General features: G+C 51.7%; 1 protein-coding gene across 2 annotated transcripts; it reads left to right on the top strand.

Moving 5' to 3' along the window:
• Positions 1–11,214: 11,214 nt before the first annotated feature.
• On the top strand, positions 11,215–64,695 carry CAPN15 (calpain 15). Of its 2 annotated transcripts, XM_088523020.1 has the most exons (13): positions 11,215–11,327; positions 26,194–26,510; positions 51,974–53,471; positions 55,734–55,942; positions 56,189–56,372; positions 59,052–59,275; positions 60,444–60,569; positions 61,383–61,535; positions 62,413–62,574; positions 62,937–63,166; positions 63,388–63,548; positions 63,870–64,048; positions 64,318–64,695. In XM_088523020.1, exons 2-13 carry the CDS (start codon positions 26,335–26,337, stop codon positions 64,493–64,495), a joined length of 3,480 nt encoding a protein of 1,159 aa, XP_088379146.1. In that variant the 5' UTR covers positions 11,215–11,327; positions 26,194–26,334; the 3' UTR covers positions 64,496–64,695. The 2 variants fall into 2 exon arrangements, with proteins under 2 accessions (XP_088379146.1, XP_010210388.2); XM_010212086.2 differs by lacking the exon at positions 11,215–11,327 and having other exon boundaries at positions 26,152–26,510.
• Positions 64,696–69,800: the final 5,105 nt, after the last annotated feature.

Below are 69,800 nucleotides of genomic sequence, written 5' to 3'. Positions count from 1 at the left end.
CAGTACTGTAGTTCTGAATTGCAAATGTAGCATAAGATGAAAAATATGCTGAGAACTACAGGAAAATGCTGAGAAGTTTTGTGGTATGTCTGCACTGGAATAACCTGCATAAGGTATGTAGTGAGGAATATTTTGGTAAGTATCTCCAAGTCAGAAATTGGTCATCCATGTAGTAGTAGAAATGGTCTTGTATCTCAACCACTGAGCTATGAATATGGTATAAAGATGGTGATATGTCGTGACGTAAAACTAGAAGAGTGGCCGTATGAGGGTAGACTGAAGCATTCAATCTAGTACAAATTTCAGGATATATTGGCAAAGATCCTTTTCATATGTATATGGTGATATCTATTGTTTCTGGTTTGCAGGTGGCAAAGCTAAGCAGCTAAAGGCAAAGCATATGCTCTAGAAATAGTTCAGTTAATAGGTTCAATTTTTTTATTACACTTTAATGCCGCAGCATGGCAGAAGCCTTGTTGGCGAACCGGGAACTTTAGTATACGCTATAGGAGCTGGAATGACCACAGCTGCTGGCACCAGACTTGCCCTCCAATGGATTCTCGTTAAAGGATTTAGAGCGTACTCATTCCAAGTCCAGGGCCTTCGAGTCCACTCTCGCCATTTTTATTTTTATTTTTATTTTTATTTTTATTTTTATTTTTATTTTTATTTTTTTATTTTTATTTTTATTTTTCCTTTCGTTTTAGCGGCGGGCGGACTGTTTCGTTTCGCTTTGTTTTGGGCTCTGCTCCTGTGCCGTTCCCGGCGCGCGGGGCGGCCAGGGCGGCCGCGGCGGAGCGAGAGGGCTGCGCGGGCGCGGGCGGGCAGCAGGAGTCCGGGCCGCGGCCGCATCCCGCCTTCTCCGCCCGACGGCCGCGGGGCCGCTGCAGGCGCTCGGGTGCCGCGGGCGCTGCGCGCTTCCCCGCGCCCGCCACCGCCGCCCGCGCTGCCCGGGACGGAGCGCTCAGCTCGCTCCTTGGCAAGGTAAGAGGCGCGCGAGCTCCGTGGCAGAGGCAGGCTCCCTGCCCTCGTAAATGTATATATATATATAGTATGTATATATATATATGTGTCTATATATATGTGTATATATATATTTTTTTCTCTTAACGGTCATCGATTTTTTAAACTTTTTTTAGACGGTCGGCATTTTTGTTGTTTTTGGCAGTGCTTTGTTGAAGGGTTCTCGCCTTTTTATTAGTCATTCGCGCCTTTATTTATTCATTTATTTTTCCTTGCCTGTCTTGGTAAAGGATTCACACCTATTTATGAAAAGGTGGCGCCTTTTCTTTGTATCCTGCCCCCTCCCTGGGGCGGGCTCCGTGGCGGAGGGAGGGGAGTCCGCCGCACCTCGCACACTTTACGCGTCATTTTGGTTTTCTTCCTCTCTTCTTTCTAACCGTTCGCGCCTCCATTCCCTTTTCCCGGTTCGTGCTCGGTGCCGCTGCTCCTGCCAGCCGTGCTACTCGCCCCGCCAACTCCCGCCCCTACGCAGAGCTCGGCCTCGGGGAGGGCCGGAGCAAAATCGGTGCCGCAACCGGAGCGGCCGGTGCGACCGCCCGGCCTCGCTAGGCAGCGGCGCCGCCCTCGCCGCCGCGCGCCAGGCTCGGCTCGGCTCGGCTCGGCTCGGCGCGGCCGCGAGGGGCCAAGCTCCGGCTGAGCGGGGAGCGGGGCGCGGGCAGCCCTGCGCGCGGCGAACCCCGGCCCGGGGCGGCCACGTCCCCAGGGCGCGGGCCGGGCGCGGGATAGCACGTCTGCCCCGCTCCTGCTCGGACAAGAGGCCGCGCCAATTATACTGCCCCAGTTAGAAGTAGATTGTTGAGCCTGCTGACCTCGACTCGCAAACACATGTACGGTATCCACAGAAGCTCGGAGAGATCTTTCCCAAAAAACTCTCGCTATCCTCGCCATCCTTTTACAACGGCTTGAAAGCCCAAGGTTGGTGAGGAGCTTCTCACTGCCAGTATAGCATTTCCCTCATGAAATGGTGATTGATGTGAATGAGTGTGAATGACACCAATGCTCGGATCTCTTTCTCCAGATGTTGATATTTTCTCCCCTTTTCTACTGCTGCGTCACTCCAAGTTGTTATTCCACTTTTGTAGCAGAGAGTAATGTCTGCCACCTTTTCACGGATCCCTTTCACCACTATCACATCTTGTTTGAAGTGTTCCTTGCTGTTATCTCTGAGATGGGGTTCTACAAATGTCTCCCCCCCCAGTTTTTTGCCTCTTCAGCCAGCAAGCCATATAAGTTGTTACGACTTTTGATCGCTCCTTCTTGGACAGCAGGGCAGGCAGTAACCAGTTCCATGACAACAGGATTCCCGTTCTGCAGGACAATGCCTGCACCCCCTGGGAACACCCTCTCCCAGTCCACGGGTCCAAAATTCCCGAGCAGGGTAGACATTGATCTGTAGCTGGATGGCCATTATCAGTTTGCAGTGGGCAATGCCCTGTAATGTATTAGTCGATCATTACTTACGTGATCATTTTCAAAATTTCTAGTACTGCAGCCTTGAGTTTTAAGATTGGTCCCATTTTCCATTTCTCTCTTCCTCGTTCTACAGGGAACAGGATAGATGGTCCTTGGTACAGATCTTTCTCATTCGGATGAGGACTCGCCAGCCAGCAGAGCTTCAGTAGCTGCCATAGGAAATGACTCCGTCACCGATGGAACTTTATCCGTACACCTGCCCACGGAGACCTGTACCCTTTTTGCCTCTTCTTGGATCCTCTCCTGGAGAACAATGCTCCTGATGGTGTCATCTTCGGACTGGGTGATCCATAACAATCTGCGAGCCTGAATCCTTGGGATCTGGCTTGATAGATGGGGAAATCCCAAGCTGCCATCCCTATAGTTAATGTACAAGATCACATCACATGTAGTCGGTGGAAGATGTAACCAGCTTTTTATAGCAGATTTAATAGTAAGGTCCAAGTACTGGAGGTGTGTGGCACTCATGCCCAAGTGATCTGCACTGAACAGTAACCTTGGGATTGCATAGTTTCCCAGGACGTCAACTTTCTGAAGAGGTTTCAGTGGGGCTCCCCCGATGTTCCTTATCCAGAGGGCCAGTATCTCTTGCAGCTCAGGTTTGGATAGACCCATCCAAGGGTCTATCGCCAAGCCCAGATATTTTTCTGAACTGCCTGGATCAATCCTCTATTCAATTGCATTCCTGCAATTGTCCATGGGTCACAATCATTGATGGCATATTGGTCTGCAATTGGCCTGATCAAAACCCCTTGGCATTTGGAGGCCTGAACCCGCAGCCCAATTCATTGACAGAATTCTTCATAGAATCATAGAATCAGCCACCCTGATACTCTTGTTCATGCCCTCCCAGGAATCACTGAACAGCACAAGGTTGTCAGCAAATGCTAGTGATGTTATGAGCTGTTTCCCATACTTGAAACCCATTCCGTTCTTTTCCAGATTGCACAACAACGGATCTAGTGCAAAACTGAAAAGGACTGGGGACAATGGATTGCCTTGCTTCACTCCCCCAAGGATCTTAGCCCATTCCGAGTGCTGCCCGTCCACCTCCAAGGCTGTTCCACTGTTGGTATATAGGTCTTTTATTGTGTCAATAATGTGTCTATTGACACCCTTCTGACCCAAGACCTGGAAGATGTGTTGGTGGTGTGCTGTATCAAAGGCTTTCGCCAAATCAACAAAGATGACCCCAAGCATCCTTTAATCTTTCTTTGCACTTCTTACCAGTGCCTGAAGGAGCTTCAGATTTTCCGAGCAGCCTGGAGCTGCTATAAAGCCCCCATGGCATTTATTAATGGGGCACGCCCATCGTAGCCAGTGCTCAATATCCAGGAGAACAGTCTTAGTATTATGGGCCAAATGGTATTGGGTCTCCAGTTGTTCATGTCCGCCAGCTTTTTGGGATCGGTCAACTTCGGTATTAAGACCGTCCTTCCAACCTTCATCTCATCTGAGACCTTTGCAGCCAATAGCCACAGGTTCAATAATGTGGCCAATCAGCTGCCCTGAGGGTCTATATTAAGAACATCCTGCAGGGACAGGCCATACGGTCCTGGGGCAGAGTGTTTCAACATCTCTGTCATGTTCTTCCTGATCTGCCCTAGGGTGATCATGAGTTTGAAGATGGAGTTGTCAGCCTTTCCCATACTCTGGAATGATCCTAAGCCATTGGAGGGGGTCACCTCTACCCGCCTCTTCCTGAAGAACTCGTAGACTTCTTCAACTGGAAGGGGGCATTTCACTGCTTCAGTGTTTTCCAGTAGTATACCAGCCAGCTTCTTCTGATTCAATGTGAAGAATCCGCTGGTACCGGAGGTATTGGCCCCGCTTAACTGCCCGGTGTTTCATCCACCTCCTCTTCTTTGCGGGAACAACCTCAGCTGGGTGTTTCTGATGAAATTTCAACCTAGACCTGACGAGCTTCCTCTGCGCCAGCGTTATCGGCTCCTTCAGTGGACTGGTGATAACCTGAGTCATCTTCAGCATCTTCTGGAATAGACCCAGAACAGAGATCCAGCATTAATCCAATCTCCTATTAACCTCTATATTTATTCTTAATACCTTCTCTGCTTTTGCACTCAGGGGAGGTGTCCTTGTTGCGACGAAGCTGTACTTTTTGCTGGTGATGATCTCTTTGTTACAGCCACCAGCTGCCACCTTTTATCACTGATCTGCTTGGCCGTTTTTGTTGGCAAATACTCTGCGATCAGCTTATTAACAAAGTGCATCTTCTAAAGTTTTTGTTCCAATTCAATCAGTTGTGCTATTTCCTCTTCTGTCCAGCAGCTCTTATGGATGCCCCGCATCCCTTTTCCCTTCAGGCAAGCCTCCTTGATCTGTTCCATGTTCCTTGTAAGTGGGTGCATCAATCTTTTGTGCTGAGAGAGGCCGCTTTTGGTCTTAAATTTCCAATCGCACTCCTTGCATTGCCATTCAGGCACATCCAAGGGGCCCTCCTCTGACTCAGCTGGGGATCCCTGGCACTTTGGGAAATGGCAGGCAATACTATGATGTTTTTCATTAGTCCTCCCACAACGGGAGCACTGATTGAGTAACCTGTCTCCAACCATGGGCTCTCCTTAGAAGTTCCTGCAAAGCCGTTATTTTTGCCACCCTAGTGCCACAGCATGGACATGCTGGATGGTCCTGGGGAATCTTAACAACCGGGGTAGAAATCTCCATTGCCCCATCGCCGGCGCCTAGGGTGGGACTAGTCGTTTCCAAGTGGGTTGTAATACCAGAGGGAGATGCAGGCTCTGGCAATCTGACCTCCTCGGCTAGTGTCAGCAGCGTGGCCCCTGTCACCAGCACCTCATACATGTCTGGAAGATCTTCCAAGCAATCCATGCTAGAGGGGTTAGTAAGTACATCCTGCCCCACTCCCCATTCACCATAGCCCAAATTACAAATCATCAAGGTAAAGATAAGTGGCCTTCTGACTCAGAACAAGATGTTACAGACACAAGTCTTTCCCTGGTCATCTCAGTGCGGGGTTCCCCCATCTGAGTCGCTACCAAAATTAAATTCACAATCCAGGACCCCACGGCCTGGGGTTTTTTGTGCTGAGAGAGGCTGCTTTTGGTCTTAAATTTCCAATTGTACTCCTCTCATTGCCATTCAGGCACACCCAAGGGGTCCTCCAATGACCCCAGGATCATTGTCTATGATTCGGATCTTCCCAGGATAACCAATTCCCCAAATTGTCCTGGGATGCTCAAATTGAAGCCTTGAGGCAAAGGGTTACAGCCCAATAGATAAAACTCTGGGAACAACTTAAATGTTTATGCCTTGAAATACTACTGAGTAGCTGGTGAATACAGTAGGGCATGAGCAGCTATCCTGGGGCAGAGACAAATTCGGTCACCCAATGTTAGGGCGTCCTGCACGAACCATGGGGAGGTGTTGTCTGTGCAGCTATGCCCAGGTTGTAACTATGGTCCCCTTAAGAGAGTCATAGTTAGTCCCGCATCCATTTGTGCATGTCACTAATTAGATGACGAGGCATTTGGCTATTTAATGAACCTTGCAATCGCAAGGCACCTGTTCCAGCTTATTATAGTTGGCCTGTCCACCTCGTCATAAACTGGTGTTTACTGGGACATGTCATATGGGAATGATATGTTATGTCCTACTGTCCCCACCACAGCCAGAGAATGAGGCAAAATGCCAGATTCCACAGCTACAGGGGACCAAAAGAGTTTAGTCCCCTGGAAGGGGAATTTGAGCTTTTCTGATGGACCAGATGTTATTAGTCTGAGGAAAGGTGTTAGTCATAATTTGGTTAGGAGCTGGAGCGGGAAGGTGTTAATTTGGGGGGATAAGCCAATTATATAAGCGCATTATACAGCCCCCTGCTTACAAACAGGCTATTAAGCCCGTTTGGCCCATCGCACAAATACATGTATTATGTCCGCAGAGGATAGGAGAACCCTTTGAGAAAAGACTCTCGCTATTCTCTTAGATTGGCTAGAGAGCCCAAGGTCGGTGAGGAGTCTCTGTTTGCCAATGTACCACTTCCCTCTTGTGCCAACAGGAAAACCTACAAATTAATCTCTGAGGCAGATGTTAGTGCTTGGACCATTTCTCTAAGATGTTGATATTTTCTAAGCTTTTCTGCTGCTGCTTCACTCAAGGTTGTTAACCCGCTTTCATAGCGGGCCGTAGGGTCCACTACTATCGCACGGATCCCTTTAACCATAATCAAATCTGTCTTGAGGAATTAATTGGTGTTATCCCTGAGATGGGGCTCCAGCTAATTCTCCCATCCCAGCCTTGGTGCCTCTTCAGCCAGCAGTCCACATTGGTATTATGCCTCTTGATCCGTGCTTCTTGGACTGCAGGGCAGTAGCCAATTATATGAGCACAGCTTTCCCACTCCGCAGGATGGTGCCTGCAACCCTTGTGTGGGCCCTCACCCAGTCCACGAGCCGACAGTTCCCAAGTAGGGAATACGTTGGCTCGTAGTTGGATGGCCGTTATTAATTTGCGATGGGGGATACCTCTATAATGCAGTAGCCAATCACTACTAATTTGATCATTTTCAAAGTTCTTAATACTGTGGTCCTGAGATTTTAGATTGGCCCAATTATCCATTTCCCTTTTTCTCCATCTACAGGGAATGGGATAGATGGTCTTTGGGACTACTCTCTCCCATTTGGAAGAGGGCACACCAGCCATCAGAGTCTCCAGGGCCACCGTGGGGAATTCCTCTGTCACTGATGGGACCTTGTGTGGATGCCCACCTGCTGAGATCCAGACCTTCCTCAGCTCCTCTTGGATCCCTTCCTGGTGGACTACACTCCTATATGTTATCCTTGGATTGGGCGATCCACAACCATCTGCGAGCCTGTATATTTGGAATCTACCTCACCAGACGGGGGAGTCCCGGGCTGCCATCCTTAAAACTAACATAGAGGATGGTGTAACATGTGCTCGGTGGCAGATGTAACCAACTCTTGATGGCCGATTTTATACTAAGGTCCAGGGAATGCAGGTAGCACTAACTCCCAAGCAATACGCACTAAATAGTAGTCTTGGCATTGCATAACGGCTTGGAATGTGTACCTTCTGCAGTGGTTTTAGTGGGGCTCCCCCAATGTTTCTTATCCAGCGGGCCAATGTCTCCTGCAGTTTGGGTTTGGATAACCCTATCCAAGGGTCTATCCCTAGATATTTTTCTGAACTGCCTGGATCAGTCATATTCAATTGCACATGGGCTACTGACCACGGATCATAGTCATTGATGGGGTACCATTCTTTCATTGGCCTGCTTAGGAATCCGTGGCATTTGCAGACTTGCACCTGCAGCCCGGTCCACTGACAAAATTCCTCCACCACTTCAATACTCTCATTCAGGCCTTCCCAAGAGTCACTAAGTAGCACTAGATGATCCGCAAAGGCCAGCGATGTTACGAGCTGGAACAGCATAACATCTCACCTGGTGAGAAACAGCCTTGGTGGTGTGGAGGCATTTTCCTGATGTAATGGTAGAGTTTAGGATTAGTGATAGGATAGAGTTGGAGAGGGAGGAAGTGCAGAGCCCCATTTGGAGTGAGGCTGCCACCGCATGCCAAGGGGAGTGCGGGGCTGTGCCAAGACTCACGCTTCGCCTGCTTCGTGCGCACAGAGGCACCGGGAGGGCGCATGAAAGCCCGTAGGGCCCCCAGGCCCTGTGGGCACATAGGCCCTGGGAGGCCGCATGAAAGAGCGTAGGGACCCCTGACCCAGTGCGCACAGAGGCCCCTGGAGGCTGCATGAAAGCCCATAGGGCTCCCCAGGTCCGGAGTGCAAGAAGGCCCCAGGAGGCCACACAAAAACCTGTAGAGCTCACCGGGTCCAGCGCGCACACAGGCCCCGAGAGGCCGCATGAAAGCCCATAGGAGCCCCATGATCCGGTGCACATGGAGGTCCCGGGAGGCTGCACGGAAGCCCATAGGGCTCCCCCAGCCCAGTGCGCATGGAGGGCCCCAGAGTCCCCATAAAAGGGTGCAGGCCCCCCCAGCCCAATGTACACAGAGGCCCTGGGAGGCCACACAAAAGCCCGTAGGGACATCTCAGCACACTGCGAATGGAGGCCACAAGAGGCTGTATGAAAACCAGTACGGCTTCGCTGTGGCCTAGTGGGTATGGAGGCTCCGGGAGGCCGCACGAAAGCCCTTGGGCCCCCACGGCCCAGTGCGCACGGAGGCCCCGAGAGGACACACAACAGCCCATAGGTAGCCCCTTGCCCAGTGTGCATGGAGGCCCCAGGAGGCCCCCGCAGCTTTGGTACGCATGGGGGCCCTGGGAAGCTGCACTAAAGCCTGGCCCCCCTGGCCCAGCATGCACGGAGCCTCTGGGAGGCCGTACGAAAGCCCGTAGGGTCCCCCTGGCCCCATTGTGCACGGAGGCTGCAAGGGGCAGTACAAAAACCAGTACGGCCTTGCCATGGCCTAGCATGCATGGAGGTCCCTGGAGACCGCAAGGAAGCCCACACGGTTCCCCCAGCCCCCTGCCCACGGAGGCCCTGAGGGGCCACACAAAAGCATGTAGGGCCTTCCCAGCCCACTGTGCACAGAGGCACCACAAGGCCTCATGAAAGCACATAGAGCCCCCGATCCTGTGTGCATGGAGGCCCCAGGAGGCTGCACGAAATCCCATAGGGACCCCCTGGCCGGGTGCACACAGAGGCCTCAGTAGGATGCATGAAACCATGTGGGGCCCCCATGGTTCAGTGCACACAGAGGCCCTGAAAGGACACACAAAATCCCATAGAGACCCCCAGATCCAGTGCACATGGAAGCCCCGGGAGGAGGCCTGAAATCCTGTAGGGACCCCCTTGCCCAGTACATATGGAGGCCCTAGGAGGCCACATAAAAAAATGTAGGCTCCCCCAGACAAGTGTGCACGGAGTCACCGGGAGGCTGCACGAAATCCCATAGGGACCCACTGGACAGGTGCACACGGAGGCCCTAGCAGGACACATGAAAGCCTGTAGGGCTCCCATGGCTCAGTGCACACGGAGGCCCTGAAAGGACACACAAAATCCCGTAGGGACCCCCAGATCCAGTGCACACGGAAGCCCCGGGAGGAGGCACGAAATCCTGTAGGGACCCCCTTGCCCAGTGCACATGGAGGCCCCAGGAGACCGCATAAAAGAACATAGGCACCCCCCAGACCAGTGCGCACAGTCTCCGTGAGGCTGCACGAAACCCCATAGAGCCCACACAGCCCATTGCGCACGGAGGCCTCGGGGGGCCCGCGTAAAAGCTGGTAGGGCCCTCTGGTTCCATGTGCAGAGAGGCCCTGGGAGGCCGCATGAAAGCCCGTAGGGCCCACATGGCCCAGCATTCACAGAGGCTCTGGGAGGCTGCACGAAAGTCTGTAGGCCCCCCTGGCTCAGCATGCACAGAGGCCCTGGGAGGCCACACAAAGCAATGTAGGGCCCACCCAGCACTGCGCACACAGAGGCGACCAGAGGCCGTACGAAAGCCCATGGAGCCCCCCCGGCCCAGCGCACATGGTCCAGCACTGTATTTTGTAAACTGTCAGAAATAGGCAGCACTCCCACTTCTCATCTCCATGCCTTGCAATGGTTTGAAAGGGCCTCTTAAACAGGGGGAGTGGGAAACCCACGCAGGCAGAAGGGGTAATGTCAGATTTGAGACTGGAGGGGGCAGGATCACATTTGGGTCTTGGCGGGAGGGCAGGCTCTTCCGCGCGTTTCCCTGTTAGCACTGTCACACTCGGGGGGGGGGGACTGGTATCCCCGTCCCTCAGCGCTGCCATTACGGCACTGACGCTTCCCTTGGGCCTTCTGCCAAGCTTCCTGCTCCTGCTGCTCTGCAGCTATGTGCTTTGCCAGCCCCCGAGCACATCTCACAAATCCAAAGCTGAGAAAAAGGCTGCGCTCTGCCTGGAAGGCTGGGATGACTCAGTGCCAGGTTTCTTTAGTGCAGGTCATTAACTCCCGTAATTAGCAAGTGTTTGGTAGCTTCCTCCAAAGCAGCAGGGCTGTCCCTGCGCCTGAGGCAGGACAGGCCGTGGGAGCAGTGGCTCCCACGGTGCCAGCACCGGTTCTGCCAGCCCTGGGGCTCTGATCTCTGCTCTGGCAGCACCAGAGTCGCTATCGTTCATCTTGTAGGAGCCGGCGCTTCCCCGGGGACGCGAAACTTCGTTGCTCCTCCTGCAGGGTCCGTCCTCAGTGGCTCCCAAACACGGACCAAAGTGCAGGTGTGAGGGGATGGCGTAGACCCGAACGGCAAGATCTATATTGACACTGCGTTGAGGTCTGCACACGACGGCCCTCGCCCGGCCCGGCCCGGCCCGGCCCGGCCCGGCCCGGCTCGGCTCGGCTCGGCCCGGCCCGGCCCGGCCCGCGGGCCTCGCAGCTGGGGGCGCCACCCCTGCCCACGGGGCCCCGTGAGCGCCCGCCCCGCGCTCGCGGCCCGCAGCGGCGCTCCCTGGGGGATGTAGTCCGGGACTGCGCACCGCCCGCGGCCTCCGCCGTGCCGCAAACCACAACTCCCGACGTGCCTTGCGCAGGCGGTTTCCGCTGCTCTGCGCGCGGCGCCCTGGGGCTTGTAGTGTCGCGGCGCTATTCACGATGGGCTGTGCGTCGCTTCCGCGCCGTAGCGCTCGGAGGCGGGCATGGGCGCAGCGCTACGGCGGCGGCGTAAGCGCGCGCGGCGGGACTCCGGGCGGGCCGGGCCAGGGCTGCGGGAGGAAGGCGCCCGCGGAGCGGCCGGGAGCCGCGCAGGGCGCGCGGGAGGGGTCAAAGTTGCGCTGCCCGGGGGAAAGTGCGGGGCCGGGCGGGACGCGAGCAGCAGCGCGGCCGCCTCGCTCCCCAGGTAAGTGGCGGGGCCGGGGGCGCCGGGCCAGCGGGCCGGGGCCGCTCCCGCCCTCCCGGCGGCGGCTGCGCCGGCCGCGGCCCTTGGAAGCGGCCTGGCCGGGAGCGGCCTGGGGGTCGGGCCGGGGCCTGCTGTGCGCGCTGCTCCGCGGCCTGGCCGCGCGCCGCCTCCCGCAGCCCGCGCAGGGACGGGGCCGAGCGGCTCGGCCTCCTCCGTCGCCCGCGTCCTGGGGCTCGGCGTCACCTGTTGCGGCAGCGTGGGCGCTGCGCTCCCGCCGGCCCAGCCGCGAGGCCGCCGGCCACGCTCGGCCCTCTCCTGCGGGCCCCGGAGCTGCCTCGGCAGCATAAATGCACCCGGAAGGGTGAGCGGCCTCCCCGGCTCCGAAATGCGTATCCCGGCAGCTGGGATCAGCTCGGGGAATGGGGAGCCACGGGCGCCACGCGGGGCCAGGGGGCTCGGGGCTAGCGGGCAGCACGGTGTTTCGCCCGGGTTTTATAGGATGAGAAGCCTGTTAAGACCCCTGCCCGGCTGCGAGAGACGTGGCAACGAAGACTGCGTGGGCTTTTAGTAAACTTAGGAATCCCATAGAAGCAATGGGGAGCAGGTGGGAGCTGGGTAGATACCGGTGCCGAACTGAACCCTTGTGTGTGTTGTGTTCGCGGCACCGGGAGCCACGGAGCCTCCCAGTGCTTCTGCCGGAGCCGTCAGTGTTACCCGTGGCAGTTAATAGCCCCAGAGCAGCCGAGCGCCTGCCCTGCGGCTGGGCAGCAGCAGGGCCCTCCAGAGACCCAGCTGCTCCTCGGGCCTTCCAGGTCTGCGCTCCGAGCTCCAGTTCGTAAGTCCCTTTGTCGGAGTTTGGCAGGATTGTGCTCCCAGTTTCTAAAGCAGTTGTATGTTTGCCTTTTAAAAGCAGTTGGCTGGTTCTTATGCTTGGATCTTAGAAGTGTCATAAGGCTCCACAGTCCTCATGTCTTGTCAGGACCTTAGGCTTTGCTTCACTTGAGATCAAGCTCTGTTGTAAACATGCCACCCTCAAAAGCTTGGTTGTAGAAATGTGTTATCCTGGGTAGAAAAGGTTCCCTACACTAGCCAGCCTCTCTAGCCTTTCCCCTCCTTGCACCCAAGTCTTCTGTTACATCTTTTTTCTTCCAAGCATTAAGAAGCAAATGGTATGGGATGGTTGTCTGATGAAGTGCTGGGGAGGTCAGATAATGTGCATGTTCTGCTGAAAATATCATGGTATTTCCTCTTTTTTTTTTTTTTTTTTTTTTTCAGATGGAAATCTCAGTTAGTACTCGGCATTCTCTGGGTCTTCAGGCCTGGGATGCAGATGTTTGGTTTTTGTGGTTGTCTTAAAAGTGCTTACAGTGTGTGATCCAGGGCATCCGTGCACTGGCACTGCTGTACATTGGTCAGGAGATTCCGCAAACAAGGTGATGGGTTGAGAGGGAGCCAAGGTGGAGATGAGCTGAGTGCAGCTGCTGATGGACAGACAAGGCCTCGGGATACCGCAGGTTCCAGCTTGCAGTGCTTGGTGGTCTAAGCAAAGAGGTCTTGGCGTACGTGGCCCCTTTTGACCCGAGACTCATGGAGGTCAACTTTCCTTGTATTTAAGCATCTGTAATCTGTATAAGCTGCCATCGTTTATAAACTCAAACGGATTTCTGGTGGGAAGGCTGCTTGACAAGCACAGTGGAATCTGGTGGCACAAAAATCATCTGGGTGGCTTTTTTATGACTATATTTTTTGAGGGAGACCTACAGCCTAAAGGATTGGCTTGTGCCTGTGAGGATGAGTGAATCGGAGTGAGACTGAGCTGTGAGGAATGCGTTACACCTGTGTACCAGGTAAGATGTCTGGTCCTGCTACTGTTTGCTGTAGGTATTAGCCTGTAGTGTGTCAGAAGGGTGCAGTTCATGTTGCAGCCATGTGAACTAGTTTGAAGTTGCATCAGCTTCTGTTAATGTCCAAGACTTGCAAAGTTCAAGGCAAAAGGCAAGACCCAACATTGCTTCCTTCCCCCGGTGGGGTTTGAGGGCTGGAGAGGCCTTTGAAGGTTTGAGGTTTGCTAAGCTGTATTGTTCTGGCAGGAAAGAAGGGCAACCTGCTAGAGTCTGATTACTTAACACAAAATTAAGCTGTGTAAGGGAACTCAAAGTATGGCCTGGGCATAACATCTTTTGAATCAGAACAAATATTGAAAAACTAAGCAAGAAAACAGCTAAAATTGGCATCTTGCTCCAGGTAGGAGCTGGCTTGCATTAGGCAAGGACTAGGTGACCCTGCGGAGGGGCCTCAGCGTCCTCATGCGCAGGGAAAGGTGCCGATTGCTCCCTGCAGCGACCTTCTGGAATGGAAACCGGAGGGCATGGTTTATCTTTGCTCAGATGATCACTGGTTTATGGAGGAAGTGGCCTGGGCCCCAGGGCTGCCTCCAACAGTTGAGAGCATTGGAGGAAGCCGTTATGAACAGTGGGTGCAAACTGAGCCTCCAAGAAAGATCCTACATCCTGTAGCTCCGTAACATGTCTGGGACAGGTGAGTTTGTGCCTTCCTCCTCCTTTTCCATCATAATCACTCTCTTCAGAGCGAGACCGCTTCCCAGCAGGCAGTCCCCTGCATCTGCCTGCATGTAGGTCTTCGTTGCTCTTGCTCGTTGGAATATGGAGCCCTGTCCAGGCCATGGTTACCCGACACTAGCAGGGAGGAGCAGGCTGTGACTGTCTTTCTGTCACCCTCTCATTACTATTAAGAGTGTTGTTGTTTGCCTCGCAGTTGGCAAGAGCAGCTGAGGAAGCAGAGGGAGACAGAAGGGCTCTTGTCTGGACATGAGGCATTAAACCCTGGCTTCCACGGCTCCCTGCAATGTGGTGGTGCCTGATTGATGCCCACAGTTTTGGTTAGGATGACTAATGCCAAAATTGAGGCAAAACTTGGGCTTGGCCTCTCTGATGCAGTCACCACCTTCTCTAAACACCAACAGTACAAGAGCTGTTCCCAAAACTCACTCATGTGCTTAAAGTATGAGGATGTTTTCTTGTGTGGCATTTCCTTCTACTCCGGAAAAAATGCCGCTGTCCTGGTGTTTGGGCAGGAGGAGAAGGGGAAGCCCTGGAAAGGAAATAAGATCCAAAGAAGTGCATCTCTAGCAGCAAGAAGGATTATTTTTCTGCATTTGCATTGCAGAGTGCAGTTCCCTGTCAATAGGGCCAGCGTTTGACAGCCGAGATGATACATTTCTGTCAATGTAATTAGCAGGACATGAATTTCGCTGAATGGCTTGGGGACAACATGCTTTTCTGTCTAACTGCAGTGAATAGGATTGGTGAGGATTGGAAAGCAGCCAGGGATCACCGGGTTTGCCTTCTGGGTTTCTGCAGGTTGGGTACCTAACTGCTGATATTTTCTGTTGTGCTCAACCCTGTCTAGTTGAGGAGAATATAACTTCAGAAAATGAGGGACTCTGCCGCCTTGAGGTGATGAAGTTCGATTACTAAAAGCTGTAGCTCAGACTTAAGGTTTTAAAAGCAGCACTCGCACCATATCCATGTTCCTCTACAAGTGCATGCTGGTGCACTTCGCCCTTAGTGCAAACTCTAACATATGCTCATAAAAAACAGAAATATTTTCTTCCATTGCTGAGATGTAGCCAGTCTCGCAGGAACCCAGAAGGCTCAGTAAAGCTCTTGGTATGAACAGTGTTAGTGTTTGAAGAGGATGGTGAATGCGCTGTAATGGAGAGGCCAAGCATCTTGCTTCACTACTGGGGTTAGCAATCTTTAGCAAAACTGCTGGGCTATCAAGAAATATTCACTTGGGTAAAAGTGAATATTCCTTCCTGCGCACCCCAGTTTCCCCCTCAACATCTTGTATATCAGCACCAAGAAAGCAACAACTGACACACTGTCATGTAGACTGATGCAGGAATTGATGGTGTGCTCTGTCTTTTGGTGTTGATCTTGCTACCCTCTGGCTTTGGTATGATTTAAACCTTTCCAGTGTGTGAGCTGGAAAGGCCTGAATGTTGGAATGCCTTCTGAAATAGGTTGGCCAGGGGTTTCCTTTCTAGCCTCATCTGCACAGACCATTCAGCTGCAAGGATCAGGGTGGTCTTTTCTGACCTTACTCAGACCATTCTTTTCTTTTTATTGGTTCCCGAGAGCTATTTCCACCTGCTCTGTGACATTGTCCATTTGCTGGCTTAATGCCCACAGGTCCAGGGGTTACCACAGATCCGCTTTTTCCCACCACTTAGAAATCTTAGGTGTACAGAGCTCTAGGAGAAAAAAATCCGTGTTCACCATGACCTACCAAGTGGCAACATACTGCACCTAATGGCATAGTTATAAGGAGAGCAGGCAAGGTCGTGGGGCACAATAAGGTCTGGTTTTTTGTGTGTGCTTCTGCTGTGTCCCCAAAGAGCTTCTATGATCACATCATTCTTACTGAAGCCTCATTTACTTCCTCCCCTCCTTTCCTATGCTTAGCTCCCCTCTGCTCTCCTCCAGTAAAAGAGAGAAAATGGAAGTGTGTCCATGTACCAAAAGTTATGCACAAGGGTTTTCATTGCCTCTGTCTTATAAAAACCCATCTCAATGGAGATGGCGCTTTCGCAGAGGGATAAATTTCATTAATTCAGTCTGTTCTGAGAGCAGAGAGTATGAAGGGAGATGGGGGCATACTTGTGAAGAGCTGGGAGAGGGAGGTTTGATAACTTCACTGAGGTGAATGTTCAGACATCAGAGCTTCAGGGGCTGGGCATGTTTGACAGTCGGAGGAATCTGTGCTCTTGAAAGTCCAGTTGTTGCAGTGGACCATTTCCTGGCTGCGCACAGTAATTAATGCTTGTTTCTGCACCTGAACACACAGGCTGCACGCAGACATCGCTGCAATCACACAGGGATCTCCTGGGAGATCCTGCCCTGTTGCTAGTTGTTGAAAGATGTCCAGAATCCTCATCGTTAAATGCTATTGAGCCTATGAGATGTTTGCCTCAGGTAACAACATATCAAGCAGGTAACAGCACTTCAAGGCTTTCACCAGAACCCTAAGCAGTAGCCATGGTTGGAGTGAGTAAGGCCAGTGTTGGGACAGAGCTGAAATGGAGCGAAGAGCCAGAGCTGACCCAAAGTTGGACGGGCTGCTGTCTCCTGTGGGGGTTCAGACCTCAGACCCTTGGCAGGCTGATGCTGCAGGAAGCACAGGGCCTCCCGGGAGCTGTAATTCAAGTGGGTGCTAATTTGAGTGACTTAAATTTTGCAAATGATTGCGTGTGCTGGTGACATGCTCATTAACCCAGAGTAGCCATTATTCTTACGTGCCTTTGCTTGCTAGCTTCGTGCAGCTGCTGCTCCTCCTCCTAGCAGACTGCAGTCGTGTTGTCACAAAGTAGTGTTCCCAGCAGTTCTGTGCAGAGACCATCTAGCATGTTCCTCAAACCAGGCCTTTCAGCTGGTGCCAGTGGCAGCTGTTTGATTCCAGGGATGCCAGGCTGACTTCACACCAACTGAACATTGGACTTGCAGAGCAGAAGCTGTGTAGGGTGAGACGCATTTCTCGACAGTTCTGTCTTGAGCTAGGAGAGGCTGGAAGCAAAAAGAGAACTCTTCTCCTTCAGCTTAGGAGCGTGGTTGCTCTCACTTCTCCACATCCCATTCTTTTCCTTGTTTTATCGTCTTCTCGGGGTATTGCCCCGTACTTGCTGTCTGCATGAAAGGCCTCATGCTCTAATGGGCAGATGCTGATGTGTTTGCCTTGATTTTCTCATGATGAAGAGACTGTAAGAGGAAAATATGGGGCTATCCAGGACCTCCTTATCTTAAGTCCCAAGAGCTGCGTGACTGTAGCAAGCTGTGTTTGAGGCAGCACAAGGGCAAGGAAATAAACTGATCAAAGAAAGCGTGTGCTGTTTTGTCTGCAACCACCATGATCATGTAGCAGTTCCTAGTTCAGGACCAGGAAGGATAGGTGACTACGTTGTGCCTCGTGGTTAGGGTTAGCCCAGCAGCTTTGCAGCCTAGCAGGTTGCAGCCTGCTCTGCAGACATGGGACGAGGTTGTGGGAAACTAGTCTGAGCTTGTACCTTCAAGGGATGCTTATGGTGTCCACTGCAGGACTGTGTCTCTTGGTGATGGCCTTGTGCTCAAATGAGTTAGGCTGAAGCAGCTGTATCCCAAAGCCCAGGGCCTTGGATTAATCGGATGGATGCTGGTGTCCCCTGCTGCGTTTGTTGTCCCGGCTGGTTTGCCGTGATGCTTAAGGGCTGCCTGGAGTTTCTGTGGGGCCCTGGTGCCCAGACTCAGCAAAGGTCTGCAGAATTCTCCCTCAGCTCAGCAAAGCCAGACCATGAGCACTCTGGTCTTTTTGAGTGCTTTTGATTAAACTCCCGTAAGACAAGCAGGTGATGTTAGCTGAGATCTGTGCAATAGCAAATTCTTAATTGTGGGAGGGATGAAGCAACCATCCTGCTCATGGAGAAGCGCTTTGATGCTGTCTCTGAGTGTCTGTGCATACTTGGAGCAGCATTCACAAGCCCTCGTTCCTGTTGCCCAGGTTTGCCAAACAACGTGTTTTCACGAGCACAGCCTCTTGAAGGGAGTATTGTCAGTCTGTAGCACTACGTAATGCTAACACAGCTGGCTGTTTCTTGCAAGGCATTTGAGAGTGACTTCTGTAACGTGCAAACTCCTCCATCTGCCTGCTCGCATTAAAAGGAGTCCAGGATCCAGCTGTAGGGCTTCTCTAAGTGGCCAATTCCCCTGTTGTGCAATGAGGTGTGTTGGATGCCCTCTTGGGGCTGCGTTTGATGTAGTGAAGGGAATCTCTTATGGAAAGCCTCTGTATTAAGTTTTGGTCCTCTCATTTAGGGTACTGCATTTTCCACAAGTAATTGTTGCATTTGTTCAGAGAACTACTGTCAAGTCCAAATGTTTCTTAAGTTCTTCTTGACTATGAGGGTGACAGAGCATTGGAACAGGTTACCCAGAGAGATTTTGGAGTCTTTTTCTTTGGAGATATTCAAACCCTGCTTGAATGTGACCTTGTACAACATGCTGTAGGTGACCCGGCTTGGGGGGGTTGCACTAGATGATCTCTGAAAGTCTCTTCCAACCTCAACCATTCCATGATTCTGTGAAGTCCTTGTGTCATCGAACACCCCCTGCACCTTCAGCTGCACTGGTGTAGCTGAAGAGGAGCTGCTTGTGACACCAACCCATGTGGCTGCTCCCGTGAGGAAAAGGCAGGATCACAGCACAGTTGGGCACTGCTATATCTCTATCGCTTCAGATATATCAGATGTTATCCCCGTTGTATAATTTTGAAGACAGTGTCATCTCCTAATAGAAATCATGGCATGACTAAGACAGCCATCTGCAGAAGGATTGATGTGTTTGTTTCTCTTTTTTTGTTTTTTTTCTTTCTTTGTTTGTTTGTTTTTTTCAAATGATAATGCAAGCAAGGACAAATCTGGAGCTGGCAAGAGGAGTGAGCAATAATGTGATGCTCCTCTGTTAGATACTGAGCTATGTCTGAAAGGGAACTGTCTCCTTGGACTGCTCAACCCTTATCTCCCTGTCCTTCCATTCTGCTCTTGTTCCCTGTGGTTGTGGAGATAGCAGCTCTTACGCAGTGTTTAGTGATTCTCATGCTTTTATTTCCTGCTTGTGTGTGTGTGGGGGGGAATTTCTTATTTCTTTCTTTTTTGTTTGTTTTCCCAATAAAAATGCAAAATTCCACTGTTGTCTCTTAAGCTTGTCCTACATCTGCACTAGCCTGAGGCATGGCTAGAGACCTGGTCATATCTAAATCTAGGTTAGTGAATTGGAAATTAGGATATGAAGCTTGATTAAAGCAGGGAAAGTCCAAATGATAGAAAAAGGTGTCAAGGTACCATTGAACTTGTCAAAGAAGCTCTTTTGGCCCTAGACAGGGTGATGAAGTGAAGACTAGGAGCTGTCTCTAGTAAGAGACGCAAGTGGATAGAGCCTGGATGAGTTAGTTATTTCTCATCTCTCTGACCTGTGTTAAAACTAAAGCTCCACCTGGGAACAGTATATTCAGGGGACATCTCTGAGACCTGCTGTTCATGTTCCTGCCCTGAGTTTTCGCTGCGTGGTTGCGAGACTCCTCCTTGCTGCGATTCTCCTCTCCCTTGTTCTCCAGTAGCCAGCATTCCCTTCATCTGCTTAGCTGTCAGCTTAGCAGGATCTCACCACGCAATCTGCCCTGTCCTTTTGGGTATGACCTCGGGTTTGTGCTGTGCCTGCGCACCCCTGGGCCCTGTTAACTCGGGGATTGGAGGAGACTTCCTGGGTCATCAAGTCCAGTTCCCTCCTATTGAAGATAATGATCTTATGCAGTTCATGGATCTGTCAAGGTCTGCGTTAGCGCTAGTTGCCTCGGGACTTCTGAAGCAGCTGCTGTGGATCTCTGCTCTTTGGATGACTAGAAACCTTCCCCTGCCTTCCAGGATCTATTTTCTTGGAATGTTTTATTGTTCCTGTGCCCTTATAGAGCATCATCTTTGATTTGCACTTTTTTTTTTCTTTCTCTGTAATCTTTAGGTCTGCACCAGCAATGACTTTTGATGCAGATTTGTTCAAAGACTAATCTGTCGAAAACTTCTTTCCATTGCTACTTCTTGGAAGATCAGTTTTGTTGAGCCTGTTTATTTTCATGTTTTGCTATTGTTCTGCTTAAAAGCAGGCAGAGTTTGTGAACGGTAGTGAGTGCAGAAGAGAGCTTTTTGCATTAATGTAACTTCTGCCTTTTTTCTTTTAAGTAGTTATCTTTGCTGCTGGTGTCACCTTCACCTTTCAGGAGGCAGAGGTCTTCTCAGGAATGACCTATGCTTGTTGAATCAAGGTGAATTTATTCAGGCAAATGTGATGAAGAGCCCGCGCCTGGCTTCGACTCATGGATCTTCTCGTGTTTATCTCTAGCTGTGAATGTGCAATAACAACAGTTCTGTTCTGCACAGGCTGGCACAGCCTCGTACGGGAAGATCTGCTGTTTACCAATCAACACTCTGCTATGGTGAGAAAGAAGTAGTGTTCTGTTGCTGCTGGGAAGCCCAGGGTCTAGTCAAACCCGTCGGGAAAAAGAGGGAACAAAGAACACGCGTGTTACTCGAGACATCTTTTCCTGGCTGGAGTCCAGTGTGTGCATTCCTGGTGCAAAACATCCCTGCTTATGCTACTTCCCATTAAATCTATGGCAAATTGGTAGCAGGCAAGTGAAAGATTCCTGTTTTTACCATGCAGCTGTTGTCTATAGGCATGCTAAGGTGATCCTGCAGCCTGGCATGCCTGGTAGTTGGGGCACTCTTTGCGCTGAGTGGGGTGACAGAGCTCAGCTAGGAGGATTATAAACACCAGATTATACAGATCTGGCAATTAGATCTGTTGGTAAAGCTTTTTGAGAGTGGACGCTGTGCCTGTCTTGTTTTGTTTCTCCCCTTTCTCTTTCTGTGTCATTGCTGAATGTTGCTAATGAGACCGGCCCTGGGCAGCCCACACACACTTTTGTTAACTGCACTCAAAAGGCAGCCACAGTTGGCTAATGAACTGGAGGATAAAACTGCACCATTGTACTTCACTGGAGTAACATTAATTAACTTAATAGAGCACTAGTTTTTTTTAATGTGTGAACATGCAGGCCTCAGCAGTGTTCCTGTTGCCATTTTCATGCTTATTCACATAAGGACCTTCCTGCTTTTCAGTTGTCAGTATAGATGTGTTTAAAACTTCTCTTTATTTTGCGGGAGGAAAAAAAAAAAAAAAAAAAAAGCTTCCTGGCTTTCTGTTTGTTGCTTCTCCCCCTTCTTCTCCCCAAAGCTTGTAATTAAGATTTGATTGCCCTTTCAGATCTATCTAATCTCCTCTTTCAAAATGGCCATGATAGATTTGCAGTAGTGCTCTGGATAATCTGCCACTGGTTTCCAGTGTGCTGTGCAAAACAGAAGAGGGAGCTTCTTCCAGACTTCAACGCTAGTTGCTTTGGTGCAAAGTTGGCTAAAATAAGTTTATTTTCCATATCATTGTTTTGCTTAAGGCTTTGGGCATCCCTTCCTCTGCTTGTATACTTATGGAGGGCTTGTGCTGACCAGGAAATACAGCTCAGGCCAAGATAAATCCAGGGTTTATCTTTTTTCCCTCTGTTAAGGTTGGACCAGAACCAGCTCAGATTAGGTAGCTTAAAGAAGATAAAGAGCCTCAAACTCACCTTTTCATGTTGATGTCCATGGCCAGAAAGCTGTGCCTCTGGTCTGGACCTTGCTAAAGAGTGGCCCTGTTTTGGGCTGTATTAGGACTCTAGGTTAAATTCACTTCTTACCTCTCCAGTATCCCACCTGGCAAGCTGTTTAGAGGCAGTTAATTTTACCTACTGATATCAAAGTAGTGCACCCACCGTGTTTCTCTCTGCCATTTGGAAAATAGCTCCTTTGCAGCTTCCAGGCTCGGAGCTTTGGTCTGGGGCCCAAACATGTGACTGGCCTCTCTTCTGACAGACCTGCTACCCTATAATAAAGAATGGGGTGGACAAGTTTTCCCCTTCCCTCCGTCTCCCTCTCCTCGCTGTTGTGGAACGTGCGTGTCGTGCTGGCACCTTGAGAACGTGAGCGCTTCTCAGCCCTGGAAGGAAGGGCAGTGTTTTGAGTCAAGGCTCTGCCCCGAGGCACGCAGGAGAGCTCAGTGGTAGAGCGTGAGGGCTGACACAACCTCCCACGTCCCGGGTTAGTGTCTCGTGCTTCCCGTTTTACTGACGCCTCAATCTGCCCTTGGAGGTGGCTTCCTATCGCTCCCAGTCAGCAGCTTTGCAAGGAGCTGGGATTTGCTGGCACCCTCGTTGGCTGCCGTGAGCGCAGCAGGCGTGCGCTGCCGTGTTTCCTGCTGTGCCACCGCGGCGGGCGAGGGCAGGGAGAAAAGGGCAGTGAAACCACATTTCTTGTCACCAAGACACCAGTGTTGTGAAGGAACTTAACCACTGGCATGGAGCGTTCCAGTGCGCTTGGCTGCTCTGTAGCAGGGGTCCCGCTTGGCAGCTGTGGGAGCAGTGGAGCCCTTGCTGGGTTGGCATCTCGGCTTTCCAGGCTGTCCTACTTCCCTTTGAGAGGGATGTGTTATTGCTGGTCTTCCCTCCTCGTGAAAGAAGAGGGCAGGTTTGCCCGTCCTGCCCCAACGTTTCTTCCTTTATGAGGGTCCTCTTAGCATGGTGTATACAAGTCGGGCTATGCTTTGTGCCAGGGCATGGCACCGTGTATCCTCGGGTCGTGTCCCCCTGCCCTGCAGAGAGCAGCCTGACCGTGTGTCACACACGCAGTGCTGGAGCTGCCGTTCCTTGCTGTGTTGATGAGACGTATGGCCAGGCCTCTGGCCACGTCGCCTTAGGTATTGTCAGGCCTGTCACCTTTGTCACCCCCTGCGCCTGCCCCGGCTCCGCTGCGGCTCCAGCTCCTCGGACACAGGCTGCCTGCTGGCTCTGCTGCTGTTCCGATGCTCACCGGGGGAGATGGCTGCTGCTCGCGGGGCTGCAGGAATTGCCAAGGTGACCAGCTCATGGCCAGGGGGCTGGCAGGCTGAGAACCTCTTGGAGCCTGGAAAACTGGGGCAGAAGCTGAGCTGGTTTGTGCTACGTGAATGAATTAATAAAAGACAGTGTCCGGGGTAGGGGGGAATCGTGTTGTTTTGGGAGATTGACCATACATTGGACCAACTGGGATCAATCTGCCACATTGCTTTCTTCTGAGGGCTGGAGCAGCAGGAAGATGCTGGAGCAGCATCTCTCCCTGTTGCTACTAAAGAAACGAGGTTGGCTCTGATCCTGTTACCCCTCTTTGAAATACCAAGGTATTCCCATATACTTTGCAGTGCTTGGACTAGGTCCTTTCCTTCTTGGAGTAGCAGGAGATGAAGGAGCCGGTGCACAGAGCCAAAATCTTCTGCAGAGCCAGACGGAACAAGGAAGAACGGGTTGGACAGACACAGATCTCCAGCCTTGCCTCTTCCCTTTGCTTTGCAGTGGTGTGATGGAAGAGCTAGAGCCCAAGGGGTCCGCACGGCTGGTCGGTGTTGGGGACTAGGGGTTGCCTCGAAGGCATCGAGGTGACCGGTCTGCAGTCCTGGCAGCAGGAGGAACCTCCTGAACTCGTTGCAAGTGCCTGTTCCTCAGGGCAGTGCTGATGCTGGTGGGGCTGTCTTGTGTTTGACAGAGCAGGGTAATTGGGCATGAGCAACTCAGAGGTGGAAAGGAAATCCATTGTTTTGTGGAAGCATCTGGGGCATCTGTTCAATGGGAGACAGTCCTCAAAGATAAGGCTGAGCACTTCCAGAGAAGCTTCCTTTCTCATAGCTGGCTTTAATTCACCCCTTCCCATGCTAGGGTGTCCTTCTCGTTCTTGCCTTCACTTCTTGGAGGCTCTTCACTTGCTGTCAGCCAGGGCATCTCCTGAATCAGCACGGCAAGCAGACACATGCTTTGCTTGGTGCTGTAATGATGCTGCTCCTTGCGTTTTCAAGCTGGCTCTCCCTGCCCACCACCACTGTCCTCCCCTAAATATTGTTACCTGGCTGCCCTCTCCTGGCATGAAAGGTGACCCTGGAGAAAGATTTACTGCTTTGCCCAGAGAAATCCGATTTTGTGCAGCACTTGCAGCCAAGCAGCCCACGTAGGCCAGACAGTCTTGGAGATCACTGTGACTTAGCTAGGTTATCCTGAACCTATTTATAGATCCTTTCCTCTTCCCAACTCCACCCACCGTGGAATTTTACAACATAGCTTTAAAGCAGGATTCCCAGGCGCTTTTCCTGACGGAGCGTATTTGCATGGAACGGGCTGCTCAGCCTCCCTGGTGCGGATCTGGAGGAGGAGGAAGGGCCAAGAAACCGGCAACACGCTGGAAGCCAGCAGTAGTGCGGGCAGCAGGCACGTCTCGCCTCTTGTAGCGAGCTAAAACTGGCGCTTCTTCCTTTTGGAGGAAGCAGCGAAGTGCTCCGCTTTTCCAGCCTTGGAAGCAGCTGAGGATGTGGTCTCCACCCAGCCTGTTGTAGATCGCACTATTCGGTGGCGTAGCTCTGCTCGATGGAGGGGGAGAAAAACGGTTATTAACGTGGCTGAACTTCTTGCCTTCTCTAGCTCTGCCCGTGGTGAAGCATACATGGCCGTGTTCCTCACCATCCCGCTTCCCTTTCCTTCTAATAGATTCCAAATCTCGAAATGAGAGTTGAAGTTTGTTCTCCTGCCAGGCCCCTTGGTTGTGCCCTTTGTGGCTACGTGTTTGGGGAAGCCATGGGGGGAAGCTGAAGTGGAAAGTCTTAATAGGCATGGGATGACTGATATCCCTCTAAACTGATCCCTCAAACTCATAATCCTTGGGAATACCCTTCCTCTCATGTTACATTTTTTCATTTAACTAGGAAAATCAAGTTTGTTACAAACCAACTGACAGCAACTGAGAGGGGGAAATGCCGGGGACCCAGTTAGGCTGGACCTTGATGGTGGCTGGGAAGCAGAGTGTGGAGGTGTCTTGTCTCTGGGGTGGCTGGTGTACAGCAGCCAGGCAGACCAACTACAGGGAGGAAATTTAGGTGAGAGAAATACTATTTGGGGGCTTAAAAAAAAAAAAAAAGAGAGACTTTGCATGTTATGGAGAAGAGACCAAGAAGGAGGTGTTAATGTTCTCCACTTAATGACCTACTACATACACGTTCAGGTATTAAGCTCCTAGCAAAGCTGCACCTTCTCCCTGAACTCCAGGGTCTGGTTTCTCCTCCAGCCTTTCTTGATCCCTTAGAACAATCCTTGGATTGAAAAACTGTATTTTAATAGTCTTTTTGTTCAGCCTTTTTACGGCACCAAGTAGCTCCTTCACAAACGTCTTTCTACAGTTCATTCATCTTTCTAAATCCTGGTGGATAACTGAATAATCTCAGTTGTGCTAATTCTTTTCATCTTCCTCATTGCTCGTTTTTGGCTCCGACAAATGTTCCCTTGATGCATTCCTCCTGATGCCCATCCCGATTGCCATGCCTTTTTGCATTAAGGAGCTGTATGTTGAAACTTTTAGAATACTAAAAGTTTAGGACAAGAGATGTTTTTGTGGTTTAATTTTGAGACTGCTCAAAGAGGGGAAAAAAAAAATTGAAAGGTAGGAAAGACACGGGGAGAAAAGGAAGAATGAATGAAGCCCCACCTCCGCTGGAGAGAGGGGGACCCTGAATAGCTGCCAAAAATTGGCCTGAGGTGAAAGGAAGTATTTCATTGCACCATGCAGCACAGCCAAGAAAAGGTGCATGTGCAGATGCCCAGCCTCTGCTTTCAGTGTTTCTCTGGTGTTAAGAGAGAACAGGAAAAGATACTTCATTTTACATATACAAACCCCAAACTTCCTCACGTCAGGCAGACTCTCAAGCTGATGTAATTGCGAAGCTGGTTAGAGCCTGGAGCTTTCAGAATAATCTTTTTGTGCTTGCGATGCCCACGGGCTGCTGGTTTGGGCTCTGGGTGAGGCGTTTTGCCCCCTTCTCTGCAGCTGCATATGGTGTCAAGGCTTTCTGCTGGGCTCTGGTGCACTTTCCTGCACTAGTCACGCACCTTCCTGAGCCCAGGGACTCATGGCGTTTAACTGGGGAGAGCCTTTCCCCCCCATATCACTCATGTTCAGTCAACAAAACTTCAGTAAAATTGCGCTTGCCACTCCAATAAGTGCTGTTATGGGAATCCTGGTCAGAGCATGCATTAATAGGCTTCTAAAAACAGAGGATTGTTGCTTAAATTATACCTTATATTTTTCTCTCTTTTTTTTTCTTTTCTTTCTCTCTTTTTTTTTTCTTCCCTTTCTCTTTATTTTTCCACTTTTGATCAGAAGCGGCCTTCCTTTCTGCTGTGTGTTGGGATCTTTACAGCAGCCCATGCTGCGGCGCCTCGCCTGTCCCACCCGAGCTGCCTGCACCGCTGGCGTGGACCTAACCTAGGATAAACCTCCGCGTGGCCTGGGTAGGGGGGAGCCATGGGGAGCTCAGCCTCGTCGCTGGCTGCGGAGACGGAATCGGACCATGGCTTCACTAGCCCGCCCTACCCGGGGCACCCAGCTGTGGGCTGGTATAGGAGTAGTCACAGTGGCCCCGTTTGGGAAAGTGCCCTTATAACACGTCAGCATCAGCATTTACACCACCGGGTGCGAAGGTAAGGAGGAGGGGAAGGAGCCTGCTTGCCTCTCGAGCTTGAATCCAGGGCAGTTTGGGAGATTCATTGCTTTGTATCCTGTTGGTGCTGTCTCCTTTCCTGCAGAGGCTGACAACTAATTCCTGGGAAATCCAGAGCTGAATTTCCCCTGACTTGAGTGAGGCCACATCCTTATCACAGGGGTGCTGATGTCTCCTGCAAAGCAGATTTACCCCAGCTCTTCCTCACTCGCCCAAATTCTGAAGCTGGCTCCTTGGGAATGGGATCCCGCTTCCTTTGCTGTACTTTTGATGCTTATGGCTCCTGTTTGACTTCCTTTCTGATCGCTTTGGTAGCGTCAGATGTGGAGAACTACCTCTCCAGGTGGGGTAATGATAAGGAGCAGGCTCAGATGAGAGCAAGAGGTATTGTTTTCATGCAAAAGCAGTGAAATTCTTTGAATGAAGATCCAGGGGGGCAAAACACAGAGGATGGAATTGCTCTGCCTCAGAGTCTGTCCCTCCGCAGTGAAAGCAGCACCTAAGGCCGTGGCTCCACGCCGGGCTCTGCCCCTTCCCCACCAGCCCCCTGCAGTGCAGGGTCTCCTGTCTCCTTAGGGGCTGCTGCCCTGCCTTCAATCTTGGACGGGCTGAGAGATGTCTCCAAAGCGTTTAACAGTCCTTTGCCTGGGGCTTGGCTGCAGAGGCTGCCGTGTTTCACGCTAATAATACTTGAGGCTTTGTCTAAGTGCCTGCTTTATGTAGGCTCCCACCTGGCTGGATTTTTGTACCTGCTTGAGTCTGCTTGTAGCCCCTAGCTTTGTAGGAGTCGCTGCTTGCTTCTGGGTGTCCCTGAGCTGTCGTGGATTGCCTCTGAAGGTGTGAGCTGCGATGGTCATGCTCTGTCTGTTGTGTAGTCCTTGTTTTCTTGCCTTGCTGCTGCTCTGAGTCCCAGCGAGTCTACTTTGTGGCATCTGGCATAAGATTCAAGCGTGCGTTTCTCCTTTGCAGCCCTATTTGGTTTCCTTGCTGAACTGGTAATGGTGTGAAACCAGTTAGCTGTTGTTTTTACCCCTAGCCATGGGATGAGTTTCTAGCAATGCCTAACTGGGCTTTAAAAGACTGTTTGGTGTTGGTCTCAAATGCTGTTTCTCTGTGTCCCAGCCTCTGTGGCTGGCCCATCGTTCCCTTCTGTGGATCTGTGTTGTTAAGGTTTGTCTTGTCTAATTCAGAGGGATCCTAACCACAGAGCTGAGTCCTTCCTGCAGGGCGATTCCTTCTGGCCTGCTGCTTTTCCTCTGTTGCCTTAGAGATCTGGGGAAAGGTGTGTGAAAACTGGCAACTGAAACCGCAAGTCCCACGCACAAGACAGCGTGCAAGGCCAGGAGTGTAGAGCTGGAGCTCGACCGAGCAGGTTGTGCCTCTGCAGCCTGGTGCTCGTGACCTTGGCGTGCTGCTCCCATGGCGCGCGATTAAAGTCTGTAGCTTGAAGGAGCTTGAGAAACTCTGACATCTTGACCCATGGCTATAAAATTCCTAAATGACCGGCCTGCATGGTGGAACAGGATGTCAGGGCAAGAACAGGAACTGCTGGTCTCTGTGTAGATAAAGCTGGTGTCTTGTTAGAAGAGGTGTGTTTTTTGATAATTATGTGTTTCCCCTGATAACAGGAGAAGAGAGTTCCTCTTAAGTGCTGCGGAGATCCTGGAGACAGGAAAAGAGCTGGCTGTGATTCACCAAGGAAGAGTCATGTGGGAAGAAGGCATTTTAGGCAGCGGTTATGGAACTGGATTCAAAAGACCTGGTGAAAACAGGCAGCCTCTTGGGTGTCAAAGTACCCACAGTGGGAAGAAGCAACAGCCAGTTGGTGTTCAGAGAGGAACAAAACACACATTCCTATAAAAATAAGTAAATAGAGCAAGTCAGAGTAGATTGCTGTGCCTCTGAACATCCTCTTCCCTGGAGTCCTGTAGGACAGGAAGGAAGCTGAGCACTGGGGAGTCAATTGGAGACTGCATGGGAGATCTGGGATAGGCTTTGCTTTTCCTGCTGATTTCCTGTCTCTGCCCATAATCATCTTTGAACTGATAATGCTTTGGCCACTGTAGACAAATGCAGGGCCAAACTTGCTCTACTCTGACTAATGCTTTGGGGATGAGCACAGACCTCCTTTGACAGGAAGCTAAGGACGCAAGTGCTTCATGAGTGACTTGGGTCTGTACTGGATAGAGGAATGGCAGGAGGTTTCCCTCATGGTGGGATGGGAAGAAAAGAAGAATTCAGTGCTGTCTGGCTTTCTGGATTTTAGTGACCGGGAGGAAACAGGTTCAATGTCTTAAGAGGTGGATCCTGTTGCCTGGCTGAGGCTGGTAATCTGGTGTAGAGCTTTTGATGAAGATAACTGGCAGGGACAGGAGGAAGAAGAGGAAAGGCCTCAGTTGTAGTAACTTGAGACTTCTGATACCCAGGTTTGGGTCCCTGTTCTTGCCTGGGCCAGACTGCATAGTCTCCTTTTATGCATCAGTCCCATCTCTTTGCCACAAGTATGAATCTGCCTTGCGCCGCGTGCTGGGAGGATGTAGATAAATAAAGACTAAAGGTATTGTGCATGTTAGTGAAGGAATGCTTATTGCTTAAATCCTTGCTTAGGGCAAAGGTTTTACTTTAAAATGTCTTTGGTAAGTATGTGCACATTCCAGACAAACTCTGGCTTAGCTGAAAGGCCCTATGGACTCTGCTGGCTTGCACACATAGAGGTGTTGAGCCTGGGCTGTCATGGATAAGAACATTCATTGCAGCCAGCAGACACACAAGTGCAGAGCTTACTGATGAGTCGCTTCATACCAAAACTGTCATGAAGGTAAGAGCACCAAGGCATGGTGCAACAAGGCCCAGTGCTGGTGCTGGAACATAACCTTGTCCCTGCTACTGCAATCAAACCACTTAGGAGCCGTGTGTTGGTGACAGCTTCTCTTGCTGATGCTGGGAACGGTGATGGCAGCTCTCAGGTGCGTATCCTTCTACACCCGTCAAGGCGGTAGGAGGGAATTGGGGCACCTGTCAGCACCAGGCTGTAGGCTGGAAGTGTTTGTGGGCTGCAGAACGCGTTAGACACTGTGTGGAAGGGCTCCTGGCAATCAGAACTGTTTGCATTTGCTCCATTCAGTAGACACACTTGGGGAAAAGTGTTGTGAGATCCACATGGCTGAATATGATTGTATCCAACCAGCATCCAGTTTGGATGGAAGCTCTCTGAGCACCTTCCTCTCAGAGTCTGCGTTTCTGGGATGCTAGAATCCCTCAGCTTTCTGCAAAGGCCTTGATTTTTCAATAAATTCTTCAAAATGGAGTATCTCTTGGTGATAGCAGGGGAGGAACAGCCAGGGTTTGTGTTTTGTTTGTTTTAATGCTAAAAACATATGAATTTCTCTGCTTGGAGAGGAAAGTGAGATGACTTTTCTTGTTGGCAGCTGGTGGGATGGCCCTTGCTGCAGCCCTCCCAGGAGCCAGGGCTCTGCTTAATTCTGGAGTGAAAGCTGCAGTGTGGCGTCCAGGGGACTGTGAATCTCATAGCTTAAATACCTGCAAAGAAATGAATCACTGCTGGGTAACTTTCACACAATCAACTGTCTTGGCGCTTTGGAGTTTCTTGAGGTTTGTGGGGATGCCGATAAGGGGATGCTGAAATGCTGATGAATGGCAAGAAGCCATATGGAGGGGGCTGCAGTTGTCTGCTGCTCCTTCCCGCTCTTCAGAGAGGCATAGGCAGAACTGGCATCTCAAGGATGTCTCTCCTGTTTGGAAAACGAGGTCCAGAGGAGAAGTGAGATGTCTGGGCCAGGGGAAAAAAGCTAGTGGTAGAGCATGACATTGCTCTGCAGAGTTCCCCTGCTTCTGTTTGCTGTAATTAGATCACAGATAAAAGCCTCAGCCTCAGGAGGTCGATTGTTTCTGAGGTCTTGGGAAAACACTTGCACGGACAGAGCTGGGTTTGGGTTGTGGGCTGGGCCAGGCATTTCCTAGGTTTTAATTAGCTACCTGGTTGGTTTAGGGCCTGCTCGGAGACTTGATCTTGCACCTTGCAGGGCTTAAACCTGCCTTGCAGGGCTTAAACACCTTGCCTGTGTTTGCCCTCCCAAGACAGCAGCATTTCAATCCATCAGTTATTTCAGTTTTTATTCCCTCTCTCCTATTTACCGCTTGAACTCCTCTCTTCTCTTTCTCAGATTCTTAGGAACAGCTCAGAACATAGTAATACATTGAGAAGCCAATTAGGGGATTTCAGGGTATATTCTCAAAGCTTGTGGAACTGCTTCCATGCAAAGCTAACCAAATCCACCTCTTTGTGCACAAGCACACTGCATATCCTTGCAGTGACTTACCTAAAATCTTGGACGTAGCCTGTAAGGAACAGGGATTTCTGGTTGTGGGAAAGCTGGAAATAACCAAAATTTGCTCTGTCTCTCTCTCTGTGGAGGACGGTTAAGGAGAAAAGAGAGACCAGTCTCCTAAACCGCAGGGAAGGTGGCATCTGCTGTGAGGTTCGGGATGTGCCTGTTGGTCTGGAGCGAAGCCCGTGTTCCCCAGGTGCTGCAGGAGGTGGATGTGTCCCGATGTGAGCTGTGCTCCCCATGGAGGAGCTTGGCATCCAGGTCCGGACGGGATTTGCTGGAGTGCCGATGGTGCTGGTTGTCGTGGATGTCTGCGCGCTGGAGCCTGGCCTTGTCACCGCTCCCGTGCCAGCCCTCGCGGAAGCGCGTGGCGGCCGGGAAGAGCCTGCCCGGGAAGGGGCAGTGCAACGTTAATGCACTCTGCTGATTCATCATCCCAAGGATTCCAGTCCTGCCCATCCACCCTCCAAACTGGCCACTTGCTCACAGAGCTTTTTAGTTGTTTAAAATGAAGCTGTTCGTGGCTGTGGAGCGGTGAAGGGCTTGGAGATGGCACCAAGTAGCGGAGACAAGTTCTCAGTATCTGCCTGAGCGGAAAGTGTTCCCTGCAGCACCAGGGCAAATTATCCTTTCGCCTTCTGCTCTAAACCTCCTTCCTGTCCCTGCCTTGTGTGGGTTTTCAGCACTTTTCCTAACCCTCCAAGTCCCAACTCTGGTGCTTTGGCCAAGCTGTTTCTTGGATCCTGAGCTAAACCAGCTCTCTATTTTCCCTGACACTGAGCAGCCTTATGAAGGCAGTGAATGTCAAGTACTTGGCCTCCATGGGCAAAGGGTCCTTCCCCACCTTCCTTTCCTCACAGTAAGTGCAGATGACAAGGCTACCCTGGCTGCTTAACCCCCACAAAGAGGAGCAGAAGCCAGGGCAGGGACTCAGAGCTTGTGTGCCGAGGTCTTGCCCAGCAGGGCTGGCTCAAGTTTGAACAGAAACAACTGAACTCCTTGCCTGGAGTGTCGTCTCCCCGCCATGGAGGTCACAGCAGACTTGTCCCTTATCCAGTGCCACTATTACAGCAGGAGAGCAGTCCCGTCACGTGGGTTTGGGACCCTCCTGATTTTGCAGCAGCTGAGCACGCCTGTTCCAGGGATATAGATACAAATCCTTCTCCAAGTGCAGGCGCAAAGTCATTTTGCTTTGACCTGGTGCTCTCAGTATGGTGGAGGCTCCTTCTCTGGAGATCTTCCAAACCCACCTAGGTGCCACCCTGAGCCCCTGCTCTGGGTGTCCCTGCTGGAGCAGGGGGTTGGACTGGATGCTCTCTAGAGGTCCCTGCCAACCTCAACCATTCCATGATTTGGGGAAAGGACTCTGGAGATGCAATCTTGCTGCGGATGAAGCAGACTCTTGCACTCTGTTTTGTAGCAAGATGTGGTAGGAGGGACTGGTAGAGCACTGAGGTTTTGCATTTGAAGCAGCATTTGTTTTGCTCCCATAGTTGCATTAAAGAGCTGGAGTGGAACCCGCAAACCTGTCCCCCCAGCTCTGTGCAGGGTCTGTCCTGGAGGGAGACGGACTGCATCGCTCATGCTCGTGTGACTGTGCGTTAATGAGAGGGGGGCGAAGGCAGGGAGAAGGGCCACAGGCGGCCAGGGAGCTGCCCACCCCTCTGAGGAGCTCAGCACGGCCACGTGGGCAGCCGCTCGGGGCTGGGTCCGGAGCTCGCTGCTTTCCTCCAGATGTGTCAGGTGGTGGCTGCTGAAAAAGGCGACGTGCCAAACTTCCTGGACCAGTAATTTAATCCAGTTTGTTCCTGGTGGCTCTTGGCCCTGACTAACATGATTTGTAGTTGGAGAGAAGCACATACACAGAGCTATAGGCTCCCTTCTCTTTTCCTCGCCCCCTCAAGCTGCAGGTTCTTGTCCCACACTTGCCATGGACCTGCAGGGTTTTGCTGATGCCATCTCCCCTGGAAGCTGCTGCTGGTGAACAGAGGAGTTGGCGGGGAAGGTCTCCAGGTCTTTGTTCCCTGCCATGAGACAGCCCCTTGGGTGCAGGCTGTTGTGAAGGATGGTCATTCTAGGGACACAGGAAAAAATTCTAGAGGAAAGAGGTCTTGTAGTGTAATGCAGTTTAAATTTGACAGGCTTTTGTGCATAAGAAGTCCCACATCTTTCTGCTCTCCTACTTCAATCTAGCCAAGTAGCTGTATCTCATGCAGCTCCCTCCACGTAGTGTGCAGATGCTCAACAAACTGTCCTGGGCTCTTGTTTGGACCGGGTGGTGTCCCATGCTTCTAGCCCTGCAGCACCTGCCTTCCCACTTGGACCCATACTGCCAGAGCATGGATAACACAGCCAATCCAATGGAGCATCCATGCTAGCAAAGACCGCTGGATCCTGGCCAGGGGCTGGTGCTGAAGGTGGCTGAACCTGTGCAAAGAACCTGTCTAAAGAGAAGGACACTTCTCCTAGGTTACAGATGGTGTTTGCGAGGCTATAGCAGGCTGTTAAAACCACAAGGAAACTTCAGTCGACCTGTAAATGCAGCCTGCAGAGCGTCTGGACAGCAGCAGGGCAGTCAGCTGGAACGTCAGGGCCGCGCGTGGTGCAAGGACAACAGTTGAGGCTGCCAAACCATCCGCCTGCTCAGAACTGCAGGGACATCATTTGCCCTTGCCAAGAGCGGTTTGGAGCTCAGCTCTGTCTTCTGGTGCATGGGTTCAAGCCCTGCTGCTTCCTGGCATACAGCACTTGGAGTGAGAGCGCATGCTGGGGCTTGTAGTTTAATCTAAGCCAGGCAGTTTAGGACATTGAGACATTTGAAACGACGTTTGAAACCTGACACATTCTGTAAAGCAAAAGCTGATGTTGGGAGCCTGGCTCTTAGCACCTTCAGGCATGGAAAGCATAAGCGTGTGTGTATCCCACACACACATAACATTTAAAATGTTCCTCTGATTCCTTGCACCAGGAGGAGAAACTTTTATTCTGAACCCTAGTCTTGGCCTGTGTGTGTCCCGTGCAACACTGGCACTGCCTCTCAGACCTGTGCCACCAGCTCGAGTAGAACGTCCTGTTTAACCTCCCCTGCAGAAGGACTGAGCTTCCCACCTCATCTGACACCCCCAGTGCCTGCCTGTGGAGTGCGCTGGATTTGGAAACATCTAACACTTCCGAAATGTGGAAAAGGTTTTGCAGGAGCTCCAACATTGCAGCCCGTGTTGCAGAACTGACCACGACCCTGTTGTTCGCTTGCCTAGCAGCCTCCGCGGCCCAGAGAGCCTGCAGCAGCGTGTGCATTAGGCACCTCCTTGCACTGCACCTGCCCGCCTGAACATCCCGACAAAACAGTAAAGCTTGGCACAACAACTTGTTTTCCGAGGGCTGTGTTATCCTAGAATGCTTCCCGTTTTCTGGGCGAGCTGGTGTGGGAACTGCAGCCCCTGGCTTGCTCCGTGCCTGTGTGACTGGCTCCCGCTGAGGATGCTGCCTGTAGCGTCGTGGTGGGGAGGACACAGCAGCTGACAGAACCAATCCGTCATGTGCAGCACTGAGTCTCCTGCACACAGAGCAGGCTCCCTTGCTCCTCTCCCTGGCTTTCCTCCTTCTCTACCTCAGCCCTATAGCTATGGGTTGACAATGCTGTCATTCAGGTTGTCCTTGGGGAATGCATGTGCTGAGGTTACTGAAGGGGGAGAGAGCTGGTTGTGAGAGCGTGTTTGACTTTTCCTGAAGAGCCTTAGGAGCTTTAAAGGAGAATGGGAGCTACTGCCCATGGCAGCAAGTGCTGCAACCTCCTGGGAGCGAAGTGATGCAGAGCTGCATGTTGGTGAAATCCCAACATGGACTTTACCCCAGCATGGGCTTTGCTGGATTGTTTCATAGCAAGATGCTTCTCTGGCGTGTGGAAGTGTGAGGGTTAATTGCACATGCTAAAGCCGGAAGCATCCTCTAGGTACTAGCTATCAAAATGCTAACTGAAGTGCCTCATCTTTACGAGGCAATAAACAGTCCTCTGTTTAGACTCTGAATTACAGAGTCCAGTGGCCTCCGGGGTGCAGTATGACTTGTAGGGGTTTCCCTAGCAATCACTGCGTCACTAACTGCTGGAGAAGCTGCTGCCATCAGCGTAAGGAAATGAAGATGTAGAGCAGGCCGTGCAGGTGAGAGCACTGCAGCCAAGCACGACTGAGATCAGCCTGTTTTATCCCATTGAGCTTCTCGGGAATTGCTGCCAGTGTGCCTGTCCAAGGTTCAGGAACATGGGCAGGAGAAATAAGTGACACTGACAGGTCAGCTGCATGTGCAGACCAGATCTGTTCAGTTTTAAGGTGGCTCTGAGCCTGCGTCTGTGATTGCAGCCTCTCCCATCTCACTTGCAGGTGGAGCTGTACTCTATTGCTGGCTGGAATGCTGCAAGAAGGTACTAGAGTAGCAGAGCTTGAAAGTTCACTAATGTCAGTATGGTCAGCACTGAGTTGACTTTTTTGGCCTTTCGTTATGTGGTCCTGTGATGATCACTGTAATAAGGTGTGAGATTGAGGTCCTTGAGCCTGGCTTAGGGGTGCTGGAATGGTGAAAGGCTGAAGTCAGAGCAGAGCCATTCTGCTATCCCAGAGCAGAGCGCGTTTCTGTGATGTGGAAAGGAAGCTCTTGTTCACTAAGAGGTTTTGAAGGGTGCGTGTCGAGCAACCAGTCTTGCAGAGCAGCAGCAGGATGTCTTGGGAGCTGCAAGGCACCCTGGTCTTTATTTGGTTTCTTCTCAGAGGGGCTGAGTCCATGGGCATCTTGGCTTGCATATGCAAGGGAGTTGAGCCATGCTTGCTATAGCCCAGGGGCAAGTGCAGAGGGACATTGCTTTGTTTGTCTCTATTTCTGGTGAGAAAAGTGAGACTGCTAATCCAAGTGTCTCTTTGAAAAGTTATTCAAGTCAGATGTACTGTGCAAAGCTAGTAGTCTGCTGCAGGTGCAGGAGGTGATTTATCTCACTGCTGACTTCGGCAGCCAGGGATGGAAGTTGTGTTTAACCAACACCTGTACTGAAAAAGAAGTGAGGGGTGCTGTTGGTTGAGGGGCGAGGGGTGTCTCGCTGATCTTCTGGAGCCCTGGTATCTGCAGCATGGAAGCCCTAGGAGCACCCACTACCCCAGCCTGGGGATATCAGGCATAATTCTGTGTGCCACATTTATTGATCCTGACTCCTCAGCTGCTGTGAGGATGGGCAGATTTCTGTTGGAGGTATTTGCTGTGTGTGTGTGTGTGTGTGTGTGTGTGTGTGAAGTGAATGTAGGTATTGCCATCACAGGAACTGAAGGCTGGAGCCTAGCAGCTAGAAATGCAGTGAGAATTAATCAATGCAGATGTGAGTGATGGGACCAGACAGCTTTGGAGCTATGTTGTTACTCCTCAGCCATTTCCCTCCTCCCTGTCTTTCCTTTTCTCTTTCTCTTTTCCTGCTTCCTCTGATTTTTGTTTTAATGGTGCTACAAACTGCAGCATAAATTTTAGCTCAGCAGCAATTCAGGTAGGAAGCCACCAGTAAATCTCCTCTCGCAGCCTCCGCAACCAGGAGGAAAGTTGCACTGGAGGTCAGGGCTGCAGGTGAGTCCTGAGTATGCATTTCTGCCTGGCCTGCAGTCCCATGGGCTTTTCCTGACTCTTGGCAGGTTGGGGCCCATAGCTTCATTAGCCTGTCTTAATAACCTTGCTCTACAGGAACAGGAAAATTTTCCCCCTTCCAAGCTTCCAGCCCTATGACCTGCCACACTGGAAAGTGTGAAACAATCTTTAGTATGGGATAGAATTGGTTGCAAATGCCATTCGAGTCTGTGACATCTAAAGTTGTTCCTTATTCTTAAAGGTAATAAAGTCATCTTTGTCTAGGCAAATGGATGTGCTCCTGCCAAGATATCCAACACGTGCAGGTGCTTTTGTTTCCTCATACAGACAGTGTGTATCCTCTGCAGGCTGGGAAGAAGGGCAGTAAATAACCCTGTGCCAGGCAGGTGAAGGGCAAGATGTTTGCCCCTTGGTTCATGCTCCACACGGACCAGGAGCAGTTAGTCCTGGCAAACTTGTTTCCCAGCTGCCAGTGTTGTCCTCTTGCATGTGCCCTCCATGTATTTGTTTATAGCCCCCTCCCCACCTTGCTCCAGCCTGAGCCTGCACTGAGGCCAGGTTTTATGAGAACAGAGTAGAAGTATCCACCCTGCCTTCAGCTTGGCCTCCTCTTTGCTATTCTTGAGGTATCAGTGGTATTTTCCATGCTGAGCTCTTAACACTGGACTAACGCTGAAAGACACAAGGATGGGTCTCTGCATGGTCAGCAGGCTCTTAATGTTTTCTCGGTGACATAACCTGGGTGCAGAAGAGAAAGACAACTGAGAGAGCAGTTCAAAGGAGTTCATCTCAGTTTCTTGTTCCTCTCCTTACCTTCTCCACATTGACACCAGATAAATATTTATTGTAAACTATTACCCTGGGAGTGTGCCCCATATTTGCTTTCTCTCCTTCACAATTGCACAAATTCTTAGCACTGAAGGATTCCTTCCCTCCTTGCATCCTCTGTCAAAGAGCAGCCTGCACTGTTTCTCCGGGACCTGCTCCTACCTGAGGAGAGGTAACCAAGACCTTGTTTTATGAAGGACTGCCCAGTTCCTTCAGTGGTATTGCCACCACTTTTGCTGCACCTGGAGCGGCATCCCCAGTTCGGGTCCTCTCTCCCCAAAGGGAAGTATTGCCTAGCCAGATTGTCACATTGCAGAATATCTTCTCCCATCTGGGCTAACCCAGCTCATGCACAGAGGCTGCCGTGTGTCTCACGTGGAATGAAATTCTCTTCTGGTGGAAGAGGGAGCTCACACGACTTGATTCAGCATAAATTGTGCCAAGGGCCACTTATAGCCACTTCATCTCCTGGATAATTCCTGTTTAACCTGATCCCTGCCTCTGAGCATGTCCTGGAGATAAGGCCTTCATTCTGCTCGAGGCGGTAGCTCTTGTTTTTGGAAGGAAGCAGGAGCCCTCGTGATCTTCTGCTGCTGATATAAATCTTGCTAATGCTGAAAGATTAAGTGCGACACAGTCGAAGAGCTAGAATCTCATTCACAGCCCCTTGGTCTGATGCCTGCAGACAAACGCTCTTCTCCACTTCCCTATGGCCAGGTGCTGATGTCTATAGTGCTAAAGGGTGCTTAGAGGTCGTGGTAGCTCAGTGTATGCCAGGCTCAGCTGTGTGTTTTGTTCTCTTAAGATTTCCCCCACATACACACACAGACCCTTTAATTGCTGCAATAAAGCCTATGTCCCTGTTATTTATATGAAATAAACTGAGTTGGAAGGGCCTCACAGGAGCATCGAGAACTTCACCATCTGTGGAAAGTTTATGTAGAAGAGAGGGGGGAGAAGAGCCCTTAAAGACAGCACGAGTGAAACAAGAGGAGTGTCTGAATGTCCTTCCTCCCGCTCTTGGCAGGGCTCGGATGTGTCTCCAGATGCTCTCTACTCAAGGATGCAGCCAGCGTGCTCACCCAGAATCACCTCGGGGGAGTGTGCGAGGGCCATAGTGCCCAGAGTGGTTTGCCCTGTGTTCCTGGGTTTAGATACGGCACAGGCAACTTTGGCTGGAGATCACCATGCCCTTGATCTCTGCGCTCAAAGGAGTTTGGACTCCCTGCGTGTCTTGATTTCTGTGATTATTGCTGTTTGCAAGGCAGCAGCGCTGGATAGAGCAAAAGGTTTGGAAATAATTATTCCTACTCGTTAGCATAGCGTAGAGGATGGTGAAGGATCAGTAGAAGTAATTGGGAAATTCATGTTTGGATTCTGGCCTCATCATAGACTTAGTGTTTGGCCAGCACCCTTTTTGTGTCAATGCCTGGATCCCTATCTAGATAACAGACCGCCTAGGAGGAAAATTCAGTGCCTTCCGAAACATCATGGCGTACTGCGGCACAGGACTTCATGGATACCTCAGCCAAAGTGTGTAGAGACCTGAAGTCTTACTTCTTTTAGGCACTTTTGTCTTTCTTAGGGGGAAAATCATACCCAGTTCTGTCCAGAACTTGCCCAAGTGCTTTGTGGAGAGGATCCAGCAGTAACCAGCTGTTGCAGGCTGAGAAGGGAACAGCTGTATCAGTGCACTCCCTGGAGACTACACAGGTGCTGCAGTTACATTGGTTTAAGCTGTTTTCTGTGCTGCTGACTCTGCTCTTCTAGCTGATAGCCACATTTCCAGATTCTCCTTGCTGTTACAGGTCCCATATGAGTTGAGAGGTTTTATTTCCTGACCCCATGGACTGAGTGCTCTGCAGCCACTGGAACTGCATTTGAGAGCTCGAGAAGCAAGAGTGCACATCTCACATGTGCCATTTTGCTGAGTGCTGATTAACAGCGTGTTTCACATCAGGGGCATCTGTTCTCCAAAGCTCAGCCCTTCTTGGCTGGGAAGGGTGGGAGATGTAGGCCAGCTGTGGGGTTGGTGGGGTTTAGTGCTATTCAAAGCCGCTGCTCCTCATGCATCCCCAGGCAGCCCAGCTCACCAAGCAAGCCCTCAGCCCTGCTTCACGCCAGGTCAGTAAAACATGGGGGAATGTGACTCAACCACAGCAACCTGCATCAAGTCTCCTTGTTTGATTTCTCCAGCATTTGGCAGTGAATGTAAGTGCCCTTCAAAGTTACATCTGAAGCCAAAAACCTCCAGAGAGAGAGAGTGCAAGTGTGTTCAAACTCCAATACCTCATTCATCTGGGACAGTGCTGTTATAAGGGCTCCATGATGATAGTCTCTTCTTGGATCAGTGTTCATTAGAGGGATTGCAGACATGGTTCCCAACATAAAAGAGAAGATAGGTAGGTGTTTGCTCTGACCCCAGGTCTCCTGCTACCAAAGGAGAAGAGCCCCTAAGCATGCTGAGAGGTAGCAATGGTTATCTAACTGGTGGCCTTAATGACAAACATCTCCAGGAGGAACAACCATCGCTCCTTACTGCCCCCCGCCAGCACTGCAATGTGGTGTCCATTACTGTTCCCTGATCTGACCATGGGCTGGACTTCAGGCATGTCAAGTTTTGCTAGGGCTCATCTCTCCCTCTGTCCCTTGGCAATGGTACTTCCCACAGATCAATACAAGGCTTGTTGGCTGGGTTGTTGAGCATGAACTGCTTTCTTGAGGCACAGGAATGGCTTATCTTTTCATTAAAGCCCACTAATATTCCTGAAGGGAGACTGATGGCCACTGATGACGGTGCTCTGATGGTTTTCGTCTTGCCAGAAGGCTCCAGGTCCCGTTCGCAGTGCCCAGCACGTGTCTGGTAAAGGAGGGGTCGATGCTGTACGTTGTGGCGTGGGATCGTGCTGCTGCACCCATCGGCAGTGTTGATGGTGGTCACAGCTCCCTGGTTTGCAGGAGCAGTGCTCCAGCAGTTCTCCCAGCAGCAGGAGGGAACAGGGATTCTGCCCGAGTTAAAACCACAGGTGGTGGGATGGGAGCTTTGGGCTGTGCTTCCCGTCTCTGCCAATGCCTCACTTCATAGCCATGGGTGACAGCAAAAGAGAACATCGCTCCTTGGTACATCAACCTCATTTATGTTTCTGCAATGCATTGGAGATGACAGAGTCATGCCCTTCTTCCTCTCTGGTCACAAAACATGGCAAAGGGATGTTCTGCAACCTCCCTGGATGCAATTTATTAGCTACTGTTAATGCTCTGAGAGAGATGTTATCCCCATGCTGTTCTTTCCTGACTTTTGTTCCTCGTTCGTTGCTGAAACCAGCTTTTGTGCTTTTTTGAAAGGACAAGATTTCTGTTTGCTTTTTAAATTAAAACCTGCCATGATTTGAAGTGAATTGGTGTAATAATAATAAAGAGCACCATCTTCCCAGCTATTCCTCCCTACCGGCTTGCTAGTCCTTCTAGTTCTGGTATGATAGTTATAAATCCCATCCTTGTTCTTCTTGATCTTCCTTCATTTCTGTACCTCTTGTGCTAGCATTCCTTCAGCAAGCACTTGGAGGTTGGTGCTGCCACTAGGACTGGAAAGCTCTCGGGCACCTGCATGCTGTATCCTGTTCGTGTGTTCAGCATTAAACTGTGCACCACTTTGTGCCGGATGACTAGGGAGCCCTGAAGACTACAAGAGGCTGTCTCCAGAGTGTGATTTAGCTTCATTTTGTAGGATCCTTTAGGTGCTTCTGTCCTCAAGTTCCTGCCAGGGAAATGGGCCACTGGATGCTCGTGGTATCTCCTGTCCTCTTCCTGGTGCACCTTGAGGTTTAAAAGACCTTGCCTTCAAGACCCAAGTCTCATCTCAATGAAGGTGAGGCCATGTGAGGGATTACGAGGATTCAGTATCCTAGGCAGCTCTACTGGCCACATAATCTGAGTGATGCAGTCATCTCAGTCCTCCATGTATGGATGGTTCCAGGGCTGTGCTCACTCTGTGATGATATCTTCTTCTGCCAAGTTCAAAAGGCCTGAGATGTTAGGTCCAAGAATGGAGTCTGAATGCGGTTGCCAGTGGGCATCACTCCCCTTCTCCCAGATCTGAAACTGCTTGGTCTCACTGTAGTCCACCTTGGATGTTTTTTTTTGTCGCTTTCCCTGACTTGACTTTGATCAGCACATCTGCATTACCAAGTAGGGAAGTCCTCTATCATAGCAGCAAGCATTTCTTACAGCGTTAAGAACACCCCTGACTCCAGCCTTGAGACTTGTCGTTGACTTCAAGGGTGTTGGATCATCCCTTTTCCTCAGTGTCTGATGCTGAGTTCTCAGTCCCGTTGTCTCTGCGTGGAGATGCAGAGCTTCAGGAGGTTTATTTAGTGTACTTGTGTATTGCCAACCACGGGACTCCTACATGGTGATCTCTGAGTGACTTACAACTGCAACAGGACCATGAGCAGTGCTTCCTTATGAAATCCTCCCAGCAAAATGTAAGTCCAAAATGGCTTTCTACAGCTCTCAGCGGAACCCTCCCCGGCAGTGCTGTAAAAGATGCCTCTGAAGGGCCAAAAGCTGAGTTTGGGCAGCTTTCTAAATTTTGGCTTTGTGTTTTCACATAATATTGGCAAAATCCTTACCTTGTTTAGTTTGCAGCCTACATTAGCTTTGTCTTTCAGCATGGAGAACTTGCATTTGATGGCTCAGTGTAGAAGTCTGGTTTAGGGCCTTTCTTACAGACAATGTTTAATTTAGTAGCAGCTACCTGAGATGCATCATTCTGGTCTATGTGAGTGATTTCAAGTCATAACCTTTCTCCACTTCAGTTGCTCATGAATTTTGCTGGACAAATTCATTTTATGTGGAATTTTCTGTGATACTGCTTAGGCAAAAATATAATAATAAAACTATGTATTTATAAAGATAGATGAAGCAATTTTTACTGGGTTTCCTAAAGGAGAAATATTATTCTCTAAGTGCATTCTTGCTTCACGTGTTGAAGAAGCAGAAGCTGCAAGAATAGACATTAATTCTTCCGGAATTCAATCCTCTCTGGTGCTGAAGACCCACCTGCTCTGTTGGCTCTGGCATTTGTAAGGTCACTGAGATGCAATGCGAGGGGCTAATCAAGATCTTGTAAATTGGTTTAGTGGTTGTCTTTTTCTTCTTTACAATTTTTTTTCGTAGAATTCTAACATTCTTGCATGTGTTGTGTTTGCAGGGAGATAGTGGGATTTTTCACTAAAAAAGCAGCTTCTAAGCATGCTTTTTAAGGCCACCTTCCAAATGTTTTAGCAGAGCCAGAGAATCTGTGGAGATGCTTTTGTCCTTTCTACACCCCAATTACACCAATTTAATGAAACTGAAAAAAATTCTATAAAATTAATGAACCTCTCTTGTGTATTAGCTCTTAAATGGATTCAGATATCCCCGTACATGATTTTCTGGCTTAACGCAGTGAGGGAATTTACTTGCATAAAGCAAGATATGGACGGAGGCCATTCAACCACCTCGGGCAGAATCAATACATTAAGGCCTTATCAAACCTATTAAATGCATGCCTGGTAAGGCTTTGATCCAACTTAATGACACACAAATTTTCCTCAAAGCATAATACTTGGATGAAGACAGCTTAATATTGTTTGCTCTTAATCTGCCTGGACTTGCAAAAAAAAAGGAGGCATTAGATACAGAAAACTTGTAGTATTGAGTCTGGGAATGATGGCAATACTAAAGCTATGTTAAACTGCCTTCTTTGAAAATATCTGTAACTACAACTGGAGAAAATTCCCATGCATACATGCCAGGAGGAACGAAGGAGTTACTAATGATAGCACCCTGGAATTGATCCTGGCAGCTATCCCCAGGCTTAGGACTGGGACTCTTGAAGAATTCAGAGGCGCTTTCCTTTACTTGTATTCTTGCCCAGCTTCTTGCAACAACTATTCCATGGCAATTTGGTGAGTGCCAGTGTAGTATACTTCCTACTCTTGCATCCTTCATCCCTGTTGGGCCATCTCCTTTATTGCTGCTTTTCAGTGATTTCTGTATTTGTTCTGCAGAGATGGGAACCGAGCCTGCAATGGTGTTCAGCAATTCACTTGCATTAGTAGAAGTGTGCTAAGAAAGGGGAAATGCAGCTGGGACTGCCACGTTTTGAACAGATCATGTGGCCCCTGGCCATCTCATCCGAGCCTTGTGTCGTGATACCTCCGGGTAGGTACAGGAGATGTGATACTTCAGGGTGACACGGCTAATCCCTCATCAAAACATTGGGAGCCCAGAGCTTGCAAAAGCTTGCAGAGATCAAAGATAGTACTCAGACTTTGCCAGGCTTCTTGAAATGGTCTGCCTGTCTCCTTTCCTATCCCCTGAGGATTCTTCTGGTTTTCCTGGCAGAAATTTGGGTAGCCTCTTCATGTGTAAGGGATCCTATGAAAATGGTTCTGTCTCAGCATGTCTGTAGCTGCACAGCTTGCTGCTAGTCAGACTGGTTTCCTTTTGAAAGGCAGTGTCTAGGGATACTGAAGCAATTAAGGTGTATTAAAGGCTTGTTTTTCTTACAAGTCAGCCCTGAAAGATTCAGAATTCTATTTTGATAATTTTGCATGAAGAATGATAAAAGTCTTTTGTCTCCAGTACATTAGTTGAGGATAAGGTAGCACATGGATGTCTTCAGCCTTAGAGGAAAGCTAGTGTGAGGCATGCTCCTTTCAGATGTGCATGGCTTTATATTCTTGTAAAAGCATCAGGCCTGGAGCTCTGGAGATGATGTATTCAGACTCCCCAGGCCAAATCCATCCAGGAATATCAGCTGTGAAGAAGACTTTCCAGGTGATGGAAAGTGTCCGTTTCCTTCATTCATCAAAGTTGGGCTTTGCTGTGTATTAGAGGAACGTTGAGGCTCCTCCTGTCCCTCCTGTGCTCCTGTCCTCCCGCAGGTTCCCACTCCACTCTTGACAGCTTCCTTGAGGCGTGTAGCACACCCCAGAGGCACCGAAGGGTGAAGGAACGTGTTTTCATTTCCACTTGCATCCTTTCTAACCAGTATTACTTGCAGTGAATTTCCTGGAAAGCCCTTTCTCACCTCTCCTACAGCAGTGTTCCCTCTGACCCTAAACCTCTCTCTTTTTAAAAAAATAAAAAGAGCAAGTGCAAAACAGCCAAGCCTTGCTTTCTGCAAGGTGAGAAGCAAAGTAAGTCAAGGCAGAAAGAGCTGCAGTTCAAGATTGGATTCTGTGATTTTACTTCCAAAATATCCTGCTGAATAAACTCCTTATATTTGGTGCCCATGTCTTTTGTTCGTTTGTTTGTTTTTTCTATCAAACTTCTCCTTAGCAAAGTTCAGTTTTTCCTCTGGAACTTCCTGTAGCCTCTTCTTTCTCTGGCTAGTAGAGCACATCTCAGCTGGCTGAGCACTTCATGAGCTATCTCCAGTGGGAAAAGAGCAGAAGGGAAATAGAAACTGTGCTCTTGCACAGTTCTTGCACCTCCATAAAATTTGGTGCAAAGGGACCAAGAAATTCCTAGGAACTAGAGTGTGCCATCAGCTTGGAAAACTGTTAATGTTTATATGAACCTCTTCCTACCTTCTGGAAAGAGTTGCAGGGTATTGATGGTTGTTTAATGTCCCCATTCACCCTCCAGTGCACCTCCCTGCCTCTTCTCCTGCTGCAGAATAACAAATACAGTCCTGTTTCAACTCATCACTTTTGTTTTTACATAAAGGTAGTTGTCCTCATCTGTTTCTTTTTCTGATTTTGGAGCTGCACTCCTGGGAGGTAGCTAGTGATTTGTCCTGGACTAACTCTAAATAATGAGAGCAGGTATAAATATATAATAAAGCTCTGGAACACTGAAAAAAATAGTATTTTGGGACCAAAAAGCCTTTATTTAATCAATTACATCAACAAAGGGAGTAATTTTTATAATTGTAACCCTTCTTGTTTCCTTCCACCAGAAATAGAACTGCTGCAGCTACCAGCTCATACCGAGGCCCCATCTCTGTTTCCCCTTGGAGAATCCCCCTGATATGAGACTGATATTACATGAAAATGTAGTGTAGCTTTGGGAGGTGTCAATTTGCTTGCTTGCTTGGTTAGCTGGTTTGCTTTTCCTCATCTGACTTTGGTGTGATGATTAAGTCCCTGTTTCACAGAGAGGCCTATGGTCCTGGAGGCTATAAACCAGGTCAGATGGGACAGACTTTTGCCCTGGCAACTGCTTGTAGTGGAAGTGATTGGAAGCACATGAAATGAGGGAGTTGGATATGGTAACAAAGCCAAACTATTCTAGCAAGAATTTTTTTTCAAAAGTTTCAAAAGTCAAATCTGTGTGGTTACCAAAGGCTGAACATGGTCATAGAATGAAATAGGAGAATCTAACTGGATATAAGGAGAAATATTTTTGTCATGAGGTCAATCATGCAGTAGAGTAGGTTGCCCGAAGGGGTTGTGGAGGCTTCATCCTCAGAGGTTTTCAAGACCAGACCATATGAAGCCTGAATGACCCGGTCTGATCTCTAGCTTTCTCAGCAGAAGGCAGGAGGTTGGACTAAAGATCTCCTGAAGTCCCTTCTAACCTGAATTATCCTCTGATATGCTCTGCTCTCTCCTGAGGAGACTCTCACAAAGAGAAACTTTTGATTTAGGGGGCTTTTTTCGGATTCTCTGCACTTGACCCTGCTGATGTGGGGTGCTTCCTTTTCGCACAGTTAGAGATCACATTAAATAAGCACACGGTTTGGTGTGTGTGACTGGCACTGTGTAGCAGTGTAGCTGCAGTGTGAGGCTTAAGGAAAGCGTGGATGACTTCATGGAATGTTTTCTTTGCTGTTTTGTTCCCCTTGTCCAGTAGAAAAGCTATGAAAAGTGGTAGAATTGTGCAAATGGACAAGAGGAGCTTCCTTGTGCTTTGTTTTTGCTTCTGCCTCTCCGAGTTGGAGTGATTGTCACTGTTTTATTTTCCTGGCTCGCTTTGGAAATGCGAGAGGCAGGTTTTTGAGTAAATATTTCCATCTGCCACATCTGTAAGCCCCCAGCATAGATCTGGTTCACTTCTAAAGACCTTGGGGTTAACTCTGCTTTAGAGTGGGAAGCAGGTCTTGTTTTTCTCCCCTGAAGCTCCTGTAGAAATTCATAAAAAATTGGAAAGACCCTGAGCATAGTTTTTCTGTGTTGCTCTGCCAATACATCCACTGGGAAGAGTTGCCCCATTCCAGCCTGCCGGCTCTTGCTGGGCTTGGCAAGAGTAAGGCAGCTCCATGTGCATCATCTTCCTGCCCAGCCTTCCCGATGTGCCAGGCTGGAGGTCCGTTATCCCGGTGCCGGCTGCCCTTCCCGCGGCCGGAGCGGTGCCGGAGCGGTGCCCCGCGGCTCCTGCCCTCCCGCTGCTCTCTCGGGTGGGCACTGCCATCCTCTGCCCGGGCTGCACAGGGACACGCGGTCAGTTCACATGTGAGACCGCTCACAGTGCCCTTGCAGCCACGGTGCTGTTCAGAGAAGGAGTTATACAGAAAATGGCAGAGTGGGGAGCAGGGCGAGTGATTTGCAGCATAGAAAGAACTGAGGATTTTTTTTATTGTTGGGGTTTTGTGCATTTTTATTGTCCCTTCATAAGATTCTAGTGTTTTTTCTTGTATTTGTCAAGGAGGATTTAGCTACAGTGCTACAAGGAATTCAGGGTCTGTGTCTTGCTGACCAAAAAAAAAGATTTTTATTTATTTATTAATTATTTCTGGAGAGAGCTGGAGCAGTGCATTTTGGTTGTTGTAACTAGCTGTTCTGGAGACGATGCCATTGCTGGGGTGACTGACGTGACCTGAGCTCGGCTCACCCTGCGCGCCAGGGTGGACGCCCAGCAGAGCTCTTGACCGTCTCGCTCTGAGCCCCAGATCACCACGAGCTGTTTGCTGTGGCAATCCAAGGTACTCACGGCCAGGGCTGGTTGGCATTCCTTGCCCTACAGTTGAACTAGTTGAACTAGTAAAGTGCGGGGTTGGCACACGAACAGATTTTTGCATGCAGGAACGCACGCACCGTAGCCCTTGGGCACTTCCCAGTCTCACCCCTGCCCAGCTCCTTCCCGTTCCTGTGCTATGCTTTGGCGAGGCCTCCAAATGTGCTCTGGGTGCCAGATGGCACCCAAAGATGATGTGATCCCCAGCTTTTTTGATGTTCGCTGGCTGTGGAAGAGCCAGGGCCCGGTTACAGTAGGGCAGGATTCCTAAACTCCGGAGAGCCCCAGGAGGCGGGACAGCACTCTCCTGAGGTGCATTTGGAAGGCAGCTAGTTCATGCATTCTTGTTCCCTTCGCTGTCCTGCCATGTGGGCCCAACTTTCCAGCCAGCATCCTACCCAAGGCAGCTCTGCAGAGCCTGCTTTGGTGGTGGGCTGATCCTTGGTGCTCCATTAAATCTGCCTGGAAATAGCACCCCTGAAGTGTGGTCAGCACGCTGAAAGCTATGTACTTGTCTTGGGCCCACTTGGACCTTAAATATTCCTTTTTAACAACTAAAATTAAGCTGTTGTGGCTGCTAAGGTATGTGAAGGCCTGCAAATGTGTGGTGGTGACTCCTGTCTGCTGATATACACCCTGCCTTGGAGGGGAGAGACATTCCGTTGGAAAGCCCTTCCATGTGAAGCCAGAGCTGTCTGCCTTGTGAGAGATGGACATTTTTACAGCCGTTGCCTTTTTCTTGTTGTAGAGGCTAGAGCCTCTAGCAGGTCCCTGCGCCCAGTTAGCCCCGTTGTGCAGCCTCACAGGGCAGCGAGGGGCTTAGAACAGGGTTCCCCTTTGCATCACGATGTTCCCTGAAACGTGCCTCTCTCCCAAGAGAAATCCCTTTGGTGTGTAGGCGGTTTTGCCAAGTCAGCGTGGATTGGCCATTTTTAAGAGGCACTCCTCTCAGGCATACGCAGGTCAGGGAAATGGCAGGCAATGTTTATCGCAGTTGTGTTTTCTTGAGCTAGAGAGGGTGCGTGTTATCACACAGCAGGTGGTCCTGGTGAAGAGATGGTGGAGACAGCTGTATTTTCTCCGAAGTGCACATTGCCTGCTAGGAAAGCAGTCAAACAGACTTCCTGGGGAGAATAACAGATCCTGGAGAGGCTGTGCATGGATTTTTTCCTTCAGCCAGTTCCTGTGGCTATAGATATGTGGGACAGAGGATGCCACTAAGGCCCGCTGTGTGCGCTCACATGGCATACTGTGGAAGAAAAGGCCAGGGGCCAGTGTTCATCACTACCCTTATGGCCTCATGCACCCTTTGTGGTCTTCAGACTTTTCAAAAGTCTGTCAATCCAGTCCGGGACTTGAATTCTCATCCATTGGTCCTGGGTCAGTAGAAGCATCCATCAAGTGAGCCACATACTGGTCTAGTAGAAGCAGTCTGCAGGCTGATTCAGTGTATGTCATCAAGGCTGGAGAATCAGCAGCTTGTGGAGGACATCGCAAGATGCTTCCTGTCTTGTCTGCGTGTGTCCATCCCACCAGCTTGCACCGGAAGGCTCGTTGTCTGTTACCCTGTGGCTGCAGGGCTGTCTGGTGCCGTGGCACGGGGCAAGAGCTGCCCTGGGGAAAGGTGGACACAGAAGACTCCTGCATGAGCTGGCCCTCCTGATGGCCTGCCGCTGCAAGGGGAACTGACAGGCCCATGAAGGAGCAGCAAAAGAAGGAGATGGCCAAAGACAAGCTTTCTGCGGGAGACTTTTTGTTTTTCCCAAGAGCTGTCAGTACAGAAAGTCGAGTAGATGGAAACTCCAGCAGCAGGCACGATAGTGTCCCTGGAACAGAGAGGGCTGGGAGCAAATTCCTAGGCTATGGAAAGAAATAGTCTTCTTGCGAGGGAAACAGCATGGCTATGAAGAGATGGCAGCTCCCCAAGGCTTGTATCTGAGCTCAGGATAAGCACACACGTGCAAGGAGTGCAGAGCACCGCAGTGTCGCTGCGTCCACCTCCTGTGCGGTGCGGGGAGCTGCCGTCTGGATCACCCGCCTGGCCAAGTGAAACTGCAGCCTTCCCCAAGCCCCCTGCTCGCTGCTGGTAGCCCAGCAGGCACGTCTTGGTGGGGATGCTGTTCCACTTTCCCTCGCATGGTGCTTGTTTCTTTTAGGTTATCCTGTTTTTGTTTCCGTTCTCTCCACTGACATGGGAAGGGGCAAGGTGATTTATCTTTATGGTCTCGTGGTTGCACGGCCAGTAGAGCCTGGACTCAAGCAGGATTTGTGTAGCAGGAAGTCTGGTAGCTGGAGGGTCTCCAAGTCTGCAGGGAACAATGTGACTTGTACATGTAGGGGTTGATTTTGGGGGCCAGTGCTGTCCAGCCCGCTCTATGGTGGTTATTAGTGGGGCCTGAATGCAGGACAGATGTGGACAAAGCAGGTTGCTGACAGCTTTTGCTTGCCTTTTACTGATGTCTGCGACTTATGAACCACATTCAGGAAGGTAAATGGTTGTGATAGGATCACCGTGCCCTTCCTGGCCCTGTGCGCTTCTGTGGCTGGAGCCAGGCAGGCAGTTCCTTCCCTTGGGGTGAGGAATGACTTCCCCTTCAGGTTGTTGTGGACTACATTGTGCTACCATAGAGGGAGAGCTGTAGAGCTTCAGGCAAAAAAATCAATGTTCATACTTCACTTAGCTGTGATAGGGTCCTGAAATAACTCTGGTAAATAAATACCTTGTAAAGTTCAAAATATGAAGGAAGAGTAGATGAACTGGAAAGCATTTGCAAGGTCTCTCTTGAAATAAAATATATTTCCTGGATTTAAGGTTGATTTGAAGAAATGCTTCATTTGAGAAGGGATTCAAAGGTTTTAGCTGATCTCCAGGTAAAGGGGATGGGTCTTCGATAGTTGTGAAGCTGTTTGGAAAGGCAGTCAAACTGCTGGTAGGACATTTCTGCAAGGGCTTCTCATGTACCCAGCCAAACGGTGGGTTGCTTTCCTGCTGCTGTGTGTTGTCGCCACATCCTCCGTCAGGTCCAGATCCTAGCGCTGCAGTGCGGTCTGCTCGGAGCTGCCTTTGGGAGCTGCTGTGCAAGTGCTGCTGCTCGGGGCTCTGGAGACCAGCCAGGACCAGGCTCCCTAGGAGGACAGCGCAAGCATCTCAAAGCTTTCTGTGCTTGTTCTTCAGGACAAAAAAGCTTTTTCTCCCCCCCGCCCCCGACTGTTTTGTGGGTGAACCAGATTCTCAAAGACATACTAGAGAGATAGCAAATGGTGAGGCCACTGGGGTGGCCCATGATTTTGAGGCTACTGAATCCTTGGTTTGAGCTTGCCTGAATTTGCAAAGCAGTGTTCCCGGGAAGAGCCGGCGGCATGAGGTGGACTCTTAGGCTTCTCCTTCAGACCCAGGCCTGCCCAGAGCCCCAGGCAAGCAGCGTGTGGAGGGAAGGACTGGAAGAGAAACGGCTCGGCTGTAGAGAAGCACAACTCCCTGCAGCTTTCATCTGCAAGAGCTCCCGCTGGCCGGGGAGCAGTGCTCTGCTTGCTTTCAAGCTTGGGGCTTGTGGCTTGGCTGCGTTATCTGGGAGCAGGGGTGCGCAGAGGCCATAGAGCTCTCGTGCTGCACCTTTGCCTGAAGGCAAATTCTGCTGCCTTTGCATAAAAGGAAGCAGGAAGCTGCACTTGAGCCCCACCTTTGCTCACAGTTCCTGGCAATGACCTCAAAGGGAGGACAAAGGGCAGCTGCAGGGCTGCGGTACCTTCTGTGGTTTGTCAGCATGCAGGAAAGTCACCCTGAAAGTCCAGGGAGAGCTGCTCCCTGGAAGCCCAGAGGCTTCCACAGCCCTCTGCTATCCATGCAACTGCAGGGCCTCCGTTGCTGAAAACGGAGCTGCCTAAAAATCATCAGCCGTGGGATGAGGCAGCTCTGCACGTTAGGGTTTCAGTTAGGGTCCCAGGCGCTCCGAGGCAGCAGTGGAGGCTGGCGCGGATGGCAGGGCCCTGCAGCCTGTCCTCCTAGCAGTGCGGTGGGCGCAGTGCATCTGAAGCTGGGACACTGCCCCACAGAGGCTGCCCGCTGGAAACGTTTGGCCTCTGCCAGAAGTCAGGAGCTGCTGCTGGTCTCACGCTCTGCTGTGGCACCTGCCTGCTGCAGCCTGGCTAGGCCTGTCTCAGTGCTGCCACTCGCAGGGCATTGGGCTAGGTCTGGCCCAGAAGCTTGCAGCCGTGCCCGAGCATCACCACAGGGCAGCTTGGTTTCCTGCCCCTTGGAGAACTTATGTGTGCCCTGGCATGGGTGGAGGTGTGCCAAAAGGGGAGGAGAGAGACAAGAACACCAAGCAAAACAAGGTTGGGCTGGAGTGGCACCAAAGGAGTAAAGGATTCTGGGAAGAGAAAGAGGGAAAAACACATATTAAACCTGTAAGATGTTAAAGCAGTTGGAGGCCCAACAGAGGGAGGCATCAGTGACTTTTCAGATAAAAAATGACTGTTTCTGTGAGTGTTCCTGTCTTACGTGGTTTCGGTAGAAGCCAGAACATTGCCTGGAACTTGGAGCCATAAATTTTCAGTGTTGGAGAAGCAAGTCCCTAGAAAACCGTGACAGGATTGCCCTTTATTCCCTTCCAGAAAGCAAGGTGCTCCCAGGCACAGATAGGCATGGTATCTCCGTGTACATGGGGACCCTGCCCTCATGCTCTCTTCTCCTTTCTTCCAGCCATTCCCACTCTCCTGGCTCCATGGCTGCTGTGCGTGAGTGGTCCTGCACCCGCTGCACCTTCTTGAACCCTGTTGGCCAGCGGCAGTGCTCCATATGTGAAGCCCCCCGCCAAAAGCCTGACCTCAACCACATTCTGCGGCTCAGTGTGGAGGAACAGAAATGGGCCTGTGCCCGCTGCACCTTCAGGAACTTTTTGGGCAAGGAAACCTGTGAAGTATGTGGCTTCAACCCAGAACCAGGGCCCAGCAGCTCCCCCTTGCCTATCCTCAATGGCATCTTGCCCAAGCCCACAGTGCTTGTGGAGCCCAGGGGCACATCGAAGGAGGAAGCTCCCAAGACAGAAGGTGGCAGTGAGGACTCCGGGGCAAAGAATCCAGATGAGGCAGAGCTGGAGGATGGCTGGGCTTGCCAGCGCTGCACCCTGCACAACACACCCGTAGCTAACTCCTGTTCTGCTTGTGGTGGGCCACGCAAGCTCTCCCTGCCCAAGATCCCACCAGAGGCGCTGGTCGTCCCTGAAGTCATCACCCCTGCTGGATTTCAAGTAGCCCCAGCTACTCCTCAGTCTTTAGTCTCTCTAGAGATCACTGACAGTGATGCCGTGGCCACCCAGGGCCCAGTGGCTATGGAACAAGAGGCCCAGAAGATGCCAGCCTTCAGCCCCTTCTCCCCAGGGCTCCAAAACAACCCCGTGCCCCGGAGCCGCAGGGAGGTGCCCCCACAGCTGCAGATGCCGGGGCCTGAGGCCTCCCAGCCTGTGGCTCAGACTGCAGCTGGGCAGAAGGGCTCTCCACAGGGTCAAGCCAGAGCTCCACCATCCGCCCGCCTCCAGGAGCTGCTGTCCAACAAGCGGCTGGGCATGCTGGAGGAGGAGATGGAGGTGGGCCCGTCCCACTGGAAGTGCAGTACCTGCTCCCTGCTTAACTCTGCCGGGACCAGCAAATGTGAGGTCTGCAGTGCCCAGAAAGGCAGTGACACCATCAACTTGGTGGGGGACTCTGTGAGATTCACCCCATGCAGCCCCTCCAGCCCTGACTTCACTACCTGGTCCTGTTCCAAATGCACCCTCAAGAACCCCACGCTAGCCCAGAAGTGCAAAGTGTGCGGCTCCTCCAAGCTGCACGGCTTCCAGGAGCACGGGGCACAGGGGGAGCCGGCCCCGAGGTGTTCTGACTGCGGGGCTTGCGACAAGGGCACCTGCTCCTCTTGCGGCGCCAAGGCCCCGTCCGCCCGCAAGGTTGCTCGCCTTTTCCCTTCCCAGCTGCCCATGGCCCAAGACAGGCCAAGCCAGTGGGCTTGTCCTGCTTGCACCTTGCTCAACGAGCTCAAGGCCAAGCACTGTGTGGCCTGCCATACCCCCCAGCACTACGTGGCCCAGCACAAGGGCACCAAGCCCCTCAAGAGGCGCGAGAGCATGCACGTGGAGAAGAGGCGACAGACGGACGAGGGAGAGGCCAAAGCCCTGTGGGAAAACATTGTGACCTTCTGTCGGGAGGTGAGTGCTCGCAGGACTTTGCTCCTAATTGCGCTCGGAGGGAGCGCTCTGCACATCCCTTCCAGGGATCTAGGCTGTTAGTATCACACACACAGAAACACAGAATGGTTGAGGTTGGAAGGTCAGATACTACTTCACACAAGCTTCTTTCTTTCTGTTCAAGCCTTAGAATCACAGAATCACGGAATGGCTGAGGCTGGAAGGGACCTCTGGAGATTATCTAGTCCAACCCCCTGATCCAGCAGGGACACCTAGATGCACAGGGCGGCATCCAAGCGGGTTGGGAAGATCTCCAGAGAAGGAGACTCCACAGCCTTTCTGGACAGCCTGTTCCAGGGCTCTGGCACCCTCACAGGAAAGAAGTTCTCCACATGGAGATGGAACTTCCTATGTTTTAATTTATACCCTTTACCCTTGTTCTGTCACTGCCCACCACCAAGATTAGGCTTGCAGACAAAATGCAACAGGTAGCTGCTGGGTGTTAATGCTGAAGCATCATATGTTAAACTGGCATGAGATAATCTGCAGGGTGAAGAGGACCTTCCAAAGTGATCCTTCTAGCTTATGCCCTGTCCAAAAGTGAGGAAGGCTGAGCACTAACTGTGAAGCATACTGAGTTTTAAAGTGGTCTATTCAGTGGGGCTATCAGGGTCCTGTCCCACTTGAGCTCCCAAATCTATAATGGACTTATGGTCCTGCTGAGCCTGGTGTCCTATGCAAGCTGGAGAGAGGAGAAGGAGCTGTGTTCAGATAACTGTTGTGGTGGTGCCTGGTGTAGGTGGCCATGTAAGATCACAAGGTCCTGCTCAGTGCAGTCCTAGCTCAGGACAGTGACAGGTTGGATCCTGGCTATGGTCTAAGGCAGGCAGAAGGCTCTCCTTCATCTCTGCCTTTTGGAAGAGAGCCACAGCTCCAAAGGAGACAGAAAACTTGGGATGCCATAAAGTCCCTGACTCAAGAACTGTTGTCTTGTTCGGGGTCTTTCCAGCCCTGCACAGGGAGTTCCTGGAGAACCCTGATCTTTTCCACCAAAAGATTACTTTGCAAGGCCAAGATGGGGGTTTGCAAATACAGCTTGTTCATCATCTGCACCCAGAAAGCCATTAGGACTCTGGAGCTTGTCCTTTTTGGTCTGTGTCAGTATTTGAACAGTGGCATTAATTAGGAGAAAAACTCCTTTCTGCAAAATAGAAACCGAAAGGGCTGATTGAAGAACCACATAGAAAATATTTGCATCAGTGAGTTAGGACTGTAACAAAAGAAGAAGACAAATATTGGTTTGGTGTACATAAAAGCTAATTGAATCATAGGACATTTCTGATGGAAAAAAAAAAGATTTCATGTAATTAATGACAAACAACAAAACAAAAACAGAACAGAAAAGCCCAATTCTTATTTCACTCTTTATTAAACTTTAGGAATAAGTAGCCCTTCTCCCCTTGGTGAAGTTTTGTCCATCCTAAATCTGCGCAAACACCTGCAGGACTATCTACCCTTCATTCAATCCCATTTTATGCAATGTGCAGTAGCTGTTGCAGGTGGATTTTGAATATCCTTACTCCAGAATCGCTTGCCTTCTTGTGGTCAGACTGATTCCATTTGCAAAAGGTGCCTCTGATGTCCTCTACAGATGCACCTTGGAAGAGTCATGGAGACCTACAAAGCAACTTCCCCGCTCTGGAGAAGCCGTGCTGTGAACGGATGCAGCAGAGCCTGGGGCTGCCCTGTGCAGCTCAGCCTGTATCACAGGGCTCTAATCCGTGAGGATTTTGTTGCCAAATGCTTCTTCACAGGCTTGATGCTCTTGTATGCTTTGCCACTTACAGAGACAGCCAGGGTCCCCCACAGTCCAGCTTTTAGCACCAGTGCAAAGTGCAAGATGATTCCTGCCGGGAGGGATTGCTGGAAAAAAGAAAATAATCATCTGTGTTGCAGTCAGGAGCCTGGCACCCAGAGAGGTGAACCAGCTCAAGGACGGCATGACAGTGGCACAGCCAAATGTTGGACCTGCTGCCCAAAATTAATCTAGGCATGGTCTGCTTTGGCCTGTGATGTTTTCTGCAGAGACCCAGCCTCATGCTGGCCTCAAGTCATGCTCCCTGTCATGGCATCAGAACAAGTTGCTTGGCCAAACACAAGCATTCGGGGCTCTGGTCTCCTTTCTGGGGTAGAGTGGGCAGGCTTTCCAAGCTGGCCCCTTCCCAAGAGGACCTGGGAGCATGCCACACATACTCATGCTGTCCTTGCCTTTTGCTCTCGCAGAACAAAGTCAATTTTGTAGATGATAGTTTCCACCCTGGGCCCAAGTCTGTGGGATTCCCGGAAGGCGACAGTGTCCAGCAGAGGGTGAAGCAGTGGCTGCGACCCCATGAAATCAACTGTAGTATCTTCAAAGACCGAACGGTGAAGTGGTCAGTGTTTCGGACACCCAGGCCCTCAGACATCCTCCAAGGACTGCTGGGAAACTGCTGGTAAGAGGCAGAGAGCTGCAGTGACACCCTCCTGCACCTTCCCCTTCTCCACCCACCACCCAGTTCTAAACTGGACCACTGAGCCCAGCCAGAGCCCATTTATACACCCCACTATATATCCCATCCCATATCCCACCCCTTACCAAAGCACTGTGGATTCCAGGCCCCTATACCACCCAGCTGGACAGCCCCGCTCTTGTGTCCTGCTCTCCCATGCCTTGCTCACGGTGTCTCCCATCTCACCAGGTTTCTGAGTGCCCTGGCAGTGCTGGCGGAGCGGCCGGAGCTGGTGGAGAGGGTGATGATCACGCGGACACTGTGCCCCGAGGGCGCCTACCAGGTGCGGCTGTGCAAGGACGGCACGTGGACCACTGTGCTGGTGGATGACATGTTGCCTTGTGATGAGTGTGGATACCTCCTCTTCTCTCAGGTCAGCATCCTGGCCCGGGGAAAAAGGGGTGCAAGGAAGGGGTGGGCAGAGTCTCCGGCGCCTGGGACTGTCTCTTCTCCAGCTGTCCCAAGAAAGGACTGATCAGGGATTGCGACCCTGGTCTCTACTGCATGTCCAGAGCTCTTAGATACCATGATGTAAATCTGTTCAGGCCTCTCTTGTCGTTTCCCAGACTGCAAGAGAGTTCTTTCTCAGGCATCTTTTCCCCTGCTCATGTCCCTGCATTGTAGGTTTACAGGGGAGGTCTTTATCCTTTACAGCAAAAGGAAAGCATTTTACCTGAGTGTTTTTGCCGAGAATGAGACTGAGTGAAAGCAGTTTCTTTCCTCCACAGGGAGATCTGGCATCTTGGCTTTGTCAGGTAGGGCCCACGAAGAGGGAGTTGGTTGCACTATAAGTCAACCTATTTTGAGTCAGTGTCTGGTTGCTCTGAGCATACACAGGGGGCATCTGCTAGGATTAAAAAAGCCATTTTGGGACATCACTGTGCATTGTGCTCTACCTGCCAGGCACAGAGGCACTTGCCTGGATCTTTTCCATGAGGAGAACACAAACATCATTATTGAGAATCAGACAGCAGAACTGGCAAACAAACTGAAGTGCCACAGTCAGGGGAAGAGACAGGGACCTGGGAACTTCGGACTTCTCTGTGGGTTTCACTGTGTTCTGCAAATCCAAATTCTCTGTTTTAAATTAAATTAAATTAATTTAAATTAAACAACCCCCAGAGCTACATCATGGTAGAGCTGTAGATGAGTTAATCTCATCAGAGAGACAGGACTACAGGGAGATGGGGACCTTGGCATAACTCAAGTACTAGGAAAACTGTAATATCGACACCGCTTACCTGGCCTGCATGGGCTTAGTAGTCTTTGCTCTCCACTGCATGGAGGTGGCCCAGTGTTGGGGCAGTTGTGTCAAGGCTAGCAGGCCTCTCTGGGCACGTGGTGGCACAGTCTGTTCAGCACAGTTGGCAGCATCACCTCCCATGCCCCGCTCAACCCCAGCAGGCTCTGTGCAGGCTGCTTTGGGTCCAGGCAGGAGCTTCACGCTGTTCAAACACAGGTAGACCATTGCCAAGGCTGGACTACCTAGGTAGTGACTCTACAAAGTGGATGATTCCCCGTGGGATACAGGAAAGCCAAGTGTGTCTGATTGCCAGAGCTCCGGAAAGTGGGTCCTATTAAAGAGAAACATTGGAAAGGGGAAGAGAAAGGAGTCCGTGCCTACGTTTTGTTTCATGATAGATAGAGAAGACCTAGTCAGATGAAATTCTTTATTTTCAGCATAGGAAAAGAAACCCCCTTGAGTTTTTTTGTTTATCCTTCTCCAACCATTCTTCCTCCCTTAAAATTTCAAGTCTATATGTTTTCAAGATTGAAGATTTTCAGATGGATTGGATTTGCTTTGCTTTTGGTTCCAGGTGCATCTGAGTCCTGAAGGACTTTTGCTGCTGAGTTTTTAGGTGTCTGAGCTGAATGTGGGGGGTGAAAAGGAAAACCAGAGTTCTAAAAATAAAGCAAAAGCAGGGTGTTATCACAGCTCTCTCGCTGAGTCTCAGGTGGAAACAAACTACACGGATTTTGTTATTTGAGGGACTCAAATACAGACCAGAGAAAAACATTTCTAATCTTCCTTTATTTGTCACAAAGAAATCTTCATTGCCTTCCTTTCTTCTCCCAACCCCTGATGCTCGCCTGTGAGTCACACAAAGTTACAAGTGTACCAGTAGTTTTGCCTTGCTACTCTGCAAGCACTGGGTTTTGAAACATCTCCCTCTGAACCTCATTTACTGGGGATACAGAAGCCAACAAATATTTCTGTGGCCTCTGTGCTGGCACACTTGCAACCTTCTCTATTCATCTTCTCACTTCCTCATGTCAGGTAGGGGCGAGGATGGAAGTGTCTTCTCTCAGGTTTGAACATGCCCAGGACAGAATAGGAGATTGAGGACCCCTAACAGTGGCTGGGCACTCTGGTTGTAGGCTTTGTGACCCTCTGGGTGAATTAATGCAGCCTATACATTTCTTTATAGTGTCTTCTAACCATACCAATAGCCTGGCGTTGGAGCAAGGTGATTCCAGAGAGATTTCCCGCTGCAAGAAATGCATCTTCTAATTATGTCTTGCCATTGGCCCTGTGCTGGGAGTGGAGGAGTTTGTCAGTGTACCTCTGAGTTTTCGGAGGTTCATTTCTTTGTCCCTGAAACCACCTCTTCATTGTGTATGAAATGCGACTGGTTTCACTGCAAAGTGTGCGCTAGGCAGCCTCCTCCTCCAAACGTGTGAAAGTTTTTGTTTGCAGTGGTGTATTAGTAAAAGCCAACTGTCCAGATGTGCCTACTAGCCTTTCTGTTTAACATTTTTGTTAATGTTAAATGTTAAACATTTTTTAATCCGGATTGATGTGGAAAGAAGAGGCCATTATTTTATCACGTTACAAAACAAAACCAAACGCTGGACAGGCAGGGAATGGGTTTTCCCTTGGCCATATGTGAGCAAGCTCCTGGTAGCTTGGCCTTGCTGCTGCCACCTCCCTTCACAGTGTGAGGGTGTGAGGGCAGGTGAGCAGGGCTTTGCCTTTTCTGCATGTGGTCCATTTGCTTTTCCATCACATGTCCAGGGGTGGCTTGTGACATGTTTCTATCTCTTTCCCCAGGCCCAGAGGAAGCAGTTATGGGTAGCCCTCATTGAGAAGGCACTGGCCAAGCTTCATGGTTCGTACTTTGCCCTCCAGGCGGGGCGTGCTATTGAAGGCCTGGCTACACTAACTGGTGCCCCCTGCGAGAGCCTGATGCTGCAGGTCAGCTCCACTAACCCTCGCGAGGAGCCCATTGACACTGACCTCATCTGGGCCAAAATGCTGAGTTCTAAGGAGGCTGGGTAAGACGAGGCAGGAGGACATCATGTTAGCTGTCAGGACGTAGATACTCAAAGAAGGGGGGGAGAAGGGTGGCCGCTCTCACTTGTAGAGACTGAGAGGAGAGGGGCTAGTGTGTTGACCCAGGATGTTGTCCACAACGCTTGGCATCTGAAGTGTTGACAGAATCCTCTTCTAAGATCTAATGATGATTTCTCCTTTGCTTAATTTTCAGATGAAATTAAAATCCTAGTGGATTTCCTTGTGCATGTTTGCTGTTGTCTTACACAGTTTTTGAAGTGGCTGGCATTAAATCTACTTGTTTTGCTTTGATTTTTGCTTCCATAATGCCTGTATTAATAAGGGCTTTACTCTGCACATGTTCCCCACCTATAAATGCATCTTTGGCCATACTTGGGCATGATCAGTCCGGTCTAGAGGAGGCAAAGCAAAAGCAAGTCATCTTGCTCATCACTGGGAGACTTGACCAACAGGAAGCATGGCGGGGAAGTCAGGCTCCTAAGCTCTGCCCCATGAAGATCAGTGTGATTTTTATTGTGATAGCTAAAGGCAGGGTAGCTCCTGTCACCCTGCGGTACTGGGCCACGACTGTGGTTCTGCTACACAGGAGGCTAATCTATCTTGGCATGTGGTACCTTCACAACCTTGGGTGGTGCAGACTTCCAGCCCTGAGTGTCCTGGGTCCTCACTCCCACAACCAGGACCTGCTCCCTGAAAAGTGGAGGCAGATCCACCATTGGCCATTTCAGTTTGGCCTGCCAACCATCCAAGACACACTTGGCAGTGCCATGGGGCCTGCGAGAAAATGAGTGAGGTTCAGGGGAAGCCCCACTGTGCGTGTGGAAGGAGCAAGCAGGAAGAGATGGGGAGAGAAGGTGAGGGCAGCTCTGTTTTGTCCATCTGGTGATAGAAGGCAACCAAGTGATCTGAGGGCAGTGCTTGGAGAAGCTCTCCATGGAGCCTGGACTTGAGCATACACTTGAGTGGTGCAGTTGAAGGAAGCTTGCTGCCTAAGCAGAACGCTAGCCGCTGCTGTCAGGGCTCTGCAGAGAGGGAATATGGAGGATCCTGCCAGGAGAAAGTCTGTCCCATATCTCAAACTGCGGGGACCAGGTTCCCCCAGTGCCAGACCCTGCAGAATACTGAGCATTTTGCTGTCCCCTTGTGTAGGTTCCTCATGGGTGCATCCTGTGGTGGGGGAAACATGAAGGTGGATGATGTGGCCTACGAGAGTATGGGTCTCCGTCCACGGCATGCCTACTCTATCCTGGATGTGCGGGATGTCCAAGGCTTCAGGTGAGTTAGATGGTGAAGGCCACCGTACTATAGCAAATGTTCCTAGCAATATAACCTGTGAGCAGAAACCTTGGAGGCTGGTAAAGGAGAATATAAGGGGATAACATGTGGGACAAGACCTTGGGGACTCGTGTGTGTCCTATCCTTACAGTTTGCAAGGACTACTTCTCCACCTCATGGGGTCACGTCAATACTGCTGTCATATAAGCTGGCTTTGTGTGGCACTGGGCCCATGTCCTAGGCTGCCCCGCTCTAGGCAACCCTGTCTGAGCTTTGAGGTCTGTGCAGTATGATTTGCTCAATCATGCCATGGGTGGCAGGACACAAGAGGATTGAGTCAAGCTCTTTCAGCATAAATTAAATGAGAGTATCCTTCTCATGCTGGTGGGGTGAGGGCAGTGCTAATGGGTGTTGTCCCAACTACCTGGATGCCTGTATGAAGGCCCACTTTTAGCCATGTTATGTGAGGGCTTGTGCTGCTCTCTGAGCATTTGCTCACCAACTGCCTCCCCACAGTGTCTCGCCTGGAAATGGCCTTTGGGCTGGGGTGAGCCGCAGCAAATCCAAACAGAAGATCAGGACATGGACACCTGGGTCGTGTTGTGGAAGAGGGGTGGAAATTTTGGTTTGGGATACTCTAGGGGCTCTGAAAGTCAGGAACAGGCTGCAGGGGTAGAAGGTTGTGTGATGGCTTACTTGAGGGAGGCCAAACTAAGTGGCTGAGTTGTAGAGATGGGTGAACATCTCAGAGGCAATCACCCTTGTGTCCTCCCTTGCTCTGAGCCTCTGACACCTTTGTTTCCCTTCCCCCAGGTTACTACGACTCCGAAACCCCTGGGGTCGCTTCTCCTGGAATGGCAACTGGTCTGATGAGTGGCCTCACTGGCCAGCCCCCTTGCGTCATGATCTGATGCCCCATGGCAGCAGCGAGGGGGTCTTCTGGATGGAGTACAGTGATTTCATTAAGTACGGTAGTGCCTAGGAGGCAGAGACCCCCAGGTCCCCTCCCAGAGGGCAGATCCTGGGCTTGGGTGTGGGAACAAGGCAGCGTGACACGGGGATGAAGAGCAGAAGGGATGGGTGAAGGCTGTGTGATGAAACTGCTGAAGGGCTGTTTTGTTTTGGGTCATGCAAACTCCTTCACTCAGAGGAGACAGGATGGAGAAATCCTTGCAAGGGAGGACTCAGGCCTCCATGGCCTCACGTGCTGGCTGCGCCCACGTGTGCAGCACTGCCTTTCACAGGGCAGCCAGACTGGCTGGTGCCAGGATCAGAGATCAGCGGCCCTTCTGTGGCGAGGCCTCTGCAGGGCCATGGGACAGTGTGGGGCACTGGCGCGACTCCTCTGCTCCTGACCCCTTTCCAGGAGGACAAAGCAGGGCTGCTCCAGGCGCAGCGGGCGCCACCAGCACGGCTGGGCTGTGCCACCTAGTGGGTGCAGCAGCCTCTGCAGCTACCGGCAGTGCCCGTTTCCTTGGGGACCCTGGGCCTGGCTGCGGCCCTCTGGAGAGACCCGTTCCAAGGGCACTGATCCTCCTCCCTTCACCTCTCCCCTCTTGGCAGCGTGCCCTTGTCCCATGTGGCAGGCAGGCACTGCCTTTGCGTAGGTCACGTCTCGCTGCTGTGGAGATGGGCTTTGTGGTCTGAGCCCAAAGTCTCTGGGCTAGGAAAGAAAACACGGGGCATGGGGGCAAAGATGGGGCGCAGTGCGCTGGACATCTCCAGAGGAGCATGTGGAGCTTCTGGTGCCCCTGCTTCTCGGCTGAGTGGGGCACAGTGGGTCAGGGTGTGAGGGCACCTGCAGAGGAGCTCTGAGGGCCTGCTGAGCCCATGTTTCCCACAGGTATTTTGACTCCGTGGACATCTGCAAGCTGCATTCAGACTGGCACGAGGTGCGTGTCCAGGGCATGTTCCCCAACAAGGCCAACGGGCCAGTGACAGTGACATCGCTGACAGTGCTGGAGCGTGCTGCCCTGGAATTCGCCCTCTTCCAGGAGGGCAGCAGGTTAGTTGGGCAGCCCACAAGGGCTGAAAGCAGTGAACAAGAACCACGGAAAAATGTGCTTTGCCCTGTTCACACTAGCTCCATATGCCATCCCGTGGGGTTGCAAAGCTTAGAGATCGGCCTCCATTGGCATTTCTTCACTGATTCTCGTGGCCCACTCGTACTTCAGGACTGGGGTCATCACAGCTGAAACCCTAGCCCCGAACAGGCCAGTGCCTGAGTCAAGATATTCAAGGGGGTCTATCAAGGCCCAGTGGGAAGACTGTCCCCCTAAATTGGCCATGTTGCCTAAAGTGGGTGATGCCCGTGTGCTGTGCCAGGAGATGCTCTGCTGAGGCGTGACCTTCCTTCTCCTGTTGCAGGCGGTCAGACATGGTGGACAGCCACTTGCTGGATCTGTGCATCATGGTTTTTCGGGCTACCTTCACCAGCGGGAACAAGCTGAGCCTGGGCCGTCTGATGGCTCACAGCAAACGAGCTGTCAAGAAGTTTGTCAACTGCGACGTGATGCTGGAGCCGGGCGAGTACGCTGTGGTGTGCTGTGCCTTCAACCACTGGAATGCTGCCCTGGCAGGCCCCGCTGCTGCCCAGGGTAAGCAGTGTTGGGGCCGGCGGGGCAGTGCAGGAACTGGGCTCCCCTCCCTGCTCATGGTAACCCCTGGGGGAGGCAGAGCTGATGAAGCCATCCACAAACGTTGCTGTGGGGTCCCTCCTGGGTTAGAGGGTTTCATGTGTGTGCTGGGCTTCCAAGGAGAGGTGGGGTCTGAAACAGTCTCCCTGAACACCCCTGTGTGTGCTGTGTCATCCCCACAGCATCCAGCCCCACCAGCAGCCGGCAGACCACTGATTATTCCAGCTATATCCTGGCCATCTACAGCTCCCGCCTGGTGATGGTGGAGCAGGTGGAGGCACAGCCCACCACGCTCGCCGATGCCATCATCCTGCTGACTGAGAACAAGGGCGAGCGGCATGAGGTAGGTGAGGGTGGCACATAGCCAGCATTGGGCCCGCCACAGCTGCAGAGGGCAGGGGGCAACGGTGCCAGCAGAAGGCAGTACCCTGCCCTCTGCTTTGTTGTCAGAGTCCCTGGCAGTCACCAGGAAGGGCCAGCTGTGGAGCCAGTCCCTTCCTGGCCCATGGGTGGCCACCCTTCTCTGTGTGGGTCAGCGTGGAGCACTGCAGCCCAGTGGGGGCAGAGGGTGGCAGTGCATGGGGAGTGGTGGAAGATGCTGATTCGGAGCGTGAAAGCAGGGTACCCCCTGGGTTGGGATACCTGACTGGATTGTTTCCCTCAGGGTCGCGAGGGGATGACATGCTACTACCTGACACACGGCTGGGCAGGGCTCATCGTGGTGGTGGAGAACCGGCACCCCAAGTCCTACCTGCATGTCCAGTGTGACTGCACTGACAGCTTCAACGTGGTTTCCACGCGTGGCAGCCTCAAAACCCAAGACAGCGTGCCCCCCCTGCACAGGTAAGGAGTGGGAGGGTGGTGCTGGTCCACAGGGTGTGTGCCGTTACCACCGTTGTCCTTCCAAGCTGACAGGCTTGGAGCAAGGCAGGGAGTGGGGTTTATGAGGTGGTGTGGGCCAGGGTGGGCATGGGGTGCCGGGAAAGGAGTGGGCAGAGCCAGCAGGGCATGGGATTTCCACGCTGGGGGTTAAGCCAGGCGGCACGGGAGCAGTGTGTTCCTTTGCCAAGCTGGGCAGCTGGCGAGCCCTGAGCTTGGCACTTTCTCTGCAGGCAGGTGTTGGTGATCCTTTCCCAGCTGGAGGGCAATGCTGGCTTCTCCATCACCCACCGTCTGGCCCACCGTAAAGCCACCCAGGCCTTCCTCAATGACTGGATGTCCACAAAAGGAACCCACAACCCCCTGCTCACGCCGGAGGTGGCCGGACTCCACGGGCCCCGGCCGCTATGACAAAACGCCTCCTCCAGCCCGCTGCTCTCTCCCTTTCTTTTCACTGAGCCCTTGGCCTGGGGTCGCCCTCTGAGCTGTGAGCGCTGAGCCGCAGGGCAGAGCTGGAGCATCACGCCAAGCACTTTGCCCTGTGTCTGCAGGGCTGGGGGCGAGTTCTCAGGGGCCAGGACCAGCTCTGCTCGCCGCCTGCCCCCCGTCAGCACCCAACGTCCCCCGCCCTGCCAATTCATGCACTTTACGAGGAGCCACTGGGAGGGGGGCAAAGGAGCGAGGGCATGGCCTGGCCTGCGGCTATCTCAGGATCCCCCGGCCCCTGGGCACGCACGGGGCCTGGGCCCTCTGCCTTGCCCCGGGCCTGCTGAGCGCGGGCAGGGGGCTGTGGGGAGGGGAGGGGGCTGGAGGTTGCCACTAACCGCCTTCCCAGGCACCACGCTCAGGACTCTGCCCCCCTCTCATGGCGCTGGGGCCCTGGCGCTGAAAGAACAAACACAAAAAAAAAAAAAAGCAAAAGAATATACCTCTCGAGTCTGTCCATCTATGTGACCCTCCGTCTGCCGGCTGTGCCCTCCCCACTGTCTTTTCCCCCTGTTGTCTGCTGTGAGAAACGAATGGGAGGCCAGTCAGGGTCCCTTTGCTGGGTGCCGGAGGCCGCTGCCTCTGATGAGCGTGACGCGGGCTGCGCTGCATCGCCCCGCGCTCGTGCCGCCGCTGCCTGCTGCTCATGGTGTGGAGCTGCTGCAGTCCCCAGTGCGGCTCTGGCGTCTTGCCCGGGCTGCCTCGGCCAGCGCGGTGAGGACAGCAGAGTGGTGCTTGGGGCCAAGCAGGAGAAGGTGCTTGGTCCTTCTAAAAACCCCCATGGATGGTTTCTGCAATGCTTTGCAGTAAAATGACCAGCTGCAGTTCCCAGCCTGTGCGATGGGGAGCAAGGGTAGGTCTCCTGTGTCCGTGGAGGGGGGCAGGCAGGTCACTGCTTCATGGCAACAGGGCCCTCCCCTCAACTCATTACAAGTGTTTCTATGCAATGGCAGCCTCTGAAAGCAGTGCCTGGAGAGAAGCCATGAGTCCCCAGCTGGGGCTGCGCTCCCCAGCCCTGGGCACTGCCCTGCTGCCACCCCGCCAGGCCGGCTGCATGTCCTGCAGGGGTGGCAAGGGTTGAATGTTAGCAGTTCAGCAGTGCCTGGCAGGCGATGGAGGGCAGCAGGTACAGAGCCAGGGTTAGGGAGCCGCTTCCACGGGCTTGCTCCACTTCCTTGCTCTGCACAGGATTGGAGGCAGCAGGGAGCCCCATCCCTTAGAGGTAAGGTCCCTTGGGACATGGCTGAGACTTGCAGGGGCCTATTGGCATCGCCGCAGCCTGCTGGATGCTCCATGGATGGAGCAGACAGCAGCGGCAAGGCTGCCAGATCTCACCAGGCTGCCCCAAAGCTTTTCAGCAGTGTTTTCTGGCATTGCGGCCATTTGATTAGGTAGTGAGCGTGAGTGTATTTGTTAAGGTGGGTGGAGTGAGGGAAGGCTGCTCGTGTTACTACTCTCCTTCCTAGATTGTGAGGACCTGCAGCTCCAGGGGAAAACGGGACACCCTGAGCCATGTTACTGGCCAGGCTCCTGGTTGTGGTGCATGTCGGAGCGCTTTCTACATCCCACTGCCTGCGACAGCGGCCACCCCTGGGGACACATCAGGCCCTGGGCATGGGCATCTGCTAGGTTTGGCGTTTGCTGACCTGCATCTGTCTCTACCCAGTCCTTGAAGAGCTGAGGAGTGGGCAGGGGCCTGGGGAAAAGGGCTCTGGGCACGTGCTGCCCTGGAGCCCTCCCGGCCCCTTGGGGCAGGGGCTGCTCAGCCAAGCTGTCTGTATTTTTTGTTGTTGATCTGTTTTCTCTCTTATCTGCACCTTCCTCCTTGGGATGATTTGTCCTTTGCTTTTTTTTTGCTCTTTGCTCTCTTTCTGTCTTTGATCTGTGAAAATTTTTAACCCTGTACATACTGTCCATCTCTTAAGAAACATAGGCTATTTTATCAAATGTAAATGAGACCAGTAATCCCTGTATTATACAAATGATGATGGTTTTCAAACTCAGGTTCTGATGGACCAAATAAAGTTTTGTTTTTTACTGAAGCTGTCTGGGTTTGCCTTGCGTTGGGGATACTGGATGAGGTGCAGCACCGTGGGGAGGTGCTGAGGATATAGGCCTGGAGGGAAAGGGAGGAAGGGTGGCACGGGGCTGTGTGACTTGGGGGGCTAAGGAAGAGCCTTTCCCCCAGTGAGCTGGGGTGGCTGCAGATTTGAGCAAGCGGCTGCGGGGAGCTGGGGCCTGCGGGCTTGGGGCCATCTGCAAGATGGTCCTCGAGAGCTCCCCTCGCAGTGAACAGTGCAAGATCCTTGTCACTGATCCGCCTCTACCTGCATCTCCTGCCCCTGAGAACCGTGTGGCACAGGGAGGCTTGTGATGAAGTGCTGCACCTATCAGGGCATGCTGGCCATGGGTGGGAGGGCCAGTAGCTCCCCAGCCTGGCCCAGCAGTACCAGGATGATCTGACCGGCTCCAGCACTGGAGAATTTGGCTCAGATCCTCAGGCTGCTGCTGCCTGCTACAGGGTTGCAGTAGCGGCAGGTGATACCTGTCTGGGCTGCACCTCGGCCTGAAAATTGGCTGAAGACAAGAAGAGGGGGGGGGATTTTGAGCTTAAGCTTTCTTTAGCTTTATCTGGCCCAGAAATAAAAATTAAATAAAAATGAAAGCAGAAACTCGGCAGCCGGCACCAAGCACAGCCCCTAGCAGCCGGGAGAGGGCGGTGCGGGCCCGGGAAGGGCTTCCCGGCGCTGCGGAGCAGCGGGTCCCCGCTCCCTTGGCACACAGAGGAGATGCGGGGGCCACCGCAGGATGGTATCATCGACCAACGCGGCTGTGCCACAGTGCTGCTTCCTGTGGACGCCTTCTGCACCCTTGCTCCCTGCTCCCGTCTGCAGGGACGGCAGGACGGCGGGTTGCAAAGTTAGGGTGTCGCAAGGTTAGGACATCTCTGCTGTGCCAGGGTTTACCCAGCCAGGGACAGGGGAGATCTGCACAGAGAGACCCCCTCCACCACCCTCTGCGCTGAGGCCAGCAGGTCTGGGCGTCCTGCACAGCCTTTGATGGCACATCGTCAAGTTTGGGATCCCAGGGCAAGGACAGCACCCCAAGCCAGCCCCTGCCGTAGCACGAGGGTTGTAGAGCGGGGTTAGGACTCAGCCGCTTCTGCATCTCCAGGTCTTGGCACGGGCTGTGTTACCAGCCTGTGCCGGACATCTTGGAGCTGCTGGCACTGCCTCAGCTCAACTCACTTTTCCCGGATCTTTGTCCAGCCTGGCACCAAGGCTTTGTGCAGGAAACGATCACCACCAAAGGGAACACTGCAGCTGGTGGCAGGGGGGTTGAGCCCTGCAAAGCAAATGCCAGCATTCCAACTCCCTGATCCCTGCGGAAGCACCAGGGTGCTTCCTGGGGAGCCCCTGCCTCAGTTTCCCCATCTGTACCATGGAGACCAGCCCTCAAGGAGTCCCAGTTCCAGGGGCAGGGGTCGAGGAGCCAGGGCAGCAGCCCTAGCACCCCTGACCACTGCAATGGTGGGTTTTCTTTGCATTGTAGGGTACTTCTATATCTTACAATGCTGACGCCCTTCCCAAACCCTACAGCCTGCTCAGACAGGCTGGCCCTCTGCTCCACGACCCCTTTTCTCTCCGTAGCAACCCCCATTCCGGGCCTGCAGCGAGGCAGGCCGAGCTGCAACCTGGCGAGGGCAAGCTTTCCGGCTCAGTGGAGGCAGCAGGCTGCGCGCGCCAGCCCGCCAGCCCGGCTCTCGCCCGGGGTGGGCACCTTGAGAGACCAGTAGGGAGAGACAGAAGGAGAGAATTTCTGTCTTTCTTAGAGCAACTTGTAATAGATTTTCTGGGTGAAACATCTTTGCATTCAGGATGCCCTGTCACAAGCCATCAGCCTCAGCCGGAAAGAAACAGATGGAGAGTTAATTTCGGTGGGGAGGGCGGTGAGGGCACTGCCTCCCTCTTTTGCTCGCCTCTCCTCTCGGTCTGTTCAGGGAAAGAAAACTCAAAGGCAGAGGGAGGGTTTAACCCTTGCATCCCTTGTAGCCTCTGCTGTCCTGGCCTCTCTGAGAGCAGGGTTGCCCCACATGGCTTGACTTGTTCCCCACCACCCTGCTCCATATTGCCCCGGTTTCTGCTGTGTTATCAAGGGGGAACAAGGCCAGGACATGAGGCAAATTGTGCTGCAGCTAGCTCAGAGTGTGGTCTGCTGCAACCCTGCTACCCACACCACTTTGGCTGGGGTTACCACCCTGGTCACAGCCCCACACTGGTGGACACGGGTGAGCAACTAGTTTGAAGTGTGGGCAATGCTGCAACCCCAGAGCCAGCCCACATGCGTACAGGACGTGCTATCCCCAGCCTCCTGTCCTGCCACCAACTCCATCTGCTGCCTAATGTCAAAGATGAGCTCAGCCACCTCATGCCAAGCTATGCCTTTGTGGCATCCTTCATTGGAATGGTGTCTTCCACATGCAGCCCTCACATGGGTTGAGTCCTGCCGTCCCCAGAAGCCCTGTCTTTCATGTGCCATTCATGACAAGCCAAGCCCAAACAAATAAGATCTGGGCAAATCTGGCCATGTCCCCACTGACATGGCCCAGCAATGCCAGGGGCACAGCAAGGCATAGGCGTCAACAAGAACAGTGAACTGAAGCCATAAGAGCCATCGCCTTGGTGGTCTACCAGCCCCCAGCAGCCAGGAATTCCAGGCAACAGTTGAGCTGGCGCATAGACAGCAGGAGAGGCTGCTATGTAAAGCCAAGGCACAGCCATAGACCTTGAAAAGGGCAAGTCACAGCCATGAAGGGATGGTTCTTTATGCTGCCTGACTCCAAGGAGTTGCCTTGGGAAGGGGATGAGCCTGGTGGATTACCGGTCAGAGTTGCTTGGGAGCTGTGTGTCAGGCAAGGGGGCACCTGGGCTGTTGACATATTTTTGGGGTGACAGGAGGGGACCTGGTGATGGCAGGGCTGCCTGTGTCTGGAAATCCCCTTGCCTGAGGTGGGGCCATCAACTTTACTCTCCTCTTCACCTTCCTAGACACGTGCTGAGGGATACTGTTAGAGGCCAGGTAGATTACCAGCTAGAGATAGGTTACCTGCAGGTAGGGCAAGAGATTTTCAGCCCAGCTCAGAGCAGCTGCTGTTTTGTGCAGCAGGACTTCAGCATCCTGCAGAGTCAAAGCAGCAGGAGGAATGCGTTACATCTTCTGACGGCTGAGA

Source organism: Tinamus guttatus, unplaced genomic scaffold, assembly GCF_059628265.1.
Source record: "Tinamus guttatus ecotype Peru unplaced genomic scaffold, ASM5962826v1 Tinamus_guttatus_pri_ptg000172l, whole genome shotgun sequence".
NCBI classification, from domain to species: domain Eukaryota; kingdom Metazoa; phylum Chordata; class Aves; order Tinamiformes; family Tinamidae; genus Tinamus; species Tinamus guttatus.
The sequence above is the reverse complement of the archived record's forward strand: the minus strand, read 5'-3'. Positions and strand labels throughout refer to the sequence as shown.

Coding starts and splice junctions, on each gene's coding strand:
- CAPN15 (XM_088523020.1), top strand. CDS start 26,335: ATGGGGAGCTCAGCCTCGTCGCTGGCTGCGGAGACGGAATCGGACCAT. Junction 55,943..56,188: donor GGACTGCTGGGAAACTGCTG/GTAAGAGGCAGA, acceptor CCATCTCACCAG/GTTTCTGAGTGCCCTGGCAG. Junction 64,049..64,317: donor AGCGTGCCCCCCCTGCACAG/GTAAGGAGTGGG, acceptor CTTTCTCTGCAG/GCAGGTGTTGGTGATCCTTT.